Here is a 67,398-nt window from a genome sequence, read left to right on the forward strand (position 1 = left end):
GTGATTATTTTGCAGAAAAACAGTCCACAGGTGTTACAGATGTGTAGAATACAAGTCATCAGTTTTGTAGCTTTCTGCAAAATCATAATAGCGACTTTATTTGTTGACCTGGCAGGTCTCCTCTCCATCATCGGGTCAAATCTGACAAGAGCTTGGAAAGACGAGGAATTACAGAAACAGATGTATTTTGGCCTTCACCCCTTTGACCAGCAATGTGTGGTAATTGCTGCCGCACGCTTTCTTGTATATCTTCCCCTTTCTCCAGCCTCCTCTGGAGATACAGACGCCGTAATCTAGCCTTATCTGCTCCTGGCTGCTAGTAAATCGAAACACCTTGGGCACTCATTGATAGTGTATCTGCAGGAAAGGAAACGCATGGCGATGCAGGGAGGCGCTGGAACCAATAGTTCTTGATAAACTTCAGCGGCATTGGACCCGAGCCACCATTGAGCCATAGTTGTCTGTTATCGCCGAGCAGAAACAACAATAAAACCAAATGTGCCAAATTCATAAGGAGAAGACAGCTGAGAGGTTAAGATATCTCCGGTTTTGTTAGAAGCTTAAACGCACCAGCAGTTTGCTCGCATTCAAACCAAATACTCACCTTCCAGCCTTTCTGACAACACATCCAATATTGAAACCTGCTGAGTGACTACATGGAGGGGGAGGGGTTTGGGGGACGGGGGGGTCCATGCCTTCAGGTGAGGTGACCTGTGAGTGGGTTTAAATGACAATGAAGTGCTATAAACGGCAGTGTGATCTCTGCAGGTCACTCTTCTGCATTTTCAATGAGCCCCTGACCTGTAATTGTGCCTGAATGACAATGGCTCATTCTACCTGCGCTGACTAAATGTTATGATATGTCTTTGATGACAGCAGTGATGTGCTCACATCCTTAGCAGGAGTCCAATCACCACAGCTCGAGTGATGGCTTGTCGGAAAGGACACACACACAAACACTTACTTACCTACCTACATACTTACCTGTTTGCAAATATAATAGTTTTGTTAATTTTTGGCTATTTCTCTCTTTTAATTATCACAGTTGCAGTTTTTTGTGTAAAAAAAAAGAAAAAAATACAGGCCGCTTTTCCATTTTTATTAAAATCATAAACAAAAAAGAAGAAAGAAGCAGAAGAAGAAGAAGAAGAAGAAGAAGAAGAAGAAGAATTGCAGCTTGTTGGTCATTATTGTTGCTAGTTTAAGTATAACCTTTCTGATAAGTATGTATGCTTAAGTCTCTGATCTAAATGTTCTCTAAAATGTATTTATAAGTGATGTAACAACATGTTCAGTCAGTACCAGGTGACAGGTGACAGTTGACAGTTGTGTAATCACATTGTGTTGAGACGCGCCGTCCCCAGACTCTGGGCTGTTTAGTGGTTTTAACTCTCAAACGTCCCTCCGTCATGGATTCTCTCGTCTTGGTGTCTTGAGCCTAACGCTGAGTCAGGCTGCTGCTGACGGCTCTGGCAGCTCCCTGGCACCCAAACACATCAAAAGTCCCATCCGCTTGCTCCGGGGTGATGTCAGCGTGCCGCCTCTGCATGCAAACACACACACACACACACACACACACACACACACACACACACACACAAACACACAGAGACACCTTACACAAAGAACCTGTATGCGCCCGGCCTGGTCTACGTCATGGAACCTTCACCCCTTCTCCCCTCCTGCCTTCTTCTGTGATCAGGTGAAAACGAGACTGCTATTGTCGTCTGCAGTGTCGTAACCTATAAATAAACTCTTAACGTGTTTCCCCGTTTCCCTTCCTCATTTCTTGCCAAATGGTATTTACAACCTCGCTATGTTTTTCATTTCCCACAACAAACTTTATAGCTCAGTGCATTTAACAGCCGCAGTAACAATATCGAAACTTACATTTGAATTTGTACATTTTTTACAAATCTCTGGCGTGGTTATGGTTCCATTTCTCCCCTTTTCTCTCCTGTTTCATAATCCTCCCTCCTTAACCTGGCTCTTTCAACAGGGCTCATTTGCTGGGGAGGACCAATGAAAAGAGCCATTCTTCCTCCACTGTCACAGTGATCCCAGAAATACTGAGTTAATGAAAGAGTGATGATATCTAATCACCTTCCAGAGGATCGCACCTGCAGCAGAGCCACTACCCCAAACTCCCCCTGAACACTTACCAATGGGATGGTGTACAGATGTACTTCCTGCCTGCTCCCCGCTCCAGCACTGACCAGGCTTGAGGAGGGGTGGAATGGGAATATCTGGTCTGGTCAAGCAGATCAAGTCTTCTTAGGTGTTTCCATCAGGGATTTCAGCATTAGACCGTGGCAAAGGGATTAATACTTTAAGAAAGGGCAGGGGTGAGATGAACAATGGCATACTTTAAGGGCTTTAAAACAGTGTCTTATTACAATGGGGAAAGCCAAGTCCATCTTTGTAAAATCCCATTTCAGGGCAAAAGAAAAGGAGAAGGTCAATGAGTAACACTCAGACACTGTTCACACAGAGTTTACACACACCATTCACTGAAGTAGTCTCATGATATTTAAAGATTATAATTGCCCAAAGATGTGGATGCACTCATTACTGTCCAGAAATGAAAACAATATGTCAGTTTATTATTTCTTTCAGTAAACTTTATTATTAAGCATTTTAGTTTCATCAAAACGAAATATTTGGTCGCATTCTGTAAAAAAGAGCTGCCAGGATACATGAGTTCATCAATGTTATTTTTTTTTTGAAAATATCACGAAAATGTATCCCATTAAAGACAATAAACCGGTGCAAAATGTGTCTGAATTTTAAACTTTTTCTTTTAGTCCATTATATAACGCAACACATTTTGTCTCCTCTTGTTGTGCTTCATCATGGTGAAACAGCAGTCATTAGTGTGTGAGTGAGAGATTCCTAAATGCCTGCACATCAGTTTGTAATAGTTTCACTGAGCCACGGCAAGGGGCGTCCATTTTTCATCACTTTATTTCTTCTTCTTTTTTTTGCTTTTTGCTGTCTAACGATCACTCTGCAGCATGATCGGGGGGGGCGGTAAGGAGAGACAGGGAGAGGTTAAAATGAAATATGTGCCAAGCATAATACAGTGCTGGAGGCTGTGTGTGTGTGTGTGTGTGTGTGTGTGTGTCTCCTCTCTCCTTCCTCCTCCTCTTCCTCCAGCTCCTTTGGGGTGCTCCCGTGTTCAGGCTGGCTCGCCCACAGCGGGGAAGCTCCGTCTAATTGGAGCGGCCCAGCGGTGGTGGCCCCGAAAACCTCCGGGAGTCAGGCTTCTGCATTCTAATGTTACGCTCGAAGGAAATTGTCCTCCTCGATTTCCTGAGATCCAATATTTGAGTGGCTTGCTCACCATTCATGGTGGGAGTAAGAAAAGTGTAATTGGTTTATTAGATTTGCTTGGAGCCCTGCGCTGTCCTGTCTGCTGTGGCTCGCTGTGCTCTGACACCGGGTTGGTGAGTTCAGTGCAGGTTATCCAGCTGCTCTGGAGCACGGATGTCTTCTGCAGTGATTATTTGGCTAATATGCAGGGAAGAGCAACCAACAACATTTTTCAGAGACACGATACCATCACCCATTTTCTCAAAAGGTTAAACGCAAAACCACATTATTATACTACATTCACAAAACCCCTGACTTAAAACCATTTAATCTCTGCTCAAAATCAAACAATGCTTTCAAATCAAACACACAACCAGTAAATCTAGAAAAACTACAGAACATTCATTACATACTTTAAAAAAAAATACATAATTTTTTTGTGCACTCTTTTTCATGGATTCTATCATTGTTTTTCTTCACCTCTTTTTTCTTATTTTTGTATTTTATCGTTCTTTTTCTTCACCTCTTTTTTCTTATTTTTGTATTTTATCGTTCTTTTTCTTCACCTCTTTTTCTTATTTTCTTGTTCTGTCATTCATTTTCTTCACTTCTTTTTTCTAATTTTTCTGTTCTATGGTTTTTTCTTCACCTCTCTGTACAAAACATACCTTAACGATAGAATAGAAAAATGGAAAAAGAAGGTGACGATAAAAGAAAAGGAACGATAGAGCAGAAAAAATGAGAAAAAGAGGTGAAGAAAATGCTTAAAAAAGTTCCCACAAAAGCTTCACCAATCAACTCCAAACTCCCAAAGCTATCTTTCTGGGGCCTTAAAGGGCACTGGACCAAATTTCAGACCTCAAAAGCTCAAAATCACTAAACATTCTCGAATTTAATCTGAGAAAAATTGGTAACAGCTATACAACACAGAAAGCAACAGATGAAGAGACGAAAACAATGACAGAGGAAAAGAAAGCTATAACTGCCTGACTTAGACTTTGAGCTTTGACTGTGCCTCCTGGGAATCGTAATCTCTTTCTTGCACAGGGATTTCTCTCCATATTGTGACTGAGCTAGACTGGATGGTGACTAAGTGCCTTGCGGTGAAGGCGGTTGTGACTTTGAGTCTGTCGGAAGTTGGCAGAGACGTATTGACACAAAGATGAGGGTTTTGTCCCGTTCTCGCTGCTTACACTCTGTCTGGGCGACAAACAGCCTCTGACTCACCGAGCGGGTTATCAGGAAGCTGTGACCCTCTTATCGCACCGCCGTGCACACTCTGTAATTAAAAATCTAGAGTTACCTTGCACCTACACCTCAGCGCACTCCCGTGACCTGGAACGCGGCGGCTTCACTGCAGCTCCGCTCGGTTGAAGTCGCTCACTGAGGCCTGTCTCTTTAATAATGGGTGTCCACACAGATGGCAGAGGGAGCAGATGAAGTCTGATGGACAAAGCTGCGGCGATAGGGGTGCACGGGGGGAGCGGAAAGTTTTGTCAGTAAGCCCAATCCGTGTCTCTTGGGTCGCCACTTAAAGTTGCGTGTGGAACAGGAAGGAAAAGGAACACCTCTGCATGTTTCTCACCAGCCTTAAGATCACAAGCTCGGGGAGGGAGGGAGCACAACACATGGCGGGTGCAATCCCACAGGGGGCTAGAATGTACAGTTGGAAGTGGAGGCTAATGGCGAGAAAAACAACATCATGGAAAAATGAAAGAGAATATGAGGCTGGATGGGGAAGGAGGAGACGCGTTCTCGAGCTGTCGGAAAATGATTTCACGATGGCATCACAACTGTGTTTGGACTGGAGGTGGCATCGGGTGTTTGAGCGATGCCTTGTTCCGCAGTCACCGCGTGTGTCTTATTGGCTGCATGCTGCACGTCTTTGAAGGTGGAAATCCCTGTTTTAGGGCGAGACCTGCGATTGCGCTGGCAGGACGTATACAGGCAACCTCCTCAAACAGGCGGCAGCTGATTTTTATCACTTTTGAAAACCGACTCCCACTTCCCCCCAAACTCTCCGCTCCGCACGTCTCGATGACACCAACTGGCTCCAAATACACCATCAGCTGCCTTCATTTACAGGAAATAACATGTGTTTTGAAAATACAACAGAGGTTCTAAAGATTGGATTTGTTTGACTTTGTTTACTTTAATAAACAATGACATCACCTTTGAAAGTTGTCAAGAGATTCTAATAATTTCGCCGTCTATGCTCGGAATCAAGTTTGTGATCTTCAACACTTTAACACTGATTGGTTGTAGTCGGTCTGTTAAATCATGTGTGTTTGACATTTATCTCTCGACTAATGAGTCCAGTGTTAAGACAACTGGACCGACCTGCGGGCCCGGGCCGACTCTACGTGCGGTCAGAATTTTCCCTCAGGGAGTTTCTGTAAAAGTAATGCAACATAAACAACATTAACTGAAATGTATGAAGCGGCGATTAAAAAAAAAAGGTTGTGTATTTGTTATGGCAACCATTTTATTTTCTTAATACGGAGTCCTTATGAATATTTATGCGCTGGTTTAATGTAATCCCTTTACTGTACTTTCCTGGCATCCCGCGGTGAGCCGAGCCAAAACGGAGTCAAGTCTGGATTCCATCAAAAACCTGCTCCACCAGTGTGTTTTTTATTTTTTTAAGGGTGACTGTTATGAAATCAGACCTTCTTCACGCTTCTCCACAACCAATATGACATGATGGTTTGAGTTTTGTTCTTCTTGTAAAGCGGCCGGCTACAGGCTGTTATTGCCCTGCGCACGGCGGTGCTGCTCTGAGGTTTGGCCTGTCTGTAGGGTGCCACTCATGGGCCGTGCCTGTGCAGCACAAATGACATAATAATGATGTCATCCATCTGTAGCTATCCTACATGACAGTCAGACTATTTCTCTATTAGTGCGATGGTAAATGTACAGACTACCCACAGTACTACTTTGTACTCAGATGTTTTAAGTGCTAATTACGTAGTATTAAAACATTCCAACAGTCCAATTTGAACTCACTTACAAGAAATAAGTTTGGTGCTACACAGTAAAACGATCTCCGTAATGTTATGAAGTTTAGTATAGAACTTAATGTTACAGCATATTCTTATATTTCAGGTTCTATTGTAACATAAAAGTCTGAAAAATGTCTGAGTAACAAATTTCAAATTCAAGCAACAAGGCAAGAAATAGGACTGCATCTCTATACATCATACAAATATATCAACTATATATTCAGATCACAGGCGTCACTCTCAACATGATGGCTGTGTGTGACTGATTACATTAGAGGCAAAGGTGAGACGTGATACTGTACATTTAACTTGACTAGTTTGTCTTTCTCTTGTTATCCAGTGTGTTTGGATGTAACTACTTGATCCCATTTGTTCTAGAAGATGATTGTGAAATATTGAAAGTTTGCCATGGTTCCGGCGTGGGAGGAGGAAACCCCACACACACAGTCACAGGGCAAACACACAGAGTGGACACAGAGAAGTCCCTGAGCCACTGTGCCACCCAGAAATAGTCCTGTTCATGTAGAATCCTGTGTGTGTGTATATATAGGATATATCAATATACATTTTCTACGAGTACAGCAGGGTTTTTGTTCATATATACTGCGAGTGTCAGAGTCATGCTATCTGTGGCGTGTAGATGGTCTGTGAAATGATGAAATTCTATATTTGACACAGTCGGTGCGGTTGAGTTTTCAACTGAAGGGACCGGATCAACAGAACGCTGCAATTAAGAGGAAAACAGACAGACGTGGGGGCTAACATCTCGCCGTGGGCCTGTGCCAACTTCACGAGCCAAGAGGAGGAGGAAAGAAACCAGCGCAGGCGGCACAGAACGACCAGGAGGCGCGCGAGGACGAGACTTGCACGGCAGACAGCAGCCAGTTCCACTTTACTTTAGTGATCAGACTATAAAATCCAGACTTTGATTAGTTAGGCAGCCCGGGAGCGCTCACATTAGCCAAAGGAAGCCTAATCATCATCATCATCATCATCATCATCATCTTAGCTGGACTCTTTGTTTCACCTCCCTGTTTTGCTGGACTGGCTGTGCTGGACTCATTCCATCCCTGTGTTTTCATTCAGGCCAAACATCGGCATACAAGTGATGCAGTGTGCTTCACCAATCAGGGAAAAGAGGGAAAAGAGTGCACCCCTCTTTCCTGTCCTCTCCGCACCCCCACCGCCCCAAAATCCTTCATCGGCCGGTCGCTGCGTGGAACCGGCAGGCCAGGGCGGCGTACGGTGTCATATGTTTTCTATCACACTCACGCCGACTGATCAGCGTTTTACAGTTGTCTGAGCAATTACCACTTATCCTTCGCACAAATGTGAGGGATTCCTGCGTACGAAGGAGCAAAGCCGGCGGCAGACGCGAGCGCGAGCTGCGACGTCGCCGCTGCGCAAACACACACACGTTTAGTTTGAAACATGTAATACGAAGCAGGTGGAGCCTCCTGTGAGGATGTGAGTGAAGCCTTTTGTTACACTTCCACGTAAATCAATCATCAAATGTGTTCGGAGCTTCAGCAAAATCGCAATGAAAGACAAAGACACAAAGGCAAGAATACTTTTTGGACCGTTCCATTCCACTTGGCCCCTCCAAAGTAGCGATTTTCCTCTATTTCCTGTTGTGCAATTTAGAATGAATGGTCCCCTCGATTGTGAGTCGTCAGACATGAACCATGATTCTCTCTTTACCATGTTTACCAATCTTTCTCTCATCTGATCGTTTGTCTTCTGCAAACTTTGGCGTGATCCCTACGTGTTGACGTTCCCAGTGGATCTGAAGAGCTGCCGATGTTAGCTCAGCGCCTCAGCAAACACTCCGTCGTCACGTATGAGAGCTACCAAAAAAAACACAAAAAATGTTAGTGTGCTTGTTAACAACAGAGAGGAAATGCTCGCCCATTGTTGCCAATTTAATTTAGACAAATTCCTCTGCCGCCCCCCCTCAAGCCAATCAGATTCACTTAGAGTCAACAGAAAACAGGCCCCCAGTAGCTAATTTCCTCAGCTGAGCCACCCACCCGCGCACCGCGGCTCCCGGTCTGCCCCGCGCCTCCTCGGCCTCACCGGGCACTTTAACTTACTCCTTAAACATGCAAAATAGAGGAGAGGCTTCCCTGGGGGTCAGAATTCACATGAGGACGGCTTTCTGTACTTCAGTTGTTTGTTGGCGAGAGACCGGTGGATGTTTTCACTCAGTTCTATACTTCGCTTTTCCTCACCAGATCATCGAAGTCCCCTTGTTAAGTTTTGACCTTTAAACACCAGGTTGTTCTCTTTTTTTAAGGTCTGATCATCATCACATTTGAATTGCATCCTCAGGATCCAAGCAGTGACCTCAGCCCGTGTGTGTGTGTGTGTGTGGATCCGTGTGAACGCTCAGCGGCACGGAGCTGCTGGATCAGGATCAGTAATCGGATGTGGTCATTGCAGCCACTTGTGATGTTAATAAGTCCTGTAAAAACACTGAAAGGGCTATTTATGATGTCTTTATGCATTAATGAACTTTATTTTAGGAGGACTTTACGCTTCCTTGTGGTGACTACAACCTTTGGCTTTATTGCTCAGGTAGTTTTTCATTTATATTGTGTGCAGTTTGTTCCCGTTAAACGCGGCCTCTTCCCCTGCAGCACGTGCAATTATCATCCACAGTTACGTACGTGCTTGCTTTTGTTATGTGGATTATTAAGCTGCGGTGGGACGGCAAGCAGACAAAGAGACGCTCTGACTTTGTAACGTTCGGGGGCCGGCCCGGTTTCCAGCCTCATGCAGAGTTTGGGGCTGTGATGCTCGGCGCTTTGGCCACCGTTTCTCCGTTTTTTTGCGTCCAGATGTTGCCTTGGCTGATGCACGGCACACTTGTCAAATGAAACCGTGTGACGTTTCAGCGGCAATTATTCTCTTTGTGCTCAAGTGTAACTACACACACATATAAACTTTCAGGCACACACACACACACACACACACACACACACACACACACACACACACTCAAGACGAGATCTGCCAACCAAACTGTATCTGCCAGGAAGTAATTGCTTCCATGTAGCTGTATAAGATGCATAACATAACAGTTTTTTCTACTCAAATGCAGCAGCAGTGCATACATTACGCTATATGAAAGCTGTTATTATAAATAGATATTAATCATATTCACGATTACTTGCTTGACATAGCTTATTTTTCTCCCGTGTGCGTCGGTTCTGCACCTGGCTCACTTTAAGGCTCTGTGACTGACGCGTCTCGCTGTAACGTCGTGTTCATGTCATCGCGGTCACTTAATGATGTTTGATCTTGTCAGTAGCTTTTTTCCAAAAATTTCAGTTTCTGCGATGTGATGGAAAGAACCCGGCGAAGACGCTGCCAAATGTTTCTGCCCTTCGCTTTGTTGTTCCAGCAGCGTGGAGGGGGAGAGGGTGCAGCGTGGGAGGAGCGGGCGGCGTGATGATGATCCAGCTCGCTAAGTCGGCCTGCTGAGGTTTCACTCTCGTTGGCCGTGAAAGTGTTCAGTCTGTTTGCGTCTTTATAAGCTCACATACACACACTGGTTGTGTGCACACTGGGCTCAAAGGAACACAAGGCTGTCAGGTTGTTACGTTGTTTTGTTAAACTGTAAGCGAGGGATGAAATGATCCGTACCGCTCCAGTTTGCACTGGAAATTATGCGGCTGTCGATAATACATTTATTTGTGTTAGTAATTACACAGAAACAAACACAATCGGCTTTAAAGGTTTGCTGTATTTGCATTATGCGCTCTAATTATTACCGATTCAATAATGCAGTTTGATTGAAGCGATCACAATCATAACATCATTACACCCTCTTCCAAAAACACTGATGACACAGAGGACAGGCGGAGGCTCTGATCGAGACCGCCGGAGGTTTAATGGCTTCTGGTTTTTATACGAAGGGCTGATGGGGGGTCGGGGGAGTCGGGAGGCAGGGGTCAGTGAGCTTTAACAGGCGCTCGGGGTTTGATGGAGCTACTTGAGCCGTTGTGTCATTTTACAGCTGAGGGTTCACGTGTCAGAGCAGCCTGAGAGCGGCTCAGATAGAGCGGGCCGGCGGCTCAGGTGATGCCTTCCTCCTGCCGCGCTCGACGTGGACGGCGTCTGTGTGTGAAAGCCTAAATAAACCCAGCGCCCAGTTTCAGGAAGGGAAACACAAACACCTGTCACCTGGGTGTCAAACACCAGCAGGCAATTAGATACTACGGAAAATTAGGAAGTGGTAGTGTTCCATATCTTGGAGTTAGTGACCTTTGTGTTATTGTCGTTTGTCTGAGATACAGCAGGATCCATGCAAACGAGTGATGATTCAAAACAAACTGCAGTTAAAGTGGCAGTGTGACCTGAACATCACATCAAAGGTTGAAGCCAAACAAACACTTGAAGCTTCATCACAGAGGATCAAAGGCCTGATGAGGGTCCACTTGAAGATGCAGCTCTCTCACTTAGCACCCGTGTTTTAACCATTCTCAAGGTGTAAATCTGTATATTTGTTCAGAGCAAACATCCCAAACCCCAGAGAGAGCAACAGGTCCTAGAGCGTCCTAATGAAATGTGAAATTCGCTCATCGGACCCTCTGGAATATGGAAACTTTGGAATGAAGACACTTTTAGTTACGGCTGTGGTTTTGCCTTCCTCATCTTCAATCTCCAGGCTCAGTTTGGAACATCATCATCCCGTTGCTGCTCAGGATTCAGTGTGTGTGTGTGTGTGTATTTGACCAACCAGAGAAGCGATCGGCGGTCACAGAGCAGCGGAGTAGTTGTCCCAGCTGTAAAGCACCAGGAGCTTAGTGCCTAGTTAGAGGTCAGGGGTTAATGTGGTGCTAGAGGCAATACAAGAGACCGTCCTAAATATAGTTCTTTATATGTAGTCGGACTGTCATTTGACCCCAGGGACTCTGAAACGGTCGTTTAAGAGGCGATTTGTCTCGGTTGTTGACAGAAGACACCAACGCTCATTTCTCCGTGTCCGTCGACATCGATTTTGCCCCGATTGTACGAAAAAAGTATGACACGCGATTTCACAGCTTAAATCCAAATATGAATGAATTACTGTGGAAATATCTTGTTATTTCCTGCGTTGCCATTGTAAAAAGGCAGAAGAAGAAGAAGAAGTAGAAGAAGAAGAAGAAGCATCTGTTGGTAATTAGGGATCATGCAGCTCACAGTCTGGCAGCCACTTTCAGAGGAACAACATCTCTTCTCACAGGCATCGCTGGCCTACAAGCAGGGGAATTTATCACTGACCACGTATGGCGTTAAGGTGGTCTGTATGCGGACCACCTTAAGTGCAATGACACACTGGTTTCATCAGGCTTTCTCCCCCCCCTCCCTGTGTGAGCACGCACGGCTCAGTGCAAAGCAAGCACGGAGATGCTACGTGTTGCGACGGCTTTAGCGCCCACACTCTGGCCAACTGCGTGTGAGACAGATTGCGCTTTTGCTTGGCCGTGACATCTCGGGCCGTCTGCGTCTTGCCAAGGAGACGAGGGGACGAGGTGGAAAGGGGGGAAACTACCCGGCGAGCCTGTCTCCTCTCAGCGTCCACCCGCTCCGGCCCGCTTTCCGGCCAGAGCACTTAATTGTGTCTCTGGGTGAAGTGTGTGTGTGTGTGGGGGGGGAAGGTTATGTATGTGTGATGTGTGTAAGACCACACACACACATACACACACACACACACACACACACACACACACAGGAGCGCCCACATTCACACACACACATGCACAGAGTATCCCCGTACTAATTACACTCGACCGTTTGTGGAACTTTATTAAGTAATTAAGTTGCGGACACAGACCAGGAGCCGGTAGAACATTCTGGGCTCTGACTAACGCCTGAGCAGTTCTAACCTTCAACCAGATGCAGATATTTATAGAACATGACGAAGCTCCTTTCACAAGCGATATCCCGCGTGTTTGTGTCAGAGCCTTTATCCACAGCGTTTGTGTTTAGAGTCCCAGTTTGAGCATTTAAGTAGAGCCTGAAATAGGTTCCCAGTAAAACTCCTCCTTCTCACCCTCGTCAGAAGACTATCCCATAACAGTGATGTCACCCAGTTCTCCTCGCACCTAGCCGAAAAGGATTGGGCGCTGGCTCACGCTGACCGCAGTCTGGCCAGCTTCCTGTCTGACCGTGGCGGGCAAACAGAGAGAGAGACGGGGCAGCAAACACAACGCGCATCCACCTGTTAACACCAAGGCCAAAGATAGAAGAGGGAAACAGTTTGGCTCCAGGGTTGAGGGGATGTGTGTCACTGCCGGGGTCCCATTCCATTTTCACAGCCTGGTAAAGAAACGGAAAATGATAACAGGAACATTCCAGAGCAATATGGGCTTTTCCCTCTTTTGCCAGTTGCTAAATTCTGACTTTTCTTGCTTTAAAATTCGTCTTTTCACTGTGAAATGACACTGTAGTTGTTATGAATGGAGCAAACCGAGCAGTGGACTCTCCAAAACAAGCCCAGACTGCTCACCGCTCAGGGGTTTGGAGCGTTTGGCTGAAGCTGAAGCATTTTTCAGTCTGTCTCGGCACTCGTCAGATTCCTTAATTGGGGAAGTCCGACCACCTAGGTAAATTTATCTTATGCGTGTGCATGCAGCCGGCCGGCCGTCATGTTTATGTAGTAGTAATTGGTGGACAGGTGGGATGGAGGCCTGTTGTTTTGCTTCAACTTTCCCCTGTAGTCCTTCAGAGCCCGACTAACCAGACCTTGCTTAACCCCCTGACTTTAGCTCCAATCAACACATGGATATTAGGCACCGTGTAACCTCTGCCTTTGTGTATCTGAGACCTGGTTTGTGGTGAAAAAAAACGAAAAAAAAACCTGTCAAAATATCCCACTCGCCTTTCTGTTGGGCGACAGCAACAAGACCTCTACAGTAATTTCCAGAAATCTGTCCAAATTGCTTAAGTCTTAAATTATCTATAATTGGCCCGTGCGTTGGGTTACTGGGGGGGAGCCTCCAATCATGTGGTGGGAAGCCCCCCGAAAAAAAGGCTCTCTAGTCACTTCCAGCTGGTTAATGATGCCCAAACGGGTGCTTACCAACATCACGCCAGTTGCCAAAGGTTACCACGGATGAATATTAGTTTGATGCGAGGTTTATTTTACTAAATGGCACCGGCACTTATGTGTGGCTTGAGACTTTCAATGACCGTAGGAATAATTTGACTCCGGGGCACAAAGCCGACTTGTCTGACCTGTCGATTCCTCTCGTGGGACAGTTTCATCCTCCCGGCTGATGTTAAACTAAAGCTCACGTTCAGACTCACTCTGGTTTCTTAGGCGCATTTTTTGCAGATTTACTGAATTGTGTATCATCAACACTGGATGTAAAGCCTCCACAGCTCGCGGCCGCTCTGTGTCAGTATTATCTTTTTAGTACCTGACTCACCTGTAACCTGAACTCTCTAAATAGCAATGATAACAGGCTTCTCTCTGCATGGGGTCACACCGCATTAGGGGTCAGGGTGAAACAGACGCTCTCTTTGTGCTTTGCCAATGAAGTTTAGGACCAGGGCTAATCAGGGGGGGCGAAAACGTACACCGCTCCAAATCAGCTCCAGCCAGGCCCGCTGAATTTATCTCAAACTTATTAACTTTGCTCAGGGCTCAAATTGAAACCAGCTCGGGCACTCACGCTCCAGAGGTGCTGAGTGCGAGAAGTGACAGTATGATTTACAGGGCGGGCGGGGGGGAGGGAAGGGGGGGGGAAGGAGGGAGAGAGAGAGAGAGAGAGAGAGAGAGCCGCAGATGCTTCAGACCAAGGCCTGCATGGGAGAGAGGGAGAGAGAGGGGGGGAGAGAGGGGGGTGAGAGGGAGGGAGGAAGAGAAAGAGGGAGGGAGGGAGAGAGGGAGAGAGAGAGAGAGAGAGAGAGAGAGAGAGGGAGGGAGAGTTGAATTCAAGTGGTTTCATCCGAGAGAGGTAAGTGTGGAATGTGATTAGTTCGATTTTCGGAAGGTGACAAACACACAGTTCATTCAGATCATCACGTTCTTCCTGCTTAGGCATTAGGAAATAAATAATGTCCTGCTCAAGAGAAGTTTATAATATATAGTAAGACAAAGTTTAAAACGTTATATTCACATATCAGAGTCTTAAAGCTTAAATCCAGGCTGATGCACAAACTGAGACTTCTTCTGTGTGTGTGTGTGTGTGTGTGTGTGTGTGTGTGTGTGTGTGTGTGTGTGTGTGTGTGTGTGTGTGTTTCTGACTCAAGCTTCACCAGAGAGTTTGCAGTCATACAAATCTTTCACTGTCTAGTTTCCTATCGTCTAACGTCGCCTCTCTCTGACGCCCGGGACAAACACAGGCTGCAGATGTCTTCATTGAAATTTCCTCTAAGTCCTCTCTTGTTAGTATGATCTTATAGCAGCAGTGGTGTGATAGTGTGTGTGCCTGTGTGGGAGCATGCCTGCGTGCCTGCTCATCCCTCCCCTCTTCCTGGGCTTTGTTAGGCCAGGTGTGCCTTTTCTCAGCGCAGTGCCCGGGGAGCCGTGAGAACGCGAGCGCCGGCCCTTCTCTCCCTCCTCTATCTGATTTATTTGGGCCTGTGTGGCATTTTAGCAAACAAAAGTGCCGCTCAATATTGATCTGGATCTCTCTCCCACTTCCTCACTCCGCTCCCTTTTGTTTTGCTCAGGTCTGGGGTGGCTGCTTTAAATCAGCCTCTCTTGACGTTTGCTTAATGTCTAATTAGCCATGGGTGGGCACGGCCTTTGATTATAGGAAGTGCCTGGGGGTGGGGCTGCAAAGACGGCTGAATTTTGACAAAACACCCCCAGACTGATCAATCACGGGCTGACACATTGTTTTGTCCTTAATTTTAGAGTGTGAGCTTTAAGGATATGTCCCCTCGGTCGCTTTATTCTGATGGGATTTCCTCTCTGGTACAGTGACACTGTTCTCAGGCCGCGATGCGTGTCTGCAGGTACACTTCCACCCACTCCAGGCTGCGCCGCCATCAACGCTCATCAATCTGAGGGGCGATGAGATGTTAGCAGATAGCACTCACCGTTTCCTTATTCAATAGCTTTTCTTAATATATAATCAGATGAGGCGTTATAGCTTCTGTGCAGATATCTTACAGATTGAGGGGAAAGAATTGTGCTTAAGTGAAAGTTTAGATTTTGCTGATGTGTGTGTGATACAGGGTATTCTGGTTTTAAAAAGCGAGCTCCAGGTTTAATGACTGTGAATTAAAAATAAAGCTTTTTCAGCGCGCCTCTATTAGCCTCCGAGGCTTCCCCCTCTATCCTAAACACTGGCCAGATGGCCGGAAAGTTGACTTTATTTAAATCTGGTCATTCCGGCTCTCCCCCCCCCCACACCCACACACACACACACACACACACACACACACACACGACTCCCTGCTCCCTGCACAACCACTCCTCCGCCTCTCTATCTCCTCTCTGAAGATCATGGCAGCAGTGTGCCAGTGGGTTACAGTCCCAGCTTAGAGAGGACATGTGAGAATGACACAGTGCTGACATGCTTCCACGGGAAGGATTACACAATCTCACGCTCACAGCGAGAGACAGAACTTTGAAAACAACGATTGTTTAACTCAGAATGTAGAATGAGGACTGATTCATAATTAACGGAGGACTTTGTTCACTCCTTTAGAACAACAAATGATCAGAAATTTACCGGAAAGACTTGAGCAACCTTTCCTATTAACCACCTGCTGCTAGAACTAGTGTTCTACTGTTACACATCATTACTGCACCTGCCCATCTTCAGCTATTTAAAATGTCATCCCACCTGCAACACACACTTCAGTGGGCACCTTTCATCTGACCATCCCCTCTTAGACAGAGACCCCACACTGACAGAGTAATGTCCCTTATTACAGCCCTCATTAAAGCAAGGGTCAGGGGTCAACCAGCAGGCCACAGGACATCGGGCTGTCATTAAGGCTAATTGTTGACTTGTGATCATCCTCATTCCCCTGAGAAAATACTGTTTCCCCCACATTTCATCAATGTAAGTCACTTTAAATGTATTGTTACAAAAGGATCTGGAGAGAGCAGAATTACACAGCTGAAAAAAAGTCCCAAACCAAAACTAAACCTCTGACATCACTGCTATGTGCCATGAGACCTTGTTGGGCTCCATGTCTATCCCAGATCCTCCTGTGTCGCTCTTTCAATACTGTCCACCATAGCAAGTGACTCTTTTAAGCAGCCCCCTTTTGAAAAGAGAGAAGTCCACTTCAGTAGCCCTCCACTGTGTGGCCATCTGAGAAGGAAACTGAATATAAATCCCTAACAATGGGGAGGGTGCTGGGGGAATAGGCCGAAACGGCCATTTAGCAGGTGCACCTTCGTGGCCTCCACACAGTTCCCACACATATCACAGAGACTGGTGGCCGGCCCTAGAGAGTCCCCCTGAATCGCCATCCAAGATCAAGTAGCGATCAATTAATGGGAGAACAAGGCACCCGCTGGGAGGGGGATGTCCAGTGTCCCACCCTCCCCTGCTTTGACTCATAGAGGTGCCCATTTGCAACTCTATCTGTGTGGCTGCTCCATGTCAATGCGTGTGGGGGACAGAGATGTTATCGGGGTGACTGTGATACGGTGGCCGAGAACCGCCACCGCTGCAAATAAAAGAAGCGCTGCAAAAATAAAAAAGCTGGTGTGCAAAAATAAAAAGCTGGTGCAAAAATAAAAAAGGCGATGCAAATAAAAGAAAGTCTGCAAAAAAGAAACGCTACTGCAAATAAAAGAAAGTCTGCAAAAATAAAAAAGTCGGTGCAAAAATAAAAACGGTGATGCAAATAAAAAAGCCACAACGGAAGAGGGTTACCGGGGACTGTTTTTGCCGATGCACCTGTGTGAGTAGAAGACGACGCCGACGCACCTGTGTGAGGAGAAGAAGACGGCGACGACGACGAGAAGAAACTACGAATAGGAAAACGAACTAGAAAGTAAGTGAACATGATAGTGTTTAATGTCGCTACGTGTACTTTTTAATGTGTTATTTGGTTAGGCCAGGTAACCCCAGGTTTGAAGTTGAACTGGAGAATGCCGGTGTATTGTTAGCTTCGGCTAACACGGGGAGACCACTAACGAGAGTGGAAGCAACTGACGGCTACAGCTTATTACTATCGTTGTTGTTGTTGCTTGTATCATTAATAGTCATGCTAACAATAATCTAAGGCGTGGGTAACAATAGTTATTTGGATGAATGTGAAGTTTAAGCTGTGTGAGGTGGCCAGGGACTTTTGTGAAAATACCATGACCATAATGTCAGATTGAGGTATTGAACTGACGGCTAAAATGTTCATGCAATTTAAGTCCAAAGCAACCTAATGATACTTGTTTTTTTTGTTTGTTTTTTGCAGATCATAATGAATTGTCCTTTTTGTGGACACCAGCAGCCTCCGAAACTACTTTGTCGGATTCAGAGGTGATCATCATGAGTCCAAGCTCTGCAGAATTCAGTGCAGCTGATACATTGGTGAGTGCCACATTTGTTGTGTCTTACATTGATTATATTGTAAGTTCTGTCTGAAAATGAAAATGTTTCTAGATTTTACATAGAAGCCATGTTTCTGATGAAACGTGCCAAAATAGCATTTTAAATTACAGTAAATGTTGCAGTGTCCTGGCCTACACATATTTTACAAACTTCAATATTTATGTTCAAATTTGTTCAGCTCTAGTTCTGTCAATCAAATTTGAAGTGCTCACTGATATATTGTTTTTTACTTCCAGATATGGGAACCTGCAGATGGAGAGTCAAGCACTGATTCAGCAGCTCTGGTAATTGTAGCTCCGAAACATAGTCTATCGTTCACACTTAGCCTTGTCTGAAAATATTGTCACACAATCAAGGCTTAAACTACTTAAAAGAATGTGTCACGCTCTGACCTAGAGATCCATGTTTGTGTACATTATATTAAACATTTCATTTTTAGACTGTTGTCAAGACCGCACATTTTTATTGTATTTGATATCAGGAATGTGCTTGCAGCTTCAGCTTGTTTCTTTAAATAAAAAATAAATAAAAAAACTACAGACTGTTCTTTTTTTTTTTTTTTAAGATTTTTTCAGGCATAGACAACTTTATTACAGACATTTGTACGTTGCTTTGGACAAAAGCCTCTGCCAAATGACAGGGGAGAGAAGAAAATGACAGCAGCAATATACAGCAGCAGCAAATACAACACATAAAAAGAAGTTTGTTTTGGTGTTGTCACAACACAAATATGTCCCTAAAATTTTTACAGACCAGCCATGTTTTTCAGGGTGATGTAGTTCTCTACAGCTGATTCCCACTGCAAAGGAGCTCTTACACCACTCTGTCGTTGCAGTTCTCCAAAAAGAGTTTCATGCTCATCCCCAGCAGGAGTTGCTGGCACTGGCATGATGCTGGTGATGTGGTTCAGGGTTTGGGCAGATGCTGGGAAACCACAATTGCTAGGAGCAAGTACAGGAAAGTGTTCACACTGAGCAACACATCAATTAAGTTTCACTTTCATGGTCATTACAATTATCTCCAGAGTTTCTTACAGGACAAGGATGCAGAGACCCAAAGACAAGCAATGATCTTAGGTTAAACTAAGTATCAAATATTAGAGAAAGCATTGCACATGAGGGAAAACTTTATTGTGAATCTTAAATTTTATAATCAAAATGTTACAAAATATTTTCAAGTGCAGTTAAGTACCCACATTTTAGAGCACCACATTATTTCAGTTTTTACGTAATTAATAATAAATAAGGTGACTCCAGGAGGTGAACTTTGTGTTTGCAGGGCTGCCATTGAAGAGATGCCTCTCCCTCAAGTCACTGAACAGATCCATCCAAAATTGGCTCCTAGATAGAAAACACAAATTCATCCAGGTCATCGTTCTTCAAGAGGTTTAGATTAATGTACAAGTCCACTTACTACTGACTCATGCCTTTTGGAGATTTCACTACAATATACCCTTTCCTTTAAAAAGCACAGCAATATACATTAAACTGAGAAATAATATAAATGCATACAGCAAATACAATAATCCAGGGTCAAGTAAAACATAAATGAATTAAAAGTGACAGAAACCTTTGTTTCCGGAACCAGCTTTCAATCCGCTGGTTGGATGTTGAAGTGCCATACATGTGGCTTTAAGCTCCTGCAAACTCGTCTGCATGCTCTGATCTCATGGTACATTGAATGGCGGCCATTATTCCATTTTCAGTGCCGCAATCTGTGCGGAGCCGCTTTGGAAAAACTCCATGCTCAACTACACAGTTGATGTAGTTTTGAGCAATTACTGAAGGGTCGTTGTTCGTCTTTCCACAATTCAGCCACATCATTTTTCTGGAGAAGCCATCAATGCAGCCACTTATGCCAATTCCAAAAGGTTTTAATTTATTATACCCATCAACGTGCCAGGTTTCGTTTGGTCCCATTGAATGATATGCCCTTCGAACAAATCTACGTCTGCAGCGATTCTCTGTTCCACATGGATCCAGCTCTGCCATTAGGTGCATCGTCTTGTCTGACGACAAGAGAGTGTTTCCGTTTCAGAATCTGCAACATCGCTCTATACCCTAAAAGCTGGCCTGATCCCTTTAGCTCCTCGGAAATAGCTGCCTGCACAGTAGCAATTGGAGTGTAGTTGATCCTTCTGGTCAGGCTTGCATGTTTTAGTCTTTTTTGTAGATTGCGAAAACTGACTGATGTGTTGTGTTTGGTTTTCAGTAAGTCCACTATTATTTCATAACTATGGCCCTCTGTGAAATATTTTTGGATAAGTTCATCCACTGGAGTACTAGCTTCAGGACCTGAGGGGTAGGACGGAGGACACTATATTAGAGGCTAAATGATGAACTGCATAATGAACATTTTCAATTTTTACAGAGGTGAATAAATGAGATTGTTAAGATTATCATGTGTGGGTGACATGGTAGTTAGTGATTAGTTATTGAGGAATCAAGCTATTCAATGCACTCGTTAAAGTTAATTAATTGAAAATGTCTTTATATAAAAGTAGCATAGTGCAAAACACTCAAAATTGTTGCATAGGATTTTTTTACAGGGATCAGTAGCCTACTAGACTAAGAAACTTTCTTAATTTTTCATGTCTTCAAATTCATTGTATTCCACATGCCTCTGTTATGGATTTCACCATATGAAGTGGTATATTCATGACTAACAGACAGTATATTCTCTGAAAAAGCATAGCAATCCATCATGTTTAAGAACCTCATTAACTGTCAGAAAGAAATGTACCTTCATCTTGAAGACTCCTTAGGAACCTGACATTTCTACAGCATGAGCCACAATATACCAGGACGGATGGAAGGTTCACCCCACAGAATGGACAAAACATGACCTGGTAAATGACAAAGCAAAAACAGTCAAGTTTAGGATTCAATCTGACATTATGGTCATGGTTCTTTCTCAAAGGTCCCTGGCCACCCCACACAGCTTAAACTTCACATTCATCCACATAACTTCTGTTACCCACGCCTTAGATTATTGTTAGCATGATTATTAATGATACAAACAACAACAACGACAGTAATAAGCTGTCTTCACTGTAGATAGTCACCACAAAACGAGCTCACTCACAGAGTCACAGTCAGATGTTGGTCCAGAAAGTGTGTCTCCAATGCTGCTGAAGCTGTTTGAATCTGAAGCTACTTAAATAAATGAGTGTGATGGCATCACGCTAACAAAACGATGTCATCCAATAACTCAAACTCCAGCTATGATGTCAAACTGACATCTGGTTAGTGGTCTCCCCGTGTTAGCCGAAGCTAACAATACACCGGCATTCTCCAGTTCACCTTCAAACCTGGGGTTACCTGGCCTAACCAAATAACACATTAAAAAGTACACGTAGCGACATTAAACACTATCATGTTCACTTACTTTCTAGTTCGTTTTCCTACTCGTAGTTTCTTCTCGTCGTCGTCGTCGCCGTCTTCTTCTCCTCACACAGGTGCGTCGGCGTCGTCTTCTACTCACACAGGTGCATCGGCAAAAACAGTCCCCGGTAACCCACTTCCGTTGTGGCTTTTTTATTTGCATCACCGTTTTTATTTTTGCACCGACTTTTTTATTTTTGCAGACTTTCTTTTATTTGCAGTAGCGTTTCTTTTTTGCAGACTTTCTTTTATTTGCATCGCCTTTTTTATTTTTGCACCAGCTTTTTATTTTTGCAGCGCTTCTTTTATTTGCAGCGGTGGCGGTTCTCGGCCACCGTACTGTGAGAACCAGCACTGGCATTTTCACTGGGACGACCTTTGTTTGCGCCAGCGCGGGGAAGATCGGCGGTGCTGCTGCTGCGATGAGGTCACCTGGCAGAGCAGCAGGGGGTCTCGGGGTCTATTGTTCAGCTGGAATAGAGGGATGAGAACTGGGGTGAGATGACGAAAGTGCACACACACACACACACACACACACACACACACACACACACAGATACCTAACCAACACACACCAGCAGGCACAACAGAGGGACTTCATGAGGGTTGTTCATGTAACACCTGAACCGGATTGTATTCAAATGTTTTTCCGTCTTACATAACAGCAGCACAGCAGCACTTTGTGGACCTCGGCGTGTATTTGACATTCCTTTCCTATCTACTCAAAAGAAAAACATGTTTGCTCATGGGTGACTGATAGTGATACGCTGGCATTGATCAGTGAGTGTGACTCTGCTAATTGCATTCTTGTCCGCTGGCAAACAGACTTAATCCTCGGCGCTGATAACGCCAACCAGGGCAAATCAAACCAGGCAAAGTTCTCTCAGCCCTGTCTTTGCTGGATTCAAACAACACTTGAAGACTGATATACCCTGAAAATCAATCAGTCACGAGGTGTTTGATTTGATAATACAGTGGCATTTTTCCCGTGTTGACTTATTTCCAGCCTCTGTACCTGTGTGAGGCTTTGCAGCGTCCTCCCACAGCACACGCCAACATGTTTGTGTCCATATTGTGGGTTTTCGGGAATGTGGTAAAAAAGGTATTCATGGCTTTTCCGACCGAGGCCGCTCCCCAGTGGTGGCACAGAGAACCCTGAAAAGCCCGGCGGTGAATAGGGCTGTAAGTTATAAACAGCCTTATATAACTTCACACCCTCAAATATCACTGGAACATTTTTTTAACCTGTAAGTAACCAGCGGGCCTCATTAATGCAGTGATTGATGGTGAAGCTGTTCTCTTCGGGATACCGTTTTTAGACGCACAGTAAAATCAGTGATTCTGCTCCTGTAGGAAAAAAAATATCCGACAAACACAATGTGTGTCTGTATAAGTAGTTAATATAATAATATCATACATGATAGAATAATACAGGAGTGGCGCTGTGAGGAGTCCACATTATACAACCTGAGTCCACCTCTTCACCCTGCTGATTAAATGGATCCTTTCTTAAGAGCCCCGTGTTCTCCTTTCCCTTTAACGCCGGCGGCCCGCAGAGTGACGGACAACTAACCTGCAATTACTGCGACCAGACAACCTCGGCACACTGGCCTGTAATCACCACCATCAGACAAAGAGTGAAGGGAGGTTGGGGGGGGGGGGGGGGGGGGGGGGGGGGGGAGCCCTGACTGCCCCCCCACCTAACAGACCAAAGGAGGAATACCAAAAATGTAGCCCGCATCAGTAAACAAGGGAGGTCTTCAGGTCTGTGGGGGGGCTTCCCTCTGATTTCCATGGACTTCTGTACTGTCAGGGGGCTTCCTCTGAGCACTGCCGCTGGTTGTTATGACAACAAGGTAGATACTCGCTCAAACCACCTAAACACAACCTCTTCATCTGAGGTCAAACCGACCGTGCGCTCGTTGAAACCAGGATCAGCATCTGTGGCTCATAAACTAAAAACAGAGCTGCGAAAACAGAAATTCTAAATGTAAATACTGAATATAAAGTATATTAATTTCTTCATGTATTGGATTGTTTGATTCTTACGGCCAGTTCAGTCTGCACATTCAATCAACATCACTGACTTGCAGCAGCAGCACACCCAAAGTATAAAATCCCTGGATGGACCTTTATGCTCATGTGCACATTATATTTAGCTTTCGTTTTTTTTTTCTCCGGGAAGCAAACTTGATTTCTCAGTTCATTTAAATTTATAAGAGTCAAGCAAATGGAATATACATGTATGTACTTTTTTGGAACGGGCAGTTTTATGGCAACAAAAACAGAATCTGTGGTCTTAACAGTCCAGGTTTGATGCAAACGCCTGTGGAACCTTTTATGCAACCTGGCGTCCTGCAGACTTGTAAAAATATTTTGCTTTCCACCCTTTTGAGCCTTTTAGCGCTTGCTAAAGGAAAAGTGCTACCTCCAAAAAACCACACAGAAGAACGAAAAATCCACAGGGTCAAATGTCCTGAGTGGGCCGTTTGCCAGGTCTGTTCCACAAGCAGGACGCTCACACACAGACTGGCTCCAGCCTCCCGATCCTGCAGAAACATATGAAAACAGAAACAAATCCCACCACGAGGGCTCGCAGCAGAATATAAGAGGCTGTGTTAGTGCAGCAAACGCTGAAGATCGCCCAAGAAGATTAGCCTCCGTGCTACAGCCTTGTGTAAATCTCTTCTAATTGGCAGGGGAATTTGATTTGATTCATGCACTGTGAGAGGTCAGCACTCATTATTGCTGCCCAGTTAATGCATAAACAGAGGTCTCAGCAGGTCCCCGCTAAGTGGCACCCATGATCAGATAGCGGCCTCTCGCTCCGACAGCTAACCTTTACAGACGTTAATTGTTCTGCCTTTTGCTGCACAGTTGTGATACTGTCAAAAAAAAGAGGCTGTTTTTAAGGATTGCAGTGGGTTCAAAGTGTCTGCAGAAAGGACTTGTGTGGTAAATGAGGCAGTTGGAACATGGAGGAGGTTACAGCCTGTGAGGGCTCTCAGTTTAAAGTCACTGTAAAAGAAATATTCAAAGGACATTCAAGTGGTGTGTTATAGTATGAGGCTACATCAAATTAATAGACCTGAACTTATGTGTGGATCTCTATCTGTGTCTATGTTGAAGTTGAGACTCAATATCACTGCAGAGCATCTAACAATTCCAATGGACACTGTATTTTCCTCATGTTTTGTACCTAAAATGATTCAGAATTTGACTGTATGATTATATCCTGCAAAATGTAAATCCCTTGTGCCTTCCAGCCTTCACTTCAAAGGATGTTATCAGCAGGATGAGGGGGCTTTTGTTTCCCCGTGCGCACCTGCAGATGGCAAAACCGGCTCCTCGGTGTGATTATAATTGCGTTCAAAGGGACAAGCAGTGAGATTGGTTACTAATTTGACAATATTGAAGCCGGTAAGTAGCGTGACACAGCAGGGTCCGGCCCTCTGGTTAGTAGCTGTCATGCTGAGTCTGCCCACAGGCACTACTGAGGGTCACAGGGCAAGAGGAAGACTCTCCTAGGGACCGTGAAGTGGAGTCAGCAGCCCACCCCTGAGCTCCGTGGGGGGAAGGGGAAGCCCCACCATAATCCAGAATCCAATAAAGTGTGACTGAGGCCATTCTTCTGGAGTCTTATGACCGGAGCGTCTTGCTTACAGCAGCGTAGGGATCATAGCTGGCTTATAAGCTGGGACGGGGGCAGACGGACCCACAGCAGGCAGCGAGCGATCCAGATCCCCGGTCCTCACACACACTGACCTCACAGTGGAATCGACCTCAATGCCAAATTCCACATTTTTACTAATATGTGATGTCAGTGTGTCCCCAATAATGTGTTTAATATGAAGCAAATGAAAGTCCAACTTGGAAACTCAATCAAATATTGACACACACTGCTCACAGCTGCATTTGTTATGAGTTTGTTTTGTGTGTGTGTGTGTGTGTGTGTGTGTGTGTGTGTGTGCGTGCGTGTGTGTGTGTGTGTGTGTGTTTGTGGGTAAAATTCCTGAATAAGCTATCTCAAATTAAATGTTCTTAAGTACCATGTCAAGCATTACAACATGCCATTTATTTCCGTCATGTAAACAAACAGGATTTGCTTGATTTGCTTGTTTTTTCTCCTAAACAGCTCATGAGTAAATCTCCCAGTAATAGTGAGTGGTGTGTCCTGTTGCCTTTCATCACCAGCCAATATTCCGTGTCTGCTCCCAGTTTGGTCCTAATATGAGGGGGTGACAGGGAAGGCCTGCTGACCGGACAAGGTCCCGTCCTTGTCTCCAACACATCTGAGTAGGAACATTATGGCGGTTAAAAAATGATTCTGAAATACTGCTGGAACTTAAATGATGTCACCATGTATTGCTTTTGTGCTTGAAATTGCAATAGAGCCTTTTTTCAATTCTAAACAAATCCAGCACATCTATAATGCACTGATAGTGTAAATCATTTTTTTCATATAATTGTATGATTTCATGCATTAGTTAATCATTTTAAACTGTATCTGTTGTGGGGAATGCTCCCTGGCAGGGTGACAGCTCAGGGATCTGCTTAATCGGCTGCCCGCTCTCATCCCTCTAATCCTGTTTGAGTCAAGCTGTGCCGAGATGATCATTTTAAGGCCCGTGGAAGCTGAGAGGTCGACTCTTTCCACCAGACGGTCAGCAGCCGTGTCTGTTCAATGGTTAATGTCCTCGCCTGCGGTGACCCTGCCAGAGCCAATTGCTCAGGTGCTGGTCACACTGAGCGGCTGACTGGTGGGAAGACCTCCTCCAGGCTGTGTATATTGCTTGGGGTTATGATCTCTTTTACAAGGGAGTGTGGAACCCCACTGGTCCGAGGCCGGTGGAGACTAATGGATTGAGTATGCGCCACATGAAAGCGAGCAGTACTGGAGAATCTTCTGTGTTGCTACGACAGCATCAGGATGTCAGGGTATGATGTGTGTCACAGGGATGGAGATTTTGATTTGCAGGAGTGACTATTGTAGTCTGATCACATCATTATGTGATGACCCCGCCGACCCCAGACTCACAGAGACTGAGCTGTAACCAAGGGAGCTGATGCACTGATGAGAACCTGAGGGGGACCCAGTCTCAGAGCCGAGGCCACTGGTGTAGATAATGCTAATGAACAGTCATGCAGTGAAACAAAATGGCTTAATTGTACTGCATTCATCTCGTGCTGAGCCACAAAGGCTAGGGGGAGGTTACGCTTCCAAACGTAGATTATTGTAATCCTCGAGTAATTACTGAGCCACATCTTCTCATGGGAGCGTTTGAGGCACATGAGAGAAGTGAAGTCTGCATTCTTACTCTGTATGGCAGCCACTGATGATAAACTGCTACAAGCTAAAGCTTCCAAAATGCTGCACAGAACACATTATGTGTCAGTCAGACAATGCATATTTATGTGGCGCACACAGAGCTGCTAAAGAGGGAGGCGACTGTGAAATTCAGTGTCAAAGGAGCTGAAAGCAACGGCTGCTTTATGAGGCTGCGCTGTATCTTGGAAAGTTGGAGCTATAATGCGTTCTTATAATGCTTCGCTATGCCACAATGGACTTTGCTTTAGCCCCTTTCAACGGCGTGAAAATGTTACGCTTCTATTCTCCCTCTCAAGCCACAGAAAGTGAACTTGGCCAGCCCGGCCCTTTCTGGCTTTTGACAGGAAGCTCATGATTTTAAATGTACTGCTCATGCATAATTAATGAGGCTGCACAGGATGTGAGGGCAGTGCATCCAGAGAGCACCTGGGCCGAACAAAGATGCCCTTTCTGCCATGGGATTTGTGCCCTGGTACCCACTGTCACCAGCACCCGGCTCGCACCCAGCTGCGACGCATTCAGGCTCACCACGCACATTCATCTCGTCAAAGTTGACTCCAAAAAGTGACACTGTCCACTCGGACATAAAGAGCTCTTTATGGGATTATTAATGATGGCCTGGAAGCTGTGGACAAATGTTTTTGGAACAAGTTTGTGACTGTGGCTGATTGTGGCTTTGTTTCAATCCGCGCCGTGTCAGTCGTGTTCATTCCGCGTCGTGCCCGCTGGAGTTAGCGAACACGTGTGATTGTCACAGTGTTGCCGTATTCCTTGTATCTGTTCCAAAAGTCCTTGTCCAAATGACCTTATCTCAACAAGTACGCAGTGGGATATCTAATGGAAAACTAACGGGAATATTCTGGAGGGATAAGGAGCTGACCTTTGCACACGACACAAGCTTGTCTGCTCCTGTTTTGTAGACAATACCAATGAGAGTGAAAGGAATAATTAGCATCGTCTGGGCTTCATTTAGCTTCAGTCTGAACAGATGATAAATGATTAATATATGCATCCTGCAGGACAAAAAACAAAACAGAAAACGCCTCGGTAGCTACAAACAACCTCACACAACAACATTTTATTTGTGAGCATGTGTGTCTGTGTGAGGGTGTGTGTGTGTGTGTGTGTGTCTGTGTGCGCGCGGACCCTGTCGACTTGGCATAGAATGACCTAGTGGCATTGTTGCAGTGTTTGCAGCCTCAAGCATGGCAAGATTTATGCCGACGGGGGTGTGTTGGAATCCAGGCGCTCTCATCCAGCCCAGCTGCATAGAGAACAAAACCACGGCCCAGCTGCAGATATTAGCATGGGCAGGCTCTCTCGCCCTCTCTCGCCCTCTCTCTCTCTCTCTCTCTCTCTCTCTCTCTCTCTCTCTCTCTCTCTCTCTCTCTCTCTCTCTCTCTCTCTCCCTCTCTCTCACTCTCTGTCCCTCTCTCTCCCAGTTCCTTGTGCCCCCATCCCACATCTCTGTCACATGCCCATAGGGCCTTTGTGCTCGACTCTGTTGTTATGCTAATGACTCGACCCAAAAGACAGAAGAAAAAGGGAGATGTTAAAAGTTGATTGCAGACAAAATTGAAAGAGCGAAAACCAATAGGAAACAAAAAGGGGCCGGACATAAAAGAATTCTTAATTATTGAGTTCTGCTCAGAAAGTCAAGTTAGTGTTGCCAAGCACGAGCACTAGAACACACACATGCACCACGCACACACACTCATGTCAAACGCAAACAATCCTTTTCTTGTTGTTTGACTTACACGAGGACCGGTTGGACCAGTTTAAATACCATTAAACATGAACACAGTTTGTAATCATGCAGCGGTTCACTTATTTCTCTTTCCTCAGATTGTTCACCTACCTGCTTGTGTCTGCTGTGTGACACTGAGCATATGGCATCGGTAACTCCAGAGAGGATAAGAGAACCATAACAAAAGTTTGTTACAGTTTTCTTTCTTTTTTCAGACCTTTTTGTCAGCTGTGACAAAGTCCAGTATCGCCTATTAAAACACAGGACCTGTAACAGGAGCAGAGACGTTTAATATCAATTTAGCTAAACTGCCAAAGTGATGCAGAGTCAATGAAATGCACTCTGGCTATTATTATCATTCCTACATTTTTGCTGTGTTTTTGTTTAGCCTCACAGGCCGCCGTCACAGCGCTACTTCAAGTGGCGAGACCTGCCACAGACTTGGCAGCGGCAGCGCCTGCGTCTCTGCGTGTCTGAAGGTCTGCAGGTTCTCCCGCCGGGTCTGGAAGCTCTCACCACTGCTCACCACACTCCATGGACCAACAACACCACGTTCTGCATTGGTGGAGAGCTGGTAACAGATCTCACTGACTAAGGAAAAAAGAACACACACTCACGTCACTCCCCTGTATCGCCACTTTGTAAGGTTTTCATCTGCGGGGTAACGAGCCCGACCGCTCACTGTGTTTACACGCACTCGGCAGGCTGGTTGTCGGTTCCGTACTGCCATTTCTGCACAAATATGAGTAAGATGTACACATGGGCAGTATTAATAGGATTATGCAGGTTTTGGGTCTAAGGAGAATCCACACGTAGTTGAGATGAAGGCGGAGGTGGACGCTTACATGGCTCAATCAATTTACAATCTCATAATCTACGTCTGTTACGCAGAGTAAACTTCAATTTATGCCAAACACATTCACTTTATTTTATATGTATGAAAGAAAAAAAAAGATTAACACTTTAATTGCACTATAATCAAAGTTTGAACATGCATGTAAATGTGCTGACAGGTTTAATCCTGAACCTTGCACTGGCTTAAACACACACGCAGGCTTAATTGCATTTTCCACAGTCCAATCACTCTGTGCTGGCTGGCAAATTGGACGACTCACTTGTGCCGAGAGGGGGGACACCCTCTGTGTGGCCCAAAGGATCCTGGCAGCAGGCGGCGTGTAGATGCTGCGGTGACAGTGGAGGGACTATGTTCACTCCGCTGACTTCACTCACAGTCCATGTATGTACCAGAGCGTCACGTGAATGTGATGTGTACACGTTTGCCAGGACGCGGGGAGAGATTTTCACATTTGTTCCATCCGTCTGAATGCATGTTGACGTGGCTGCAGACCTCACTATAACAACAAGCTGTAACAAGGAACAGGAATGTAAACACACTCATACACAAATATATGCACACACACACATACGGGCAAACTGCATCATAAGTATAAACCAACAAACCCACAATGTTCCACTGACTGAATTGTTTTGTTTCTCTCTCGTTCTTTCAGTTTGGGAATTCCTCCACACTTTCCCCACATTAATTAACAAAGTTGTAAATAAACAGCGTTGACCTAACCACTTGGCCTTAATGTACAGTAGTCAGACATTTAAACTTAAGCCACACAATTAGATTAAGCAATTAGATGTGTCACTCAGTGGCTGTTTATTGACCTTAGATAGACCACAAGGATAGGGAGAAGTCCATGTTTTAAAAGCATACCTGGGCTAAATTCAATCCATTTCCTAATTCAGAGCTATTTATCTGTTGGCGTCAGCCAGGGACACTTAAGTCTTGTGGGGCAACGTTTGTCAAAATAAATTCTCCCATGCATGGCTAGTGGAGAGTGACAAGTGTGTATTTAATAAACCCTGATTTGTTTACCAGCTGAGCACTTAAGACCGTAGAGTCCCTGAGCAATGACAGCTTGGACAACGGTCAAATGCATGTTGGGATGCAATGTTACTCTTCATGTGTACGTTGGAGTAATGAAGCGGCGCTGAACATGAACATGCATATTCTAAACCTGCTTGGGATGTGAGCGTGAATGAAACTCCCAGGGTAATTCACAGCAATCAATTCTCCACATGAAGCTGATGTAAGAGTTGGCGTATGTGGTCCAGGGAGAGACGTCGGCGTCACTGTGAGAGAATATTACCTCCCTTCTCCTTTGTGCCACAGCCATATAGCCCTGATGGACTTTGCTCTCACTCAGGTGTTGTTCTTTAGACTCTCAGGCCATAGCAGAGATCTCTTTGAGTGGTACAGAGCGCTGATAAGAGAACATGCCAGAGCCGTGTCGCCAAACAGTCTCCTGTCAATCATGTCGTGAACCTCAGCGGGGACATGAGACTGCAGAGACAGAGCTCCTTCTGAGAAACAGCAGTTCTATATGGACACATGAGGGTGACACATGTGTGCTCATGTTATCCTCAGTGTTTTGTGGAGAATTGCTTTCATTTGGTCTGTTTAATTGAGCTGGAACATTGTGTGAAACTAAATAAACAAACATCTCTCACTGCTGATCAGCTTCTCATTCCCTCTGCTCCCCCGCTGCACACAGCACATTCAGACATGGATCAGTCCCTCACATTAGCAGCCAGAGCTCATTGGTTGTTGGAGCATCGGATGTGCAGTCTGCCCACTGCTCCTCCTGCCCTGCTCGACCTCCATGCCAACAGAATGAAGTCTGCTTGCTGCTTCCTGTTCTTGCTGCACATTGCTGACTACCAGTAAAAGATCCTTTCACTACGCAAATGAGTTTAGATTTAATAATCATCTGCATTTCAGGCAAGAAGCCAATAGATTTCCAGGTGAAGAATTCATCTGAGATATCTAGAAACATGGCTCAGTGTTGCATATTACATAAAAAATATGCAAATCTTATTGGATACAAATAGTAGGTACAGATGTGCATACGGCTCTGACACTGTGTGTGTGTGGGCTCGTTAATACTAAATGTCATTCATCAGGTTAATCTGAAGCAACGCAGGGAGGAGCGGATAAGGAGCTGACCTTCAGGAGGACTCAAGGGACAAACAGGAGATCTGCTGCTCTAATAAAAGCACTAGCTGGCTGCTGGAAATTGGCGGCGAACAACATTATGGACTTCTGACTTCTTCTTTTTCATCTCGCTTCCACTCAGCTGAACCTCCACAGAGGAAACCACATATTGGGACGTTCTCTGCTCCTCCAGCGTTTCTTAGACTCAGACCAGCGTTGTGCTTTAATCAAACTTCACTTCAGCGTTGGCGCAGAGGTAAACCAACTTATCAGCACCTCGTTTATTTGGTTTTAATTTCAGCTTGAGCCAAAGACATTTTCAAGAGCCAGTTTACAATAAAAAATGATCTTTGAACTCACTTGTACTTGTTTCCTTCTCTGGATATGTGATCAGCGTTCGGGACAAAAGGTCGAGACGTGTTTCACTTTTTCATTGTTGGATGTTATTGTGCTGCAGCTGGATTTTTCCACGTTTGAGTGGAACCAAGTTGGATCGGTGTCTGTGCAACATCACACACAGGCTCCACGAACACCTTTATCCCCTCTGAGTATACAGGAAGCCAAGTCCACCCTGGCTTCAAGTCTCTGGGTAGAAGAAGACTAATTTGGTTACTCGCTATAGGATGATGGATGGATTGTGGTTAGTTTGTTAAAAGAGTCATGCTTTGGGTTTTAATAAACAACTCTGGCCCTGGAGGATATTCCAGAGAATTTTCTTGGGAAGCCTCCACTGAGGCCCATGTTTGTTCCCGTTTCAGTTTTGTTGCTTTAGGTGAAACTTCTTGGAATGAAGGAATTCCAAATAATTAACATAAAGCTTTGCTGACTCCTATATTCCAGGTCATAAACTAGTTCTCAGTAAAAGATGGCAGCAAATGTCTTTAGGTGGTAATAAATGGAATGCAAATGGATAATGTTTAATGAGACCGGTGCTGTGTGGAACCCAGAACAAACCCACGAGCCGCCAACTTTTCCTGGCAGGAATCTTTTATTGGTATTCAATGATAATTCTGAAAAAAAAAAAACTGAGTGATGCATAGGCCCACTTTGTCTCAGAGAGAAGCTGGGCCTAAGTGTAAATAAAGGGAAATTAATTAAATGTTAGGCCGGCTAGTGTGGCGCCATGGAAAGAGTACACAACTTCCAAACATGCCAAACTCAAGATGAATCAAGTCGGGGGGCGATCTGTCATATTTTGCCTCATTTTGACAGAGCATATACAGTTTCAGTGACGTGACTGGGCAATTGAGACAAATTGGGCAAAGCTCACAAAGTAAACACAAGAGAGTCTCTGGACATTTTGTTGTTTTTGTTTTTAAATCTGCACATTGCCCAATAGGTTGACTTCTGTTTTCTGTAACCGTGGGGGCTTGGTGTTGGAATCACGCTGTTCAAAATGAAGGAAATGTTCTCAGCGTGCCCGATGCTTTAACACACACTTTCCATTCCACGGATGAATTATAAGCGGAACTGACTGATTTGTCATGTTTTGGATTTTTGACTTATTGTTTGTAATGGTTTGGTTTTAAATATTGTAATGCTTGAATAGTCCCATACTAGTGACTGGATATGTACATTAGAGTCCTGCCTGTATACTATAGAAGACAAATCTGATTTATTCTTGTCCGACCTAGGCAGAGGTATGTGCTTTAATGACATTGAATATTTATCTAAACCTATAGAAATCACAAAAAACAGCTCAAACTATTATGTTAGACCATATAAATTGAGTTTAGATCTTAAAAACACAGTGCTGGCAGCGGAAATCTCAATCTAATTCCAATATGAAATAGTGCATCACATTGTTTTATATAAATATCATCAAATCACTGTTCAAAAAAATAAAATAAATAGAGAAGCAAGAGAACACGCAGCTCAAAGTGTCTGATTGGGCCCTCAACAATGATTGTGGTCTGAATGGCTTCATGAAGCCCAGATCCAGTTTGTTTAAACCAAACTAATCCAAGCGTGGAGGCAGGACACTGAAATTGCAGGCCTCCTGAAAGGTGATCTGGCAGCAGAACCACAGTCCAAGAGCTGAAGTTTACACAGGATAAATACAAATAATGAAGAACAAAATAACAGTGCTGGCTAGTAAGTAAGCAACATTTATCTTGCTCAGCAGGGACTGTTTTCTCTTATTATGTATTATCTGTGCTGCTGCCCGCTCACTGGCTCTGCATCACAGATTGAACATAAAGAGCTTACATGAAATATTAGTTTGACGTTTCTAAAAATGAAGCCAAAAAGTAGAAAAGTTCAGTAATCAGACTAAAAATAAATAGAAAGGACTTTGTGTCAGTAATGAGTCATAAATTAAAAGTTAAAGGAAACATTAATAAAGCTTTCTAAGGATTCCTCATTATTGGAGTGACTTCGCTCTGTGTCCGCTGGACGATTGGACGTGACAGCCTTGTCCTGGACGTCTGCATCAGTAGTGTGGTAATCAGCAGTGTCTGTGAAAACCACAGTATGGATTTCAATCCTGGACTGCTGAGGACTTCCATAGCTCACATGTGCTGCAGAACACCTCTGCCAGGCCTGTCAGGTCCTGTTCCAGGCCACTGCGTCCTAAATGGATCCTGATTGGTTATTTGGACAGGGAAGTGTGCAAAAGGTTGACATATGAGAGGTTTAATCAGTGCCGCTCCACTGTTTCACACCGTAGAGAGAAAGATAAATAATAGATATTATATATATGATTTCTTTGCAAGATATCAATCTAAACTACATAGAATTCAATATGTTTTGCAGGCAACGTTTCTGCTCTCTGTGAAGCGGATTCATCACTGATACTCACGGCCTTGGAAACTGGGCTCAGTGTTCATGTTAAGTTTGGTGCATGAGTGATGAATTCACATTAATCTGCACAGAATTCTGTCCGCCTGAAATGCAACATGCAACCGCAACCGCAGAGACGCTGATATGTAGCAATAGCACCTCCATTTTGGTTGTTCCTCCCGCCAGGAGTCATATGATCTGAAGGGAGCAACATGTGGTCTCCACACGTTACACAGGCAGGTGAAGACATCATGTGTCACAGAGGGGTAGCGTGTGACCGGCTCCAGCCCTCCTCACACTGACAATGAATACTATGGAGCGTGAGGAATTGAGCAGATTGGGGACAATTAGGGTGGGCGGGGGGGCAAAAAGACAGGAAAATTGCTTGGGTTGAATTTTAGAGCCTTGCAGTTCCTTCATCATGCTTAAGTTTAGGCCGAGTATAAATAGGTTCAGGGGTTGACGGAGGGTTAGTCGGCACTTGGTTCAAATTCAAAAATCCAGTGCTGCTCGTTTTCATCATCGACTAAACCGCTTTCCAGAGCTCACTGATTGGTTTGGCTTCCAGCTGCCAGGCCCAATACGCTCACAGTGGACCAGCTGAGGACCAAGAGCTCCCTTTGCATGAGTCTGGTTGGCTCTGTCAGACAAAATGTCCTGGCTTCCTTTTTTAAAATAGGAAGACAGACAAAATAACCAGGGGGTTGATGAGAGACCTGAGGAACTGCTGAGGGAACATCACACCAATAACACATGAGTATTGTTTTAAAAATGGCTGCAACATCCACCTGTCTCTGTGGGAGGGTGATGTCATTGACCTTGGTGTGTATTTACATGGAGGTTACAGACGCCAAATACAACCGTTTTAAATAGCATAACATGAGTTTAGCTGCACTGTCACTTTCTTCTGATACCATTTTAAGTCTTAAAGTGAACTTAATGCGTATTGGGAATCAGCCAAAAGTTTGTCTGTGTGTCACAAGCAGCACAAATTGCTCTATAAAGAGCTGACAAGGTGCTCTGTCAGTTAAAACGTCTTTTTCCACTTTAACCAGCTCGCTTGTCTCTCTGAGCTCAGAGCTTCAACCTACACAGTTGACAGGGTCCTGACCCAGCTGTCTGACCCTGGCTCTCAAAGGTTATGCCCTCATCGGGAGCAAATATGTGCTTTACTGTTATCGCATTGTTCAATCCTGCCAAAGGCTCGATTATCAAAGCAGGCGCTCTATCATCCACCTTCAAGTCCTTCTGAAACACAGTGGGTGTAGCACTTTCACAATGGCCAGCTAAGTGTTAAATTGGCTATTGTGGTCAGTTCCACAGCTGTGCAGAGAGAAAATCACAGTAAAATCTCAGGCCAAATCCTTTGATTCATGCTATTTTGTTAGTCATGTTAAAGTAAAAGAGTTCTCCAAAATAAAATATTTGAGGCACGGCAAACTATTTATCTTTTCTTGGACTTCTTATAAGCTTGTGAGCCAGAAAAAGTAACATTATTTTCTAGAAACAGGTCAAAGGGAGCGAAGCAAAGATGAAATATAGTAGCTTGTGTATAAATATTACATTTTGCATTACATTCTCACTCTTGTGCTACATGTTCCTTATCTCACAGAGTGTCTTCCCCTCCCTCTCTTCACGTGAGCTCTGTACTTTTGAGTGGACAGCTTAATATGTGTTTAGAAAGTGATTTGTGGCTCCACTCTGGCACCAATCAGGGAACATATTCTTTAATTTGTATATTTACGGTAAGCAAACCAAATGGGTGCACCATGTTAATTAACCACTTAGAACAACATTGATTTTTAATGAAGCATGCATCCAGCAGTGTTCCTGGGGCTAATGTTTATTTTATTTCTCCATTGTAATGAGACTCAGATGCTTCATGTTTACACCAGCAGAAGCCAGTGAATGTCTTTCTAATTTGCTTCAACGGGGCTCGAGGTAAAGAAAAGCATATATTTTCACTCTGTTGTTCCACTGGAGTCATTAAGAGTTTTTCCCCTAATTACATTGAAAAATAAAGTTTGCAATTATGCCATGTCCTCTTAATATACAGTGCATGCTGTTCTGCTTGCCACGTTGCTACTAGGGGTGATGACAGGGAAAAGTAATTGTAATTAGAAGCAGTCATTCAGTTGCTGACAATTAAATCAGTGTGTCCTCGGGTAAAGCACATGGCAGATGTAGTCGGTATATATTCTTTTCTAAGTATGCGGAGCTGCCGATGTGAAATCTATTTGTGTCTTTCTACGTCTTTGTCAGCTGAATTTTAAAGACCCCTCTGACTTCCTGCTACCATTTCACTCCAGAGACTTCCATCCGTCCAAGTAACGCCGCCAGTCGCCGCTCTGGTTACACCGGGGGGCGTACGAGGATTGTTATCATCCGGTGATCAGTCAGAGTTGATAGGCCATCTTCTTTACACAGGAAATGCTTGCATTCCACATGAACTGAATGGTCCAAACGTCTAGGACAGCTCAGGATAAGTGGTTCGTTCTATGAATAGTGAAATGAGGGAAAGTGAACAAGTATTGTTTGGTCTGCAATCTGTCTTCCAGAGAAACAATGCCTCTTTGATTGTAGTTTCTGTGGTCCCTAGATTCAAGTTCAATGCCAAGGAATCAATAGGCTGAGGCACAGGGGCCCCAACTGTCAGAGGTCAAATGAGTGGGAGGGTGCATTCAGTGTGTGTGTGTGTGTGCGGGGAGGTGGGGGGTGGGAAGTAGATGTGTTTTAAGGTCAGACAGAGAGATTTCCCCCTGGAACAAAGAACACCACAAAGCAGCACAACTCTGCAACTTCCCTCTGACCTTTGACCCTCATCATAAAGTATGTAGTAGTTTGTGACAGTGTTCAGTTTGGAGGGAAGATAGAATTATGATGAGGGTTAAAGCCCAATCATGGCTCCGTCGGGCAGGAGAGACTTCCTGTGCAGTCAAACACACTGACCTGGACGCTCAGCTGCCTCTCTGATATGTGGTGAATTTTCATTTTGTTACTGTTTAAGTTATACAAGTCGACAAGAAATAACATAAATACCCAGTCATTATTATTATTATTATTGTTGTTGTTGTTGTTGTTGTTGTTGTTTTGACTTTAATGCTTTATTTGTAAAAAAAAAAGTTTTTACAATTTTTTTTTTTAAATTATATTGATGGCCATTGATGGATAAGTCAATTAGAACTCAGACAAAAATATTGAAAACTCCTCTTCCTTGCAATCTATTCCCATCTGCACCCCTGGATCAGTGCGTGCATCCTGGTCTGGGCCCCTCCCCCGCCTTCCACCGGCATTCTTCATTTTCATATCAGCGTTTTTTGTGTAATTCTGGCAACAATATGACTTTCTGGTGGAGGCTATCTGTCACAAACACACAGCTGCAGCTCCGCCCGCCCGTGCAGCAAACGCTCCCCTCTGATACGGTGTGCTCACTGTATCTGTCTGCAGGTGTCTGCTATCTGCCTCAGCTCCACTATTCAACACGCCAGAACTTTATGTCGTTCCAATTCTTACAACAAACGTATTCTATTTGACGTGGCGAATAGATACTTTTCTGGCTGAGTAGCTCCAAATGTTCCTCCTGACACGCGTCTTTGTAATTCCACTTTTTTTTGTCTGCGCCGGTTATCTCGTTGTAATTATGTGAGCTGGTCGTGCACAGTTGGTGGTGTGTGTGTGAGACACAGACCCGTAATGAATTACTCCACTGTATGGTAACAACCTGTCTGGAGGAAGAATCGTCTGCATATCAGACAGCAGCCTAATGCTGTCTGTTGGCTTCATGCCCATGACGCTACTGTCTGGAGGAGGGGAAATGCAGCATATGATAACTGTCTGTGGTTTGGTGTGTGTGTGTGTGTGTAGTCTTACAGTGTATAGATGTCTCCAACGTTTCTATGTGTGTTAAAGTGAATTTGGTAGATGAAAAGAGGATGATCAGACTGTTTTTATTCCTGCTTTTGTTTAATATTCACAATTTTCATCAATCTAAACATGAGAAGTCTCTCTGAAAATCAAAGTTGACAGCTGACGGCTTTAATTGCAGCCGCTCACAGTAAAAGGTGGCTGGCAGGGTGTGTACATCTATCGTGACCGTGTCACCGTATCACTGTTGAGTCATGTGACACGTGAATACAAAGAGTCTACAAGGAAATCTGCCAATCTGCGTGTAACTTGGGCGGTGCTGCAGGAGGAAACTGAGTGGATTTCTCTCTGAAAGTGCAAAAATACACAGACAATTTGAGTTTTCCTTCAACTTGAATCCAAAATGAGGCTGTTGCCACGAGGAAAGCCACAGTTTATCCACCACCGCATCGCACACTGGGCTCAGGCGATGGTCGATCAAAGGCGAACTCTCCGTGTCATGAGAGAATCACCAACCTATCGACTGAGAACGGCAAATATTTGACTTGCCAGTGTCTGTGTTTATTTTCCCACTATCAGCATGAAGTCGATGTGAAATACATGCGTTTGTCACTTATTTGCTTTGGCTGGCTTGCAGTTGTTTACAGCCACTCTCTCTCTCCCCCGCGTTACTTCAAAATCTCTATTGTCTAAAAATTTCTGCGTCTGGCCTCTGAGCGAAACCACGCTTGGATAAACTTTAGCACACTTTGCGGGAATTGTGGAAAAACGGCTCATTGCACCACCGCGAGAAAAGGGAAATGTAAAACACATGATACACGAAAAAAGCTGCAATTATTGTGTAAGTGCTGCGGCCAGGCTGCAGAGGAAGAGGAAGGTATACTTCAACGATGTCTCATTTACTGTGGGATCCACATCCTGGTAGCTCTGCTCCAGGCGGTTACAGGGTTTGATGCTTCAATGCAGAAATTATAAGTTAGACGTATTATGAGGATAATATGGATAAATCAAATCATTTTTGCTTTATCTCTCTCGTGTAAGGACTTAACGCTCAATATTCTTGATATATGAAGATGGTAAAAGTATTTGAAAGGAACCTATTAATCCTTTCTCTTATAATTTCATGCTCTATAATTTTAATATGGCTATATTTTTATATCACACTTTAAATTTAGAGTCCTTGGTATTAAAGTCAGTAAAAATATATGAGTTGGTAAACATGACATTTGAAGCAGCTTAGCTAACAGTGAAGATTGATGGTTTGGTCCTGGTGCTGACATGTTAATCATACTGAGGGGAAAACACAACGTACGTAAGCGACAAATGGCCCCGAAATAGAAAAAAAAATCCCTGAATGAAGCCAAACAAAGAAGTCACTCGGCGTTCATTCCAACTGAGACACAAGGACAAATAAAAAATTATTATTTGACCTAATTTCAACATTGAAATATAATAAATAAATAATAAATATAATATAATAACAAACAAATCTCCACCATTAAGCCCTTGATGGACTTCATTGGATCTGAACTCTCTGGATCGCAGTGACGCTCCTATGCTGCTCCTTTATCTGACTCACCCTCTGCAGGAATGTGAGGTACGTAACCTGCGCCGCGGCGTTTCATCACAGGCGGTGGAGACCAAACGCCCGTCTGAAGTTCATGTTATCAGGACGCACCAAAGGTTGTTTTAACGTTTCGTTTCAGTTTAAAAGAACAACAAGATTCATATTGAAAAGCAAAATGCTGCATGAAATATTCCCCGTAAGCTGCATATTGATTATAATGACGTCATCACTCTTTCACAGACTCCGCCAGCAAAACCTCTGCGGTGAATCATTAACCACCATCTTGCTCAAATGTCACTATCGGTGTGATACATCAATTTTTGTCATCCCGTCTCTATCATAACAGAGCTTTTATTGGTCTAGCCGACGTTATTGGAGTGGAGCTGAACACCTCAGCGCCTAATCAGCACAGCAACGCTCCTCTGTGTTGATCAACAGGTCACTGTATGGTAACGCCCAGGCGGGAAACTGGGAGCGATAGATGTGAGGCTGTGCAGAGGCTCGGCGGTTTACTGTGGTGCACAGCTTTGGCATTATGATTTGCAGAGGAATGTGCCTCATAAAAACAGATTGCATAGCGTCGTCGCAGCTTCTTCACTTTACTGTAGCACCGCCCTTGTAAAATAGAACCTTCCTTTGATGCTGCCAATTAGTGTGTGGAGTTATAGTTTAAACAAGCATGCAAATATGAGATCTGAGGGTTTGTTATTGCTCTGTGTGTGCAACTTTTTCATGCCCTAAATATGATATTGCATTGCTGAAATATATTTGAAGTGCAGGTTGAGCACATGAACAGGATGTTTATGTTGTTTTGAGAGATTTTGGTGCATCTGTTCTACTTCATCCAAAGCGCATGTGTGTATGCTGGAGTTAATCTGGCTCATTCAGAGGTGGTGTAGCTTTACAAAATGTGAGGTTGTTTAATCCTGGCTGAGGAGTCGTGCAGTCCGATAGGATCTGCACATCCTGACAGGCCGGAGAATCTGCGTATCAGTGGGATCTGAGGGGCCCCCGTGGATCAGAGAGGAGCAGACCGGCCCGGCCCAGAGGATGAAACCATAATCCAGGGATCAAAGAGGCACATTCCAGGATGGACGGACCTGACTACAGATGTGCTCTCTGGCCACCCGCCGGTGCCTGACAGAGACATCCACCTGTCTGTCCAGTGTGCATAGACTGTGTGTGTGTGTGTGTGTGTGTGTGTGTGTGTATGTATGACGCTGTGGTGTGTGAAGTTGTGCATGTGACTCTGCCCGAACCTAAACGTGAAATTAAAGGAATCAGTGGCGCTGATTGTTCAGGTCACTCCACACGACCTTTGAGGGCCTGGAGGACACATCAGGTAAACACCATATTTAGGGTTTTCACAGTTCTGGCCTCCTTCCACTCTGCATATCAAGTAAACAAAGTCTGTGCGCTCTACATAAACACATGTAGAGCGCCCTGTAATTTAACAGAGATGCTACTTAGTTCCCGGGTTTATTATTAAAGGGATGACGTCACAGCAGGATGGCGGATACACACGAGCGGCAAATAGCTTCTTTGATGGTGAAGGTCACCGCAATTTGCCGGGGAAAAAAAACTGGAAGTAGAGAATATACTTTCTTTATTAGTGTCATATTTTGTTTTGTTTTTTTTTCACTTTGCCTTCTACTTTGTTTGCTTCAAAGAGCTGCAGCAGTGTCCGTGTCACGCAAAGGTCACGCTAATCACAAAGTCAAACAAACACAGAGTCAAAGCGGTTGAGACGCACAGGTGCAACACATGCCTATTGTCTGTCCTCACTATCTGTTAGTGTACAAACACACGTCAGCGCTGTTCACTTACACGTTTGGGTCACATTTAAGTCGGTGAAAATATGAAGCATATCTCTCTGCATCTTCTTCTTCTTCTTCTTCTTCTTCTTCTCCTTCTCCTTTTCCTTCTTCTACTTCTTCTTCTACTTCTTCTTCTTCTTCTTCTTCTTCCTCTTCTTCTTCCTCTTCTTCTTCACGCGAGTGTAATCACGAGTCATCACGTAAGCTGGCGATCCCCCGAAAGTAAAACTATCTGATCACTTTTGACTTGAAAGCAAAACAAACGTACTAATTCAGCCGTGACATCTGAAGGAGGATGAAGCCTTCACGCCGCTTCGTGTATGTAGGCTCAAAGAAACTTTGAGAGCAAAGCAAACAGACACGTACATTATTTACATAGACAAACACCAAATTCATCATGCACCTGTTTCTACACTGTGTCACGGATGCTCCACAAGGGATTAAGGAGAAGTGATATAAATCCTCTGAGTGGCTTCAAGTTCAATTTAATCCCTACATGCTCCCAGAATTATGAGCTGGCTGCCGCATCAGACATGGGAGCTGATGTTCACTCCCCGAGGTCATCAATCACTCTTGTTGTAGTGATAAGTAGGCCCCGGAGATCCGCCGGCCGGCTACAAGGTGAAAGTCGACACTTCAAACATTTTTGGGGAGCAGAAAACCTGAAACCCACCTGACGCCGCAGCCGGGCCGCCTCCTCGTTTATCCGTCCGACCCGCTCGCCCTTGGAGGGGGATGATAAAAGCCTCGGGGCCGTAATGTTGCGCAACCTCTGATCCGAAAGCCATTCCCTGTAAGGCTGTCATGGAATTATGCTTTTCTTTTCCCCGTTTCATATCCCCTGAAAAGTCATCAGTGTCACGCCGGTGTTGTTCTTGCACATTTCTCTTTCCCCTTAATGCGGCACGTCGGCTCTTCTGCCTGCCGAGTGAGGAGCGCGACCTTTAGCTGACAATAAATACATTTACAGTGGGGAGTGATTTATTATCCCGCTCATCCTTAACTGTCCCACTAGATTAGCGGCGGAGAGACGCGACAACGTGTCAATACAAGTGTTTGTTCTCCACTGACAAGGTTCTGATAGATTTAGCTGCAGAGACCAAACTTTGTCTTGATCTTGATATAAAGGTTTAAACTTTGATTCCATATGTCTGTGGTGAGATTCATATGTGAGGTGAGAGCGGGCAGGCGAGTGAGAGCGGGTCATGAACCCATACACCTCTGCTGGTGACGTAACACTTCTATGCGTATCCAGGCCAAATTGCATCTATTGGTATTGATAATCAATCATAAGATCAATGTGCCTGCTTTTATCAATACATTTGGCAGACAAGGAGAGAGGAACGTGCAAAGACCTCCTAGTTGTGACTTCTATTATTGAGTCTGTTACTTGTTGCTCACACACACACACACACAAAACAGAGCACAGAGACTTTGTAACTTGTATTTCAGCTTTTACAGAAGGATCTTTTTGTTCTGTTCATCTTGATGTTTGTGTGTGTGTGTGTGTGTGGGGCGGGGGGGCATCCTGTGTTCACAGCTGTTCTGTTCTCATGTTTGCATTCTAACTGCTCTAAATTTGAACATTTACTCCTCTGATCTGAACACAAACCGACAGATCTGTGACGATAGGCGTCTCCACGGTTGTCTATTAGAGTCGACCTCTGTAATTAGGAGGTTGTCATGCAAATTTTCCCCTTTTCTTATCGTTTTTTAGGGAAAATGGGACATTCAGCTACAGCCTGTGACCTGAAACCAAACAGATAGAGGAACATTCACCTCTACACTGATAAGTAACAGCTACTGTAACAACTACTGCACAGCTACTTTCCAAGCTGCAGCTCATAGCGAGCGCTTTGTGGAGCGACACACACACACCGTCAAACCCACCGACTATTATTCATGTGGAGCTATTTGCGATCCTTGGCCCCCGTCGCAACCATTTGCACTTCTGAAAGATGCGTAATAAGCAACACTGAGAGCGCTCTGTTTGTCACCGGGCAACGGCTCGCGAATAAATTGATTTCTCTCATCAGGCTGCTTTTCCTGTTCATTAAATCTGGAGTTGCGCTTATTTGCTTAAAAGTGGTGCGAAAACACACGCAGGCCGCCGACTCCCTGCGAGCCGGGCGAGCGAGATGCCGGCTGCCCCCCGGCCCATGTGAGAGGTCTTTTCAGTCGCAGCCACGCTGTTTTTAATCCCGTCCCCTCTTTCATTCCTTCTCCTAATATTTAGATGGATCGGCGTAGCTGTTTATGCTGCGGGTTTGACTCCAGCTTCAGTGTGTAGGGGAGCGTGGCAACCGCACCAGTAAAACCATTCTGACCGCAAAAGACCAAAATAGATCAATGGAGTCATCTGGAGGGCAGGTCAGGCCTAACGCGGGCCGGCACTTTCACTGAGTTCTGTCTACTGCTTCACCGATTGGATCAGACAAGAGGAGAACGACCTGATCACTCATCGCACACAGTACACCTGCTGCCCAGTACACACACACACACACAGCTGTCCTGCTTGGGGTTTGTAACTCTTTGGAAGTTTGGAGTCTATGGAAGTCGCAGCACGGCGAAGTTGGAAAGCTCTGATTGACAAATGACAAAGTGTTTCAGCTTGTTGCCGCCTTGAGCTTCCGACCCTCTTAGATCTGTCGCACGACTGTCAGCTGGCGTCTGTCACCGAGTGGTCAGTTACTGTCCAGCTCGGCCATTATTGTACATACACACGCCTGTAACCCACCGTGTCCTGCAGTACAAACAGCCCACTTGCCTCAGCTGCTCACCTGCTGCTCTGCTGCTCCACACTGATCTACACCGTCGCTGGTTCGTCACATTTTGAACCCTTGATGATGGAACTATTCTTTTATTATTCTTTTATTTACATTATTATTTAATGCTTATTTACATAATTATTATTATTTATTGTTAATATTTATTATAGTTTGTTACTTCAACCATCTGTTAGACAATATATCGCCGTGTCTAAGATTTAGAAGGAGATCAATAACAGGAGGAGCCAGTGATTCTGCTGCAGAACTATTAATGAATAAAATCCCCCAAAAAAAAGCTGCAAATGTATTTTCCAAAAAGGCTTTTTTTTTGCTATATGCTTTATATTTTTTATCAGTATCTTTACGCAGAATGAGTCCTGCTGATTTGACAAACCTGAAATGAGCAGCATTCATTATGTCTTTAAAAAAAAAATCTCTAATTTATGAATGAGTCAACAGTTTTTAAGTAAATATATCATCGTTTCAGAAAAAGCCCCAATCATTTAAGAAACTGGAAAAAAAGAAGCACATTTTTTTCTGCTTTGTAGAGGATTTTATTCATTTATATATTTTTCCATTTGTAAACTGGGTTCAATGCTGCACTTTAATAAGGGATTATAACTGGAATTTGTGTGGTTAAATATTACTGATTGGAAATAAATTTTAAATGCATGTGTGTGGGTTTTCTTGAGGATGCCAAGGAGAAATTCAGAAGTGTGTGTGTGTTTGTGTGTGTGTGTGGTCCATTCCACTGCTGTTTACAGTGTTTGGTCAGAGTGAGAGGATGTCAGGCCGGCCCAGGCTTTGGGCCCCAGCGGTGCCAGTGACAGGCCAGGATCGCTGCCACAACGCTCAAGAGTGTGTGTGCCAAGCGCTGGGGCGATGGAATCCACAGTGCATCCTGGGAAACGATCTGCATTCAGATAATCCCAAATGAAGGAAAACATTTTCCTCCTCCGCCCGCTGCTCCGGCCGCGTCTGTGTGCTTCCTTATCACGGAGCGCACACACTGAGAGGATTCAGGAGTGAAAAACGAGTCGCTTATACCGGCAGACTCACACACATCCTGCTGACCAGAGAGTGTGTGAGTGTGTGAGTGAGTGAGTGAGCGTGTGAGTGAGAGAGCGTGTGAGTGAGAGGGCGGGAAGTATCAGAACACATTTACTCTAATAATATACAAAGTTGAGATTCTCATATTTTACTTCACCATTTCATTTTCAAGAAGAAGAAGTCAGAGCAGGAAGTGGCTCTGACAGGATGAGAAACTCTTTGATCTCCTTTTACAGTCAACAACCTCACATGTTCTGTTTCTTTGTGTATTTGTCTATCAAAATCACAAAATCTCCAATCTCATACGCTGCTAAATGAAACACATCTTCAATTCAGGGGACCTTCATAATTAATCAACTTTTGATTAATTTTGAAGTTCTTACTTTACTATTTCTACTTTTACTTTTGATAGAATACATTTGACTGTTTTTACTTGTTTACATTATTGCAATTGTCCAGTGTGAAAGGACAGACTGTTTCTAAGCAGCAGCTTTGGTGCCATTAGGAAGGTAGAAGGTAGAAAGTCTGGTGTGTTTGCTCGTGTGTGTGTGTGTGTGTGTGAGTGTGTGTGTGTTTGGGTGGGGAGCAGGGGTCTAATATTCAAATAATCTCTGTTAATTGCCTGAGAGTCTCCGCGTTCTGCCCAAGAGTACTTAGCAAAGGCTCCATTCGGACTGTTTCATATTTAAAAGAGTGGGTGGGGGGTTGGGGTGTGGGGATGGCTGGACGGGTGGGTGGGTGGGTGGGTGGGTGGGGGCGGGGGGTAGAGCAGCAGTCATTTTCACCAGAATCAACACCTGTGTTTAAACAGTGAGGAGGAAACGACTTTTCAATCAAAAGGACATTTGTCTTCAGGTGAGCTTGTGTGCAAACCCTCTGGAGGAACACTGCTGCCACTGTTCATTCACACGCAGATCAGCAGAATGATAAAGAATTTATAATAACACTGGGTGGACTTTGCTGTAGGAAGGACGTCTGGTTTTACAGCACAAAAACTCCAAATTGCACTCAACTTATTCAAATGATTTATGATTGTAAACGGTCGCGACAGATCCTGTAAACAGCAGCGTTTTGTTACCGACGGCTGCTTAAATCTTTGTTTCATTGATATCTGAGCTCAATACGCTGATCTTGGCGTTTAACATTACGGATATACAAATATTGTGGATTTATTTTGAGACTAATAAGAAGCGTAGACTTATTTATTTTTGAGCTGTTTGTGTATTCAGGCTTTAGTCAACCCAGTGAGTTGTTGTTGTCGCGACTCCATGAACTTCTAGAACCTCTCAGGCTTCTTCAATACTTCAGGGACACCTAAGCTACTATTGCTACTATAACCACTTTAACACATTGGGCTTACAAGTAACGTGGGCTGAATGAAATTGCAACATTATATCTTCCACCCTCATGTTATAGGGAGGCCGTTAGTGGCATTTTCAGGGTCCTCAATCAGAGTAATAAATTGGACCTGATGGCTAATTTTAGCTGAAATCCAATCCTGCACAATAAGTTTACAAGCCTTTCGGGAGCCTTTAGTCAAACGGTGTCTGGCACTGCCACAGTTGAAAAGAGGCTTTTAAATAAATGTCTCCCCAAAAGTTGCACGTTTTCAAAGCGGCGCTCGCTCCGTATACGCGAGTAACACAAATAAAATGCAGTTTAGCGTGTCCAACACTCACGCTGATTTGTGCATCCTGGCCGCAGCGCTCGCAGCTCCAAAACACAGTTACATTTCACTTTTAACACTTTTTGTCATTATCACAGAAGAGTTCTTGAAGGTCCCTCTGTCTGTGGCCGCCCCTCCCCCTTCCCTCCCCGAGCGTGATTCGGCTGTATGGCCCTCAGTCACTGCATTAAGCAGTGACGTGATCATGATTAATGTTAATCATGCTGGATTTACTGTGTGTTTATTTTATGGCGCAGTTGGCAGAGTGGAGCCGAGCCCATGTGAGCGAGCCCCCGCTGGCAGGCAGGAGGCAGACTGGGGGATTTGGACCATGTTTGCCTTGATACTCTGCCGTAACGTTGGCTCGTCTGAGGGGCCTTGCGGCTGAACAGAGGTTGTGTTGTCAGTCATGAGTGACTGCAAACATTTCCCGCTAGCTGAGAAACTCACTGATTTCCGTGCTGCCAGCTGTCTCTCGCAATATCTAGGAATGATTGGAGTCGCTACACTCTGACTTCAGATCTTTAGGTGAACTCACGCAGCAGGATGAACACTTAGCGTCCACATGCTGGTGCGGAGGGTAAATCATACATCATAACTGGATGTGATCAGCCTGCAGATCCTCATGGCTGCTTCATAAGCCTCAGCAGGCTCTGGGTGTGTGTGTTGGTGCTTAGTGACAGAAAGGCCTCCAGGTGTCCCACAGACAGTGCAACACTGCCACCATGTTGACCATGTGTACTGCAGTGTCACAACAACACTTCCTTGTCTCTGCTCGTACAACTAAACACTTCTACAGCTCCTCCACGCAGCTGGCACGACTTTAGAAACAAGAATAAGGTGGTGAGACGGAAACAATCGGTCATTTATCCCAAACTGCACATAGTGAAATCAATCAGTGCAGCATAATGAGTATGAGTGGGGATGTGACAAAAGCAAGATCCTGAGAAAAACAGTCTCTCACACACACACACACACACACACACACACAGAGCCGTATGGGAGGTTGAAGTCTCTGTGTAATTCACTTCACCAATTTCTCTTCGGTGGACGCATGTTCCAATATTTGCTCCGGCCCTTAGAAACATAGAATAACAGAAAAGTCTCAGATAAAATCCCAGTGTGTATTGTATCTGCCTTGTTTACACTGAGGGATTCCCTTACCACTTGTGTTAAATGTAGCCCTCCGTGTTATTCTACCACGCAAGAAAGAAAACAATTAGTGAAAATGAGGCTGAGTTGAGAAGAGGCCTGTGTGTAAAATAACAAAGACGTGCGACTGTTTGGATCTGATAAACTCTGTGGAGTGTTTCCTCTAATGCCTCTGAAAATAAACAGCTGGCCTGATGAGGTGAATGGAGGCTTGGTTTGGGTCCTGACCGCTGCCTGGGCCCAGGAGCTTGTTTTAGGGGCTGGACCGGCCCGGGAGCAGTAAAGGGCCCCCATCAGCGGCTCAGGCGCCGAGTGACTTAAACAGGTTAGTGTGTTGAGCGTCTGAACCTGCTGTGACACACACACACACGCTTGTACAGAAATGTTAGACGGCAAGCACACACACACACACACACACACACACACACACACACACACAAACATACAAGGGTAGCGACAAGCCAATTGCCAGCTGTCTGTTTGTCTGTCCGTCTGTCTGTCTGTCCGTCTGTCATCAACGCAAAGGTTATGATGGCTTGTGTTGCTGTCATGAATGAAATTTCTGCTATGGTTCTACAAAGGAATCCAGACTTGCACAAGAGCAGGATGGTCCTCTCAGAACAAACAGACACACACACACATCATTCCTGCAGACACACTGTATCAAGTATCTGTCTGTCAGAACAGATTGATGTCTGATGAAGATAGATGAGGTGAATCACTGAGCCAAATATTCAAACAACAAAAGCTGATTGGATGCTGACAATGTCAAGCAGACAAACACATAAGCAATATCAAATCTTCTGTCCAGGGATATCTGTCCCCCCCAATCACACACACACACACACCCACCCACCCACCCACCCACCCACCCACCCACACACACACACACACACACACACACACACACACACACACACACACACACACACACACACACACACACACACACACACACACACACACACACACACACACACACACACCAGGGACTGAAGTGACAGGCTGGGGTGTGTTGTTGAGTTTAACCCGGTGACATCATGGCTCTAAAAATAGAATGTTTGGCATTTGTGTGTGTGCGATCCCGCCCACCCACACCCAGGCTGGGGTCATACCTGTGTGTCACACGTGGACACATCAGAAATATATACAAAGTATATTTAAATAAAGTATCCAAGCAGAATGTTACACCACAGCAAACTAAATGCTCTAAAAGCTCAATATAATAAACAACTTAGAAACATCAGCACAAACATAAACATGACACTACACTCACACTAACACTCACACTTGTCACTTTCATACTTTCAGGTTTATTTAATTGTTTTGCAATTGTATTCTGTTTAACCAAACAATAACCTTCAAGTTCATCAGAAACTTATGATGGTAAATAAGCTGTTTCTTATCTAATCAGTATTAGAGAAGCTCTGATCCATATTTATAATTATGTGCATCAGTAGGTTGTGTGTCGGAATGATGCCATCTTGTTGCAGAGACTAAATAAAACACTCCCATGAGCCAACTTCGTTGACATTACCTGCTGGGCCAGAGTGATTGATGCCAGTCTGACAGGTAGAATGCGGGAATTTCACCGTCAAACAGGTCGAGACACGACTCGCCCGCCGACACACTGGGACATGAAATCATTCCAGAAAACAAAACCTGCTTTATCATCCAGACGCCTTCCAGCTTCAACCTGTTCTCCATGAGGCAGCTCCCGCTTACCTCGGTTCAACTAATGAGCGGCGTCAATACAAACATTAGCAGACAAGAAGAGTGAATGAATCTGTTATGTAACATAGAGCCGACATGTATGGCGACACTGCAAACTGCTGGACAGAGAACGTTCCAGAAGAAAATAGTACCACATATTGCTACCTCAGCACATTATAGAGCTGTATCTGCATAGAGCTGTACCTGCATAGAGCTGTATATGCATAGAGCTGTACCTGCATAGAGCTGTATATGCATAGAGCTGTATGTGCACCGGCTGACAGGAGAGAAGTGATGATGGCCGCTCAGTAACGCTCCTCACAGCTTCCAGCTACATTGATTTGGAGGAAGTTTGGACTCTGGCTTTGGCTCTGATTGCTGCTTTGAGTTCACAGGCTTAAATAAAGATACTTAATCACACGAGCGCTCCGTGGAGTTTTTCCCGGACTGGAGCTCGACTCGACTCGACTCTGCCAAGACCTCAGGCAGTCACATCTCCTCGGCATCAGAGGAAAAATATTCCCCTCAGATTACTGCATGACTCACAAAAACAACTGGAACACAATCCGTCCATCATCTCCACTTTAACACTACGAGGCGCTCCATGATAAAGGAACAACCTGTCTGGATCTGTGGAACATATTAATTATACATATATACATATTTATTTTCATAATTGCGGTGGAGATGATTATTTGTTTGTTTATCTCAACTGATCATAATGTAACACGACCTTTGTGTTGACTTGCTAAGGTGTTGCGTTCACTGTAGTTGGTTAATATGTTAGTTTGTTTGTAGGACTGCACACACACACGCGTGCCCACACACACACACACATTATGAAGCGGTTTTGACTAAATGTTTGGCTCTTCTGACTCAGTTTTGTTGTCATTCAGATTCAGGGGAACATCCGGGTTTATTTAAAATGAAGCCAGTTTTTATAAATAAACAGTGAAATTTTGTATATATGATGAAATGTTAGAGAATTCTTTTGGTTTTGGTGATATTACAACAAAAACACTTTTCCCTCGGCTTGTTCGGCCTCCACACAGTTATGCACCAGCGGTATCTCTCTGCTGGTATTTAGGCAAACAAACGATCTCAACTTGGACTTTTAAGATAATAGATGAAATCATAAGTAAGGAAGCTGGAAAACTGGTTGGAATATTCTTGCTCAATAACATTCCGGGACATTAAATATAAAATTCTTTCCCTGAAATTTAGAAAGTGACAGTAATCGAAGAAACTGTGGAGTTTTATTAATAACACTGCAATAAAGGTGAAGTCAGGTATATTAATATCTGGGGAGGGGGCGGGGTTAACACTCAGTATGCAGCAAAATGATTCTCTTATGAATAGAAGTCAATTAACCCCAAAAACTAGATTCTGGTGGTCCGTTTTTATTGTCCTGACACGTTCTACATTTCTGTTTACAGGGTGGGCAAGGCTGTCTGCCCGCACCACATTAAAATGGCTTAACACACCTGGAAAATAACACGCATGTTGGAGAGCCCTTGTCTTCCAGGGCAGCATTAAACCCGCCACCTCCACTCAGGACTAATTGGCTGTTAACGCCGCTCTAACAAACCCGAGCTGCAGTGTAACACTCCTGCGCGCAAACCGACGGGCGTCATCGGGCCCCGACGGCGACGGCGCTCGCAGAACGGAGGTCAGCCGCCGGTGCAGTTTGGGTGTGGAGTTATTTTGTGTACGTGGCGTCACTATAAGTTGACTTTCTGCCGTGTAGCTCCTGTAAATTGTGGGATGACCTCACGACAGAGCTGCGAAATAAAGGTTCTTCGTACTTTTATCGCAGGAAAAGCACCAAAATGAACTCATAAATACACAATCAATCACCCCATTGTCTCAGCTGCAGTAACTTTAAAACTTATCTGAGTATCTGTAACAGTATTTGCTCTTTATTTGCATATCTCCTCTGGGCGCCACAGCGGTACAAATGGAGGAAGTGGAGGAGGAGGTGGGGAGGGTAAAGGAGTCAGAGTTTTACGGTAGAGGAAAGAAAAGGCCCTACTTTGATTTGCTTTAGGCCGATCTGTTTGTAACCTGCAGTTCTATTCAGTAACTGCAGCTGAAAGTCCCTTAATCGCTTCAACCACTAATGTAAAGTTGAGTGAAATGGCCTGAAAGCTCTTTAAGCAGCAGCCCGAGTCACGTGGTGTTAGCATGAATGTTTCCCTGTCAGCATGTGGGGTACCGGGGGCTCACCAGCAGCCGCATTTCATATCCAATGTGCTGTGTAACGACTGTGTGTGTGTGTGTGTGTGTACGGGTCAATCTGGAGGAAAACAGGTCTCCTGAGTGCTGCTAGGAGGTATCTATGTCAGAGCGCTAACTGTATGCTCCATTAGCTGACAGCTCGGCACACTGCTAGCGTGTCCGCTCCAGTCTAAATACAGAACATGCGACCGCTCTGCCCGTGGCCTTCAACAAACAACTTTAAAACCAGAGGAAGGGGGGAAAAAGAATCGGCCGGCGCCAAAATAATGTTTTTTATGGGTTTATTTTTAGGCGAGTGTGATGCAGGAATCAGGTCTTACAGGTATTTTTCTGTCAGCACGTCCGTCTCTCTGCACAGAGTGACAGAACAAGTTTTAGGAGGGAAAGACTAAGTCACCTGAACGGGAATTCAACTGGTACAGGAAGCCAGCTAGCACACAAGCGTCTTAGTTTTCACCCTTTGGGCCTCCTGACAAAGTGGTCCGACCAGTGGCTGTCTGTGAATTTACGTATTGTTTCTAATATGACAAGGTAATTGCCCGGGTTGGCCAAGACGTTCATTCTTCTTCTGCGTTACATCTTGCGGTTCATGCGTGGGTTGAACCTGCTGGCGGTTTGTTCCGAGTCCAGACCCTGACTCAGAAGAAAGAGAGAGAGAGAGAGAGAGAGAGAGAGAGAGAGAGAGAGAGAGAGAGAGAGAGTCATGTGGCCCAGACATCTCAAATGTTCCACAGATGAAGTTGACATAATTTAAAGGGTTTGAGGAGCAGATATTGCTCTTGGTCGTGTGTGTCGGTTGTGCTTTTGCAAGAATACTAAATGATTTCTGAAACCAGGAAGACGTTTCCTTTCCAATGGGCGTTTTGGGCCTTTCAGTTCAGTTCACGAAGCCAAAATAGGTGAAAATGATTAAAGTTACTGAAAAGAGAGAACAAAATGACAAGAAGGGGCTCAAAGATAAGTTCAATGGTAATAAGTGAGCACTGTGTGGAGGAGGAGGAAGAGGAGGAGGAGGAGGCTTCTGCTTCGACCCCACATGGGCGAGTGAGAGTGTAAATGTCAAGTTGAGTTAATGAAGTGCATTCTGAGTCCACCTGTCACGTAAAAGATTCTCAGTTTCAGCTCCAAAACTTAATGACGTGTGCGATTTGATCCCACACGAGGCACAAACTATCTTTTGCTTCCTCGGCGGATCGTTCAAAAATGTACTCTCAATTGATTTCATCGTATTTCTGCTGCCAATATCAAACCTCTGTGTGGTGTTTGACTCCATTGGCGTTGTGTGTGTGTGTGTGTGTGTGTGTGTGTGTGTGTGTGTGTGTGTGTGTGTGTGTGTGTGTGTGTGTGTGTGACTCGGGGGTCTGTTTTGTGTTATCTGTGTTACGGCGGCTGAGACAAAGGTCCTGTTGAGGCGTGTGAGGTGCCGGCGACTCGCTCTGAGCCCAGTCATGGTGCGCGCTGCTGTCAGGCCACCACCTGATTGTTAACACCCCACAGTGAGACCTGTTGGCCCGAGGGCTATTAGTCATCCTGACACGCCGGCTGCATGTGCCACTCCGGCCCTCTCCGCTCTCATGACACACTTGTTTCCACCGTCTCCCCCACCTCCACTCGCCACTCCGGCTCTGATATACGTCTAATGCATAGTGGCAAGAGTGACACGGGGCTATTAAACCAAAACAAGCACCTATCAATTACCGATGAAAGAGGCCTTTTAACCACTTTTACAGCAGCGACAGGAGCTGTGGAGCGACGGCAGAGCTGCAGTTCATCGATAACAAAATGGTTTACTCAGTACAAAACTTTAAAATACAAAAGAAGGAAATATGTTTAAATAATACCAAAGATCATATTTGAACAATTACAGCTCATCAGAGTTGATAAATACTATTTTTTACAGAAAAATCATACGAAAAATTGCTATTTAAGTACACACACCCCCACACACACACATTGTTCTTTCCTCACATATGAGCGACAGTTTCTCCTTAATGAGTGATGGATAACTGTAGTCTGAATATGTTCTATTTAAACACTGGGGCAGCAGCTCTCACAGACCTCTGGGATGATGTAATCGTCTCTCTGTGTGCTTCATCTTCTGTCAGACATGTTCACTGACCTACCTGCTTAAATATTAATGACAATTTCAGCATGTGGATTCATCTTTAACCTCGTGAGAAGAGGAGATGCCGCTATTAAAATTCAATCAAACTGATTTATGGAGCCATTGATGCACTTCATTTGAAAATCCTAATTCTTTAAGCAGCCGCCGCCGGACTTTTGTTTTTTGTTCTTCGCATGTCACGCTTAAAGGTTTTGACCTCGGGGGGGGGGAAAAAGTGAAACATTCCTGAAGTTCACAGGTGACGTGTTGTTAAGTCTTGGGCATAACTCACACTGTGGGTACACACAACAACATTAATGTGTCCTTTCCTTGCCTGCTGTTGACTTATGTAGAGGCACCGTCCATATTTTTGTTCCAGGCTGGTTTTGCGAAATACAATTCAAAGCTTAGCCAGACGCAAGAAGTATAAGCAGTGATTTAATATTAGACAAAGCAGGGATTCAGCACACTGGTAAACCCATTAGGTGCTTTCTCTTCTTCTTCTTCTGCTTCATCCTCTGCAGGATAGCGGGGCCTTGCGGAGGTCACGGCAGCCATGAGACGACGAGCGACGGATTAAATTTTGGGGCGGTAGATAATGTATGTGCTTAATTTACAGCTTTCTGGTTTCTTAACCTTGCGCTGTGCCGGTGAGCAGGTGAACGGCCGAGCTTGCATTCAAAAACTCTGAGGTGTAATCAGCAATCAGAAAAAGGAAACCGGGTGTCAGGCTCTAATAAATGATTTCCTCACAGGAGGTTGATTTACTGTCCTGAGCACAAGTTGAACTTACTGTGGGGGGAAGTGGCGAGGGGGAGTCGCCGCGTGGGTGGGTGTGTGTGTGTGTGTGTGTGTGTGTGTGTGTGTGTGTGTGTGTGTGTGTGTGTGTGTGGGAGGGGGGGATACTAGAAAGAGCCGGGAGAGTGCAGGACTACTACTTTCAAAGAACAATCAACCCAAATCAGTATTTGTGGAACTCATGAACACACACTCTGATGACCTCTGTATTTTACTGCTGTTCAAAAATGAAATAAAAACAAAAAAGAGACTACAAATGCAAGAATGAATGAACTGTGTGGAGTTGTGAGTTTATGCTCATCAAGGTCAGAACAGGTTTGATGAAAGGTCCTGGTTGCTTCTCTCGTTTCTGAATCTGAAGTTAAGTTTCGTATTCTTCTGCAGTTTCACATCACGTGACTCAGAACCAGCCAGTCCACATTATATCAGCGCCCGTGAGTGTGTGTGTGTGTGTGTGTGTGTGTGTGTGTGTGTGTGTTGTAATAAAAGACAGCATGTCAGACAGAGGCGATGGCTTACACACAGCAGTTGGTGAATATATGAGTTATTCTTCATCCAGCCAGGTTGTTATTTTGTCTCCAGAGAAGCTTCTGCCAGTCAGGGGCCAAATCTTTTCCTCATCAAATCTTGGGTTTCTGCTACTAAACAGCAATAAACAAATCTTCAAACATCCAGAAACACATTTGGGGATAACTTATTGGTCTGAGGATGTCATGGCGTATGCGTCTGAGTCCCGGCGTCCTCCCTCAGGGACATTCACCAAAGTGGAAGAGGGGGCACGTTGCTCATATTTATGGAAATGATGTGGGAGAGCTTCCTCCCTCTCAGCGTGTGCCATACCGACGGACACACTGATCTCTCTGGCAGCTGCCTGACCAGAAGAGGACCTGCGATTCCCATCCAAGGGCCACTGTGAGGTCTCCAAAACAACACACTCCTATCACTCCCGTTGGGGTCGGGGTGAGGAAATGTGGCTTCACTGAGAGACACATTGATGAGCAGGCACATCTTAGAACAGCTGCGTCGTCCTGCTTGAGCCCGACTATAACTAAGGGGGAATTCAGAAGATGTATAAAGGGAAATTACGCAAAAATCTATAGCGTTGCGTTACTTGTATTCTATTTTCCAGCATAAGAGATTACTGGCTCTCATCACCTGTTCTGACCTGACAGATCAGGATGTGACCCAGACTAAGAACCTCATTAAATGTATTTAAGGCGTGTTGAATCTATATCAGGTTTCCTTTAGCAAGCGGCTTATCAAACATCAGTACCAAGGTGCTTGATGTGGTTATGTTTTAAATCCTCTAACCACCTCAGTACATCTGCTGCACTTCACTTCAAACGGAATCAAAACAATTCGGCATGCAGACTTTGTGAGACGTTGATGCATTTGGTTTGTGTTATATCCACATAAGATTACTCAGCTTATAAACCAGTCTGGATATGCACATTCATAACAATTACCCAGCATTCCTTTATGAAACTTTGTTGGTTTGGCTCTGCTGACACTTCTGTCTGTATCCAGACACAATATCCCATCTAAATACATTGTGACAAGAACACAATCCCATGTGCCAAAGTACATATGGAGGTTGTCTGGCTCACATTCTTATCGGATCTCCAGTCGTACTGTAACCAGCCAGGTGTAAATGCAATCCGTACAGCTGGGACACATTCCTCAGATAAAATCCAGCCCACAAGCTGATAACGTAGCCCCTCCCTGTCTTCCCCCGCTCGGCTCCCACTCCTTAATAAAGTTATGCAGATGGGGAGTTGTTAGTCCAGATAATGTATCCAAATACTGAGATTGCATTATAGAGCAAAGGTGTCAAAACGGACGACTTAGTTCTGTTGTTTGATAAATGACAACAGGCAAGTGTGTGGACAGAGTAACTATCGGCTCTAAACAGATATGATGTATTTCTATGAGGCCTAGACAGATGAAGGAGCGGAGAAAGGCCTAGACAGGCTGAGCGGGACCACGGCGGGTCACCCTCAGTCTGGAAAAGTCATACTGAGACACAACCAGAAGAGAAGAGCCAAAAGGAATATTTACACAAAGACAGTGAATCACATTGTGTGTGGCTTCGTGTGTCTAAATCAAACGCACACGTCATGAAATACGTGTCCAGCACATGACGTTTTAACTATCAACACTGAGTGAGCCAACATCGAGCATGTCATCGCCGCTGATTTGTTTTTGTTGATTCTATTCTGCTGTGATGTAACAAACAGATAATCCGTCTCACTCGCAAACGCTTTGGGCTCCGAAGGGATGAAGCTCAAACGTTCTTCGCAGGAACACAGGATCTCGGCGCTGCCATCAACTCCAAAATCGGGTTTCATATTCCTGCCAACGCCAAGACGGATCCGTGCCGCCTGTCCGTAATGCTGAATCAACACGTCTCCCGCTGTCGTGCAAACTGGAAACGGGGCCGATACAGGATTCAGTGATGCAGCGGCGGCCTCTCATTTATTTTCGAAGGGCCTCGCATGTAAGAGTGTAATCAGCCATCTCACCTTTTTCAGCCTTGGCCCGGACACCAGGCGCCGATGGAAATGCGGGGCGGGTGCCACTGACCGTCATGCCACGGCGCTCTGGCCCCGCTCCTTTACCGGCAGGCAGACAGGAAAGGTAAAAAGCTAGGCGCTCTCTAATACGGACAAACAGTGTTTCAGTCTGTGAAACCTGAGTGCCAGAGGGAAACGCCGCCTGAATGACAGAGATTTCATTGCTGTACGCGTCTATTAATCACAACCTGAGCAAACTCTCACTTCTGTCTGGTGCTCTGCTATTTCTCCCTTTTCTTCCCTCCAAATACATAAAAATCAATAGGGAAAAATGTTGCTTAATGGGATTTAAAGGAAGTTGAGCAGTAATTTAAGAAAACTATCAAGCGAGGGAAGCAGATCCAGCTTCCCTTGGCATTTTAGAGTGGCCCAGAAATTGCCTGATGATTTTGGCAGGTTGTTCAGTTTGCTGTTTTCTTTTTTCTTTGGTTACATGTGCCTACCCAGCGATCGGATCCTGGCAACCACACACTCTTCCCAGTGGACATCCTCAGGCTGTATTCCATCCAATGTCCATCAAACCTCAGCACGGCTCGGGCCAATGACCACACCTCACCCACCACTAAAGTACACACAATCTATGTTGTTTCTTCACTTAATTCGCTCATAGGGGAGAACGACTTTTTCCCCTCAAATACATATAAAAAGTACCACGTTGTAAAACACAATCCCATCAAAAATCTGTTAAACGTAAAACTCGATCAGGTAGAGCTTCCAATTATTCATAGATTATATTTTAAATTTTACATTTAGGGTGAAGGAAGCAGATTGCAACGCTGCAGAAACAGAAACGCTTTGGTTCGTCTTTTAAAATGAAGAATATTTGTTCGCTTTACTTTGCGATGCTCAGTTATACTCAATACTTGGACATTTGACATACATAATTCACAATAAGCGTATTTTGTTGAACATGGGTGGCCAATACCGGGAATTCAGGGAAAAACGTCTTGTTTTTAAGACTAATTACATCATGTCTTGCTGTGCAGAATGGCCACAGTGTTACAGGCAGGGAGAGCAGCAGCAGCATGCCGTTCTGGATCTGATCCCTATGGAGCTGCTCCCTCTAGTGGAGCAAAGAAACCCACGTTTAATCACTCTGTATATGTTTGGACTTCATCTGAAACAGTCGCAGTGTATCTAAGGTACCACACACACATAAATCTGTGTTTAAAAACGATTTAAGAATGAAGTCTATGTGTAATATACTGACAACAAAATTCAACAGAGCTCCAGAATAAGAGAGTAAAGTCTCCACAGAGTTCAAATTGCTCTCCCCTGACGTGTGCAGGCTTGTGTTTATATGTGTTATCATGTAAACACGGGCTAAGAAAACATGGAAGAACAGCATAATTTTGGTCTAAGGCCTATTAAGTTAATTTCAATTTAATTGTTGCATCTGGGGAATCATAAATTAGTCAATCAATCGCCTGCTGCATGTGACAAGGCGCCTGGGCTTTAGGGTGCAATGGAAACCACAGCTGGCCGTATGTAAATTGGAATTAATTAACAAGCTTACGTTTCAACGCTCGTATTTGGACTGAAAACATTCTCAGGAGTGCCGAGGCCGGGGCAGGAGACTCTCCACCGGCGCTGCTGCGGTCATATCCCATCTCTGTCGGACAGAATAATTTCACCTCATTACCTCTGCCGTGTATAAATAGAACTCTTTCCACCCACCGGCTCTTTAACGACATGTGCTCTTTAAACACCTACAATTAACCCCTTGTGTGTAGGGCCTTGTGTCTACCCCCATGTAGCCTGGTACACTCCGAGTCCAGCGCGGGTCCCTGTGGACCACGCCGCCCCGTACGGCCCGCACGCCCCACAACGCCCTCCCCGCTCCCCGCTCCTGCTCGCTCTGGTCCACTCCGCCGCCACCTTGGTTCACGTTCATTAAACAGCCGTATATATCTCGTGTTGTGTTTTCCCTCCAGCAGGATTTATTGGGTGACTGATGGAGTTTACAATGTGTCTCCAGCAGCATGAAACACGTCATGACAATCCACGCACGCATCGCGCTCGCCGTTTCTGCCCTCAAACGGGCTCCGCACGCGTCCGCACATGAAGAAAGATGTTCCGTGTCAAGTGTGTGATATCTGCGTGAGCCTGATTCGGCGTGTCACACGGCGGTTCTGTCTGAAAAGAGCGGAAAATAGAGGCGGTAAAGTTTGGGATACGGCTCCCTGGAGCCTCCTTGGTGAGATGTTATGTGTGGCAGGTATCCAGCTGATGGACTGTAACATGCTTGACATTATGGCTCTTCAGATAGAGAGATATAGTTTTTCCAAACCCACAGGCTCTCCCCACATCTCAATGCCTCCATCATGGAGATTTGTGTGGAGGGTCTCTCCTGGTACACATGAGGTAAGTGCTGCTGTACACAATGGCTCCATTGGCCTGTGGATTATGGTTTCTTTCCCTCTCTGCCGAGGGTCTCTGGGGAGTGAAGCAAGGAGGCCAATACACAGAATGTCCATCGCCTCACATCTCCTCACATCTCCTCACTCGCTCAATTCTCACTTAAAAATGACCAATTTCAATGAAAACACTGCGTCTTCTCTCAGGCTCATTGGGGACCGTCTGTTGGAACACACAGAACATTTACGCACTTTAGAAACTCGTAGCACATTTACACACGTGTGTCTTAACACTCGGGCCTGTATGTGCTGCAGTGCGGTTGAGCTATAGCTTCTGGGACTCATTTGCTTCCTCTCGATGGCGAATAATTCAGTCAAGCACTACCTCAGAAAAAGGTGAAAGCTCACAATGGATTTCTCAGATATTAAGCACCAAACCGCAGCTTTCCTCACCCGGAGCACCACCTATAATCACTGTGTCAGACTCCGGCTCGCCAACGACCTCAGACAAGTTGTTCTTGGACAGGTACCACACCAGTGGCGGGAGTTGCCGGTGCTAAAACTGGCTGCGTGCGGGGACGTTTCTCCAGACTGATCTAAGAAAAGGAAAAAAATTGTGCTTTACTATCAATTCTGACAGTTAATAACGAGCGCTTTGGTCGCTGCAGCGCACCACACATTTGGTTTAAAGCTTTGCCCCTGTGAGGAGCGATGAAGACCTGCTTCAACTGGCATGAATGATGAGTTAGAAGATAAATCTATAAACGTAAACATTATAAATAAAGGAATAAGTCTTTGTGCTGGTGTGTTTGAACTAAACTGGACTGGAGTAATGAGAGTCAGAGGATCTTTGCTCCAAAATCCAGCTGAGCTTTTGTTGCCACTAACTAATCTCTCAGGTTGATCAGGTTGAACTGTTGAGTGAGGTCAGTGTATTATTTGATTGGTCTTTCATTACCTGGAGCTGTTTTCATGACCTTTATTCCCTAAAAATGAATTTGTGACATAATGACATTACCACCACCGCTGTGTCGGGCAGGTATGATGAAGAGAGGAGGAGGAGGAAGAAGAGGAGGAGGAGAAGGAGGAGGAATATTTCATTTCTGTCACGCCGCAGCTACAAGCATGTTATTCTTTCATGTATTCCACCTCACACACGTCTCAGATCATCGTACGAGACGTTTAACAGTATTTCATCGATCTTAGAAGTATACTTGACATTTGATGCATCTATTCAATATTGCTGATATTCCTTTCTTTCTTTTTGACATCAAAACACCATGACGACGATCAGGCTCCACGGTCAAGACCTCCCTCAGTTACACGATGTTCTACATGTCATCCAATTTGTTATGACAAGGCAGCGCACGGGCTGAGAAAGGCTTGTCGGAAAAGCCGAGGTTCACGCGAGACATGTGCGGAATACTTACAGCATAATTACCATTGCATGCGACGTGGCGATGCAGCCGAGGAAATCACTTTGGCCTGTGTTAATTGGAGTCTAACTGCTCTCCAGACCTGTGGCTGCTTGGGCATAATTTGGCCACGACAGCCTGATCAATGTCAGCCTGCTGCAACCTAATCACAGCCAGATAAGAAAAACATAGGGGGGTCTCACACACACACAGCTGCCAACAGTGGAGTGTGTTTTCACGTATACATTGTGAGGAACTGAATATTTGCTTAGAATAATATCAGCGAATAAAACAGGCGTTCCAGTCCGATGTAAGGGAACCAACCTGATCTACACGCCTTACATCTTAAATGCATTATATTCCACATATCAGATTACGGTTAAACATTCATGTTCTACTCATTGTTTTCTATTTTATCAACTGGCATGAATAGAAATGAAAGTTCCCTCTGCATACTGTCTAATGTAATAAACTGGCCGCAGCTCTTCCACAGATTCCCGTCGTCTTGTGGAACACAGCGGCTCAGTCCACAGTGAAGCAGGGAGGAGATATTAGCTTTTTACGTCTCCACTCCAAAAGATGTGGTTGATTTAGAACATTGAGAGGAAGCACGTAAGCGTTGCAGCATTTGGCCTTGGCTTGGATAAATAAAAGGATATGGTTTCTGGAGCAGTGACAGTCTCACATTATGTGTACTGTAAATGTGTCATCGTGCCTCCGCCTCAGCCCCCTGAATGATAGTTTACCTGAGCTGATGGAAATTAATGGTGATGTGTCACCGTATCCAAGGAGCTTTTAGTTTATATATTTTGACTTCTGATTATGGGCTGCATAATCAGAACTTTTTTCCCCTTTTCTTCCTACCGTAGCACGCGTTGGTGTTGACTTTGTGGTTTTCTCCTAAATTGGACCCTGGCTCCAGGTGGCTGGAGTTTCCATGGCAACCTTTTTAGGCCTTATCTGCGAGCGGTGAAACCAAACAATAAGGTCTTTCACTTTCTGGGCCATTTCTTTACTTTTCCAGAAGGCCAGAGCATTAAGTGAAAACGCTATTTATGTAGTTAGGAGCTATATTCTGCCCTGAGCAAACAATATTACACTGTTTACTCATCTGTGACCTCTGAAATGTAAATTATAAAGCAGATGTTTAATTTATAAAGCTTCATTTTGAAATATCTCATAACTGAATACTACTGTCTGGAGAAAAAAGAACTAATGTTAATGTATAATGATGTTAATAAATATATGTTGATGGGGCAAATCTTAATTTTAAGCAATATTGCCTGTTTTCCATGGAATTCTTTGCATTTAATCTAATTTTGTAACTTTGTGCTATGTATGAAAGCTGATTTATGAGAGAAGCATATGATTTGACCAATTACTCATCTAGTTTTGAATGAGTGGAGCAGTGTTGAATCAGCCATTAGTCACTGGGAGGTTTTGCTGCTTTCACGTCCGTAAAACTCATTTCCAGAATAAAAGATAACTTTGGAACAATATATTGTTTGGATATTTCCGGCGAGCTGACCGCCCTAATGGAGCCTGGTGAAGGAGGTGATATATCCTTAAACGCTGTCATGTCCCAGTGACTTCATGTATAGCTTTATGTTTCACTGATGAATTAGGCTGCGGTTCCACTTCGCTGTGCTAAGCCAAGTCCTTAAACACATCGGGGAGGAGATGTGGAGTGTTTTCTTTGGTTTAACTCCTAAGTCAGTACATTTGTTCGACGCAAAACGTCATTATTAACTTAACAGGAAAGAAGGTAGCCCAGACTATTCCCCGGTAAGCCATAAAGCCATTCTCTGAAGCACAATTAGCAATAAAGCACTTGATGTCGACCACTTTGACCTGGGGTGAGGCGGCCGAGTCAAGTCTGAAGGCCGAGTGATGAAAGCTTCACTATAGACACAGACACAATCTGATTAACAGGTAGAGATACATGAAAAAATGGAAGGTGAGAGAGAGAGAGAGAAAGAGAGAGAGAGAGAGAGAGAGAGAGAGAGTGAGAGAGAGGGAGAGAGAGACGAAGAAAGAGAGAGAGGGGGAAGAGAGAGACAGAGAAAGAGAGATAGAGAAAGGGAGAGAGACTAAGAAAGAGAGACAGAGAGCGAGAGAAAAAGAGAGTGAGACAGATTGAGAGAGAGAGAGAGAGAGAGAGAGAGAGAGAGAGAGAGAGAGAGAGAGAGAGAGAGAAAGAGAGAGAGAGAGAGAGAGAGAGAGAGAGAGAAAGTAGTAATTTGCAGGTGCTTGCAATGTAGGTCCTCGTTTCTCCTCTTAAAAACTATTTATAATATACAGATCCTGGTTTGGAAAGCTTGTCGTACAGAAACAAAGCATGTTGCATCACTCAGCACAGTGACCAGAAAGACTATACAGTATAAGAACTTTACACTATTTAGTACTTTCAAGATACTAACAAAGTTACTCAGGATCATAGTATTTTGATAGGAACACACTCTGTAGTGACAACATTGGCCAAGGAGATTCCCCACCACACACACACACACACACACACACACACTGCCACTATAATAATATTCAGCCTGTGTCAGCATGGTGGTGTAAAAACAAATTAGGACTATGATTAATGAACGCTTCTCACAGCTCCCAGGCCGACCACAGTGATGGGAGTCCCAGTCCGGAGCGTCTCCTGCCCTCAGCGCTGACGTGAACCCATTCAGAATCAACACGGATGCTCCCTGGACCCTCATCAATCCACCGCTGACAACTGTACAGCTCATTCTCAGTGTCAGCACGCCGCAGGCCTCTACTCTCACTCGGCCATTCTGTTGTGAGAGACATGTTGGCGTAAGGGAGTCGAGCATCATTCGCATGTTGCCTGCTTGTGATTTTTAACATCATCTTGAAAGGAGGTTATCAGTGTTTACTCTGTTACACGCAGCAGCATTGGCTCAAGATGGGAACGTACAGGAGCAGCATCCACACGTTCCAACCTTCCACATAACAACAGGTGGTTATGATCCTTCAGCGATTTACATAAATGCAATCAGAGTGAGTGAGCGTGGATCGCAGGTAAAAGAGCTCTCTGTGTGTCGGCCCCCGTGTCTCTCTGTGGATACAGTACCAGGAGAGCAAGCGGCAACGCTTCAGGGAGGAGGAGAGCGCCGGCCGGAGAGCGGCGTGATCTGCGCTGACAGCCGTGTTGGAGTTGATAGACATGACATGTCAGCACCCAGAGTGCCCTGAGAGAGCGACGCCGGTGGCCTCTACAAGGATGTCTTTCTGCAAATCACTCACAGGGCAAATATACAAACCGGGCCCATAGCCTGGCAAGCAGGTTGTCCATCAGTACCAAAATTCCCTCAGTGCTAGTTAAGGTGATTACTGAGTGTAAAAGGCCCATTTGATATGAAAGGATCCTCCTGCATCTCTTTAATCTCACTCTACCTCCGTCTACCTCCTGGTTTCTGTGCATCTCCCCTCACAGTGGCGTCCAGCTCGGCAGGGAAGAGGCCAGAGAGTAAAACGCCACCAGTGCAACTCGGTGTACGACAAAATGAAAAGTCAGACTTTACTTTACAGATTCAGCATGATGGAACACAAACTAACAGGCTGAGGGAGGATAAACGTGTTACATATCAGGGCATTTTGAAGATTGAGCTGGCTGTGGGAAATCCAAGCTACAAAATAGTGTGAAGCTTCAGGGGGTGAAGTATATTGTTTAGAATCCGAGGTAATTACTCACATTCATCACTCTCATTAATGGAAATCTTTTCCCTCCTCCAGGCGAGCTGTAAAATAATATAAACATTTAACCATAACCCCACCACTTTATTACTGTAAAATAGACCACATTTGCTCAACCTGCAGCACTTTTCCAAACGTATTATGCTGTAATCTCCCCCGTTTTACAGAAATACTTTTTAAATGTAATAAAGAAACACCGAGGGCACGTTTCGCTGCATGGGAAAAGTCATCAATCACGGCACGTCTGCAGAGTGACAAATGACTGATGTCATCACCACGGCAGGCCAAGACCACTATTCAGTTCAATTAAAGCCGAATAAACTTTATTCATCCCCTGCTGAGCTATTAAAAAGTAAGCATGGCAGGGAATACACACACACACACACGGTGTGTTAAATAAGACAAACCGTTACATTTAATTATTTAAATATATTTCTGTTAAAGTGTTTGGATGAAGGCTAAAGAGTGTGAAATGTGAGTTGTGATGAAACTCGACATTGGTTGGTGACTTGCACGCTTCCAGTGTGTATGTGCGTGTGTGTGTGTGTGTGTGTGTACAGAGTCACTCATTAGTCTGCTCATATACAGTGAAAGATTTGTTAGATTTGTTTTATTTACTATTGGTTTAGTTTTAAGTTTTCAAGCAAACTAAACGTACAAAAAGCCATGAGAGAACATTTCCTCTGCTGATTGGTCGGAATTATCTGGACCCAGTAGCAGGACGATCAACAGCAACCACTTTGGACCAGATATCATCTCAGAACAGAGCCAAAGCTGAGCACAAACAAACACTAGGACTAGTTCTCCATCTCCAGAGTTCTTCTGCTGCTTTGGTCCACAGCAGAGAGTGTGTCCGTTGGTTATGGGTCCAGATATCAGTAGCTGGTTATGATCTCGCCAACGATCCACCAGGTCACGTGAGGTTCAATCAAATTAAAGCCACTGGAGTCAGAAGAACAGAAGACAAAAGACAAAAGAAAGTCCACCAGCACCAATCAGCACTAAAGAATCTCCCCAAATTAGCAACTGAATGAGACTCAGTGATGAGGAATACATGGATCTGTCATACATACAGAGTATAAAGTGTGTGGCCGCCGCCGCCGCCTCCCGCCGCCTCCCGCCGCCTCCCGCTTTCAGACGTGTTTATTTGGAGATACGCCATAAATCCAAAGCTACGGCGAGGGCAGGGGCGGGCCTGGTTACGGCGCAGGCAGCAGGCAGACTGTCCTGCTCCGATGGTAATTTGTGGTTTGGTGCATGTTCGCCCAGCCTACAAAGAGGCCTCAGACTGCCACTGGCTGACTGCAGCTGAGGCCGTGTCCACTACAAATAAGCCAAATGCCCCTTATTCTCCAGAAGGAAATATTTGAAAGTTATTTTCCTGAATTTGCCTTGGCCCGTGCTGGGAAAGAGTTTTTTAATTTGAGCACAGTGTACAGAATATACAGACTTGGAGTGAGAGGAAGACATTGAGTAAGAGGGGGGGGAGGGTTAGTGGAAGGTAAAGGAAAGAATCGGAAAGCACCTAAAGTTTAATTGAGTGTTGGGAGACAGTGACATGTTTGTTGAAGTGATGTGAAAAATTTGCATATGCAGACAGATGAGCCGCACTCCATTTAACCAGGACCAGCTGAGCTCAAGAGTAACTGATTGTTTGTAGCCAGGCAGGAAATTGTTTTAGAATCAAAACTTTCAGAAATCCATAAAGAACTTCAGGCTGTTTTGGAGCTAGTGAGAGATGTTTCTCAGCAGGCAGAGACGGTCTCCTCCTCTGGGCCCCGTGCCTCTTAACCCCTGCCCTCCTTCCGGTCAACACAATCTGGACAGAGTCAATTTCCGACCGACACTCCCTCATCCACTCGCAGTGTTTACAAACCTCCCTCTGCAGAAAATGGCTGCTAATTTAAAACTGCGCTTGCCTTCACCTGGCGAACCTCACGGCCCAGGATGCCTGATCGGAACTGCTACAGGTCAGAGGTCACTGTCTGGCCTCTGGCTTATCAAAGCTGTGTTTATTTAAAGTCTACGCTCTGCAACGGACGACAACAAACAGAGGGGACCACAGGCAACGGGGCAATTTGGAGGCAAATCCTGCTTAGGGATACAGATTAGGTGTGTGAGTTGTTGCGTGCGGGGCTGCAGGGACGTCAGCATTGTCACTCTCAATCCGGGTGACGACGGCTTTGCTTTGCTCTGGAATACTGTAAGGGGAATGCTGCTCGGCACTTTGTCACATACGCTGAGAACCTGAAGGGGGACCTCGTATTTACCAGGCTTTGCTTGGATAAACAATCTGTCTTGATTGGCACATACGCAAGTACACAACAATTTGACCTCAGCTAGAGGAGTGAACACATATAGGAGGCCATTCTGCAGTGAGATGGTCACATGGGGAGGATGGTGAGTTCAATGCCTGTAATCTTTCAGAACAGAACTGCATGATGTCCCCTATACTGCTCCTGTTATTGAGCCTTTAATCCCTCAGCAGGTCAGTATGGACACGTTAGCCCGCTAATAAATACATCAAACAACTC

General features: G+C 44.8%; 2 long non-coding RNA genes across 3 annotated transcripts; one reads left to right on the top strand and one right to left on the bottom strand.

Moving 5' to 3' along the window:
• Positions 1 to 17,029: 17,029 nt before the first annotated feature.
• Positions 17,030 to 18,201, top strand: LOC142992322 (uncharacterized). Its single transcript, XR_012961028.1, has 3 exons — positions 17,030 to 17,273; positions 17,691 to 17,806; positions 18,064 to 18,201. It is a non-coding gene; the product is annotated as an uncharacterized LOC142992322 (long non-coding RNA).
• On the bottom strand, positions 17,665 to 21,363 carry LOC142992321 (uncharacterized). Of its 2 annotated transcripts, XR_012961027.1 has the most exons (4): positions 21,215 to 21,363; positions 20,570 to 20,672; positions 19,023 to 19,167; positions 17,665 to 18,768 (listed from the first exon to the last, which is right to left on the bottom strand). It is a non-coding gene; the product is annotated as an uncharacterized LOC142992321 (long non-coding RNA). The 2 variants fall into 2 exon arrangements; XR_012961026.1 differs by lacking the exon at positions 17,665 to 18,768 and having other exon boundaries at positions 18,936 to 19,167.
• Between the last annotated feature and the right edge of the window lie 46,035 nt (positions 21,364 to 67,398).

Source organism: Genypterus blacodes, unplaced genomic scaffold, assembly GCF_046128005.1.
Source record: "Genypterus blacodes isolate CSIRO-AG114 ecotype Tasmania unplaced genomic scaffold, CSIRO-AGI_Gbla_v1 ptg000022l_1, whole genome shotgun sequence".
Taxonomy (NCBI): Eukaryota; Metazoa; Chordata; class Actinopteri; order Ophidiiformes; family Ophidiidae; genus Genypterus; species Genypterus blacodes.